The sequence below is a fragment of the Engystomops pustulosus genome, chromosome 3 (genome assembly GCF_040894005.1).
Source record: "Engystomops pustulosus chromosome 3, aEngPut4.maternal, whole genome shotgun sequence".
Classification (NCBI taxonomy): Eukaryota; Metazoa; Chordata; class Amphibia; order Anura; family Leptodactylidae; genus Engystomops; species Engystomops pustulosus.
The window spans coordinates 215,947,397-216,019,485 of NC_092413.1; the positions used below are offsets into that span (position 1 = coordinate 215,947,397).

The window sequence follows — 72,089 nt, forward strand, 5'->3', positions numbered from 1 at the left end:
TACATGAGAGAGAGAGAGGATAGATACATGAGAGAGAGAGAGGATAATTACATGAGAGAGAGAGAGAGAGAGAGAGAGAGAGAGAGAGGATAGATACATGAGAGAGAGAGGATAGATACATGAGAGAGAGAGAGGATAATTACATGAGAGAGAGAGGACAGATACATGAGAGAGAGAGAGGATAGATACATGAGAGAGAGAGAGGATAGATACATGAGAGAGAGAGAGGATAGATACATGAGAGAGAGAGAGAGGATAGATACATGAGAGAGGGAGTGTAGTCACAGAATGGGCGCTCTGACCCCTCTGTGTCTACACCCCCCATACACAGCGAGCTGCCATGTCCTGTGTGTCCTGACACCTTTCTATCATAGCCAGCAGTGGTCAGGGGTCAGCATGGGCGCTCTGACCCCTCTGTGACTACACCCCCATACACAGCGAGCTGCCATGTCCTGTGTGTCCTGACACCTTTCTATCATAGCCAGCAGCGGTCAGGGGTCAGCATGGGCGCTCTGACCCCTCTATGACTACACCCCCCATACACAGCGAGCTGCCATGTCCTGTGTGTCCTGACACCTTTCTATCATAGCCAGCAGTGGTCAGGGGTCAGCATGGGCGCTCTGACCCCTCTGTGACTACACCCCCCATACACAGCGAGCTGCCATGTCTTTTGTGTCCTTACACCTTTCTATCATAGCCAGCAGTGGTCAGGGGTCAGCATGGGTGCTCTGACCCCTCTGTGACTACATCCTCCATACACAGGGAGCTGCCAAGTCCTGTGTATCCTGACACCTTTCTATCATAGCCAGCAGTGGTCAGGGGTCAGCATGGGTGCTCTGACCCCTCTGTGACTACATCCCCCATACACAGCGAGCTGCCATATCCTGTGTGTCCTGACACCTTTCTATCATAGCCAGCAGTGGTCAGGGGTCAGCATGGGTGCTCTGACCCCTCTGTGACTACACCCCCATACACAGGGAGCTGCCATGTCCTGTGTGTCCTGACACCTTTCTATCATAGCCAGCAGTGGTCAGGGGTCAGCATGGGAGCTCTGACCCCTCAGTGACTACACCCCCCATACACAGCGAGCTGCCATGTCCTGTGTCCTGACACCTTTCTATCATAGCCAGCAGTGGTCAGGGGTCAGCATGGGCGCTCTAACCTCTCTGTGACTACACCCCTCATACACAGCGAGCTGCCATGTCCTGTGTGTCCTGACACCTTTCTATCATAGCCAGAAGTGGTCAGGGGTCAGCATGGGCGCTCTGACCCCTCTGTGACTACACCCCCCATACACAGCGAGCTGCCATGTCCTGTGTGTCCTGACACCTTTCTATCATAGCCAGCAGTGGTCAGGGGTCAGCATGGGCGCTCTGACCCCTCTGTGACTACACCCCCCATACACAGCGAGCTGCCATGTCCTGTGTGTCCTGACACCTTTCTATCATAGCCAGCAGTGGTCAGGGGTCAGCATGGGCGCTCTGACCCCTCTGTGACTACACCCCCATACACAGCGAGCTGCCATGTCCTGTGTGCTGACACCTTTCTATCATAGCCAGCAGTCGTCAGGGGTCAGCATGGGCGCTCTGACCCCTTTGTGACTACACCCCCCATACACAGCGAGCTGCCATGTCCTGTGTGTCCTGACACCTTTCTATCATAGCCAGCAGTCGTCAGGGGTCAGCATGTGCGCTCTGACCCCTCTGTGACTACACCCCCCATACACAGCGAGCTGCCATGTCCTGTGTGTCCTGACACCTTTCTATCATAGCCAGCAGTGGTCAGGGGTCAGCATGGGCGCTCTGACCTCTCTGTGACTACACCCCCCATACACAGCAAGCTGCCATGTCCTGTGTGTCCTGACACCTTTCTGTCATAGCCAGCAGTCGTCAGGGGTCAGCATGGGCGCTCTGACCCCTTTGTGACTACACCCCCCATACACAGCGAGCTGCCATGTCCTGTGTGTCCTGACACCTTTCTATCATAGCCAGCAGTGGTCAGGGGTCAGCATGGGCGCTCTGACCCCTCTGTGACTACACCCCCCATACACAGCGAGCTGCCATGTCCTGTGTGTCCTGACACCTTTCTATCATAGCCAGCAGTGGTCAGGGGTCAGCATGGGCGCTCTGACCCCTCTGTGACTACACCCCCCATACACAGCGAGCTGCCATGTCCTGTGTGTCCTGACACCTTTCTATCATAGCCAGCAGTGGTCAGGGGTCAGCATGGGCGCTCTGACCCCTCTGTGATTACACCCCCATACACAGCGAGCTGCCATGTCCTGTGTGTCCTGACACCTTTCTATCACAGCCAGCAGTGGTCAGGGGTCAGCATGGGCGCTCTGACCCCTCTGTGACTACATCCCCCATACACAGTGAGCTGTCATGTCCTGTGTGTCCTGACACCTTTCTATCATAGCCAGCAGTGGTCAGGGGTCAGCATGGGCGCTCTGACCCCTCTGTGACTACATCCCCCATACACAGTGAGCTGTCATGTCCTGTGTGTCCTGACACCTTTCTATCATAGCCAGCAGTGGTCAGGGGTCAGCATGGGCGCTCTGACCCCTCTGTGACTACACCCCCCATACACAGCGAGCTGCCATGTCCTGTGTGTCCTGACACCTTTCTATCATAGCCAGCAGTGGTCAGGGGTCAGCATGGGCGCTCTGACCCCTCTGTGATTACACCCCCATACACAGCGAGCTGCCATGTCCTGTGTGTCCTGACACCTTTCTATCACAGCCAGCAGTGGTCAGGGGTCAGCATGGGCGCTCTGACCCCTCTGTGACTACATCCCCCATACACAGTGAGCTGTCATGTCCTGTGTGTCCTGACACCTTTCTATCATAGCCAGCAGTGGTCAGGGGTCAGCATGGGTGCTCTGACCCCTCTGTGACTACACCCCCCCATACACAGCGAGCTGCCATGTCCTGTGTGTCCTGACACCTTTCTATCATAGCCAGCAGTGGTCAGGGGTCAGCATGGGCGCACTGACCCCTCTGACTACACCCCTCATACACAGCGAGCTGCCATGTCCGGTGTGTCCTGACACCTTTCTATCATAGCCAGCAGTGGTCAGGGGTCAGCATGGGTGCTCTGACCCCTCTGTGACTACACCCCCCCATACACAGCGAGCTGCCATGTCCTGTGTGTCCTGACACCTTTCTATCATAGCCAGCAGTGGTCAGGGGTCAGCATGGGCGCACTGACCCCTCTGACTACACCCCTCATACACAGCGAGCTGCCATGTCCGGTGTGTCCTGACACCTTTCTATCATAGCCAGCAGTGGTCAGGGGTCAGCATGGGCGCTCTGACCCCTCTGTGACTACACCCCCATACACAGCGAGCTGCCATGTCCTGTGTGTCCTGACACCTTTCTATCATAGCCAGCAGTGGTCAGGGGTCAGCATGGGCGCTCTGACCTCTCTGTGACTATACACAGCGAGCTACCATGTCTATTATTAACTTCTGTGGTGGGGAGAATATTTGAGGGGTTTGTTAGAGATGCTATCCTGGAGTATCTCACTGTACATAACCTTATAACCCAGCGTCAGCATGGGTTTATGAGAGATCGGTCCTGTCAGACTAATCTGATTCACTTCTACAAGGATGTAAGTTCTAGACTGGATCTGGGGGACGCTGTGGATGTTGTATATCTGGACTTTTCCAAGGCATTTGACACCGTGCCACATAAAAGGTTAGTACAAAAAATGAGACTGCTGGGACTAGGGGAAAATCTGTGTATTTGGTAATTTGCTTAGTGATAGAAAACAGAGGGTGGTCATTAATGGCAGATTCTCAGGTTGGGGTGACGTTACCAGTGGAGGCCACACGGGTCAGTATTGGGACCACTTCTTTTTAATATTTTTATTAATGACCTTGTAGTGGGTTTACACAGTCAAGTTTCAATATTTGCAGATGATACTAAGCTGTGTAAAGTAATAAATACTGAGGTCGATAGTTTAGCATTACAGAGGGATTTGTGGAAGCTTGAGGAGTGGGCAGAGAAATGGTTGATGAGGTTTAATGTAGATAAATGTAAAGTTATGCACTTGGGCCATGGAAACAAAAAGTATAATTATGTTCTAAACGGTCAATTACTTGGTAAAACTGGAGCTGAAAAAGACTTGGGGGTATTGGTGGATGGTAAACTTAATTTTAGTGACCAGAGCCAGGCGGCTGCTGCTAAAGCAAATAAAATTATGGGATGTATCAAGAGAGGAATAGATTCTCATGATAAAGACATAGGGGGTCATTTACTAAGGGGCCGAATCGCGTTTTCCCGACGTGTTACCCGAATATTTCCGATTCGCGCCGATTGTACCTGAATTGCCCCGGGATTGTGTCGCACGGAAATCGGGGGGCGTGGCCGAACGAAAACCCGACGTATTCGGAAAAACCGCCGCATTTAAAAACCGAAAAAGTGTCGCTTGGGGACCGCTTACCTTCACCTGGTCCGAGGTGGTGCATTCCGGCGCGTGGAGATGATTTTCAGCGCAGCAGCGCCACCTGGTGGACGGCGGAGGAACTGCCTTCATGAATCCCGGCCGGACCCGAATCCAGAGCAGAGAACGCGCCGCTGGATCGCGAATGGGCCGGGTAAGTAAATTTGCCCCATAGTTTTGCCCTTGTACAAATCCCTGGTCAGACCACACATGGAATATTGTGTACAGTTTTGGGCACCAGTGTATAAAAAGGATATAGTAGAGCTGGAACAGTTGTAGAGGAGAGCAACCAGGATTATTAGGGGAATGGGGGGACTAGAATACAATGACAGATTACAAAATTTGGGATTATTCAGTTTAGAAAAAAGACGACTGAGGGAAGACCTCATTAGAAATACCTGAGTACAAGTATCTCTCCAAAGATCTTTTTATACCTAGGCCTGTGACCAAGACAAGGGGGCATCCTCTACGCCTAGAGGAGAGGAGGTTCTACCATCACCATAGACAGGGGGCATCCTCTACACCTAGAGGAGAGGAGGTTCTACCATCACCATACACAGGGGCATCCTCTACACCTAGAGGAGAGGAGGTTCTACCATCACCATAGACAGGGGGCATCCTCTACACCTAGAGGAGAGGAGGGTCTACCATCACCATAGACAGGGGGCATCCTCTACGCCTAGAGGAGAGGGGGATCTACCATCACCATAGACAGGGGGCATCCTCTACACCTAGAGGAGAGGAGGTTCTACCATCACCATAAACAGGGGCATCCTCTATATCTAGAGGAGAGGCGGTTCTACCATCACCATAAACAGGGGCATCCTCTACGCCTAGAGGAGAGGGGGATCTACCATCACCATAGACAGGGGGCATCCTCTACACCTAGAGGAGAGGTGGTTCTACCATCACCATAGACAGAGGGCACCCTCTACACCTAGAGGAGAGGCGGTTCTACCATCACCATAGACAAGAGGCATCCTCTACACCTAGAGGAGAGGTGGTTCTACCATCACCATAGACAGGGGGCATCCTCTATCCCTAGAGGAGAGGAGGTTCTACCATCACCATAAAGAGGGGACATCCTCTACACCTAGAGGAGAGGCGGTTCTACCATCACCATAGACAGGGAGTCTCCTATACACCTAGAGGAGAGGAGGTTCTACCATCATCATAGACAGGGGGCATCCTCTACACCTAGAGGAGAGAAGTTTCTACCATCACCATATACAAGGGGTATCCTCTACACCTAGAGAAGAGGTGCTTCTACCATCACCATAGACAGGGGGCATCCTTTACACCTAGAGGAGAGAAGGTTCTACCATCACCATAGACAAGGGGTATCCTCTACACCTAGAGAAGAGGTGCTTCTACCATCACCATAGACAGGGGCATCCTCTACACCTAGAGGAGAGAAGGTTCTACCATCACTATAGACAAGAGGCATCCTCTACACCTAGAGGAGAGGTGGTTCTACCATCACCATAGACAGGGGGCATCCTTTACACCTAGAGGAGAGAAGGTTCTACCATCACCATAGACAAGGGGTATCCTCTACACCTAGAGAAGAGGTGCTTCTACCATCACCATAGACAGTGGACATTGCCTACACCTAGAGGAGAGAAGGTTCTACTATTACCATAGACAGGGGGCATCCTCTACACCTAGAGGAGAGGAGGTTCTACCATCACCATAGACAGGGGCATCCTCTACACCTAGAGGAGTGGAGGTTCTACTATCACCATAGACAGGGGGCATCCTCTACACCTACAGTAGAGGAGGTTCTACCATCACCATAGACAGGAGGCATCCTCTACACCTAGAGGAGAGAAGGTTCTACCATCACCATAGACAGGGGGCATCCTCTACACGTAGAGGAGAGGTGGTTCTACCATCACCTTAGACAGGGGACTTCCTCTACACCTAGAGGAGAGGAGGTTCTACCATCACCATAGACAGGGAGCATCCTCTACACCTAGAGGAGAGGAGGTTCTACCATCACCATAGACAGGGAGCATCCTCTACACCTAGAGGAGAGGAGGTTCTACCATCACCATAGACAGGGAGCATCCTCTACACTTAGAGGAGAGGAGGCTCTACCATCACCATAGACAGGGGGCATCCTCTACACCTAGAGGAGAGGAGGTTTTACCATCACTATAGACAGGGGGCATCCTCTACACCTAGAGGAGAGGAGGTTCTACCATCACCATAGACAGGGGGCATCCTCTACACCTAGAGGAGAGGAGGTTCTACCATCACCATAGACAGGGGGCATCCTCTACACCTAGAGGAGAGGTGGTTACCATCACCATAGACAGGAGGCATCCTCTACACCTAGAGGAGAGGAGGTTCTACCATCACCATAGACAGGGGGCATCCTCTACACCTAGAGGAGAGGAGGTTCTACCATCACCATAGACAGGGGACATCCTCTACACCTAGAGGAGGTTCTGCCATCACCATAGACAGGGGGCATCCTCTACACCTAGAGGAGAGGAGGTTCTACCATCACCATAGACAAGGGCATCCTCTACACCTAGAGGAGAGGTGGTTCTACCATCACCATAGACAGGGGACATCCTCTACACCTAGAGGAGGTTCTGCCATCACCATAGACAGGGGGCATCCTCTACACCTAGAGGAGAGGAGGTTCTACCATCACCATAGACAGGGGCATCCTCTACACCTAGAGGAGAGGAGGTTCTACCATCACCATAGACAGGGGGCATCCTCTACACCTAGAGGAGAGGAGGTTCTACCATCACCATAGACAGGGGCATCCTCTACACCTAGAGGAGAGGTGGTTCTACCATCACCATAGACAGGGGGCATCCTCTACACCTAGAAGAGAGGCGGTTCTACCATCACCATAGACAGGGGACATCCTCTACACCTAGAGGAGGTTCTGCCATCACCATAGCCAGGGGGCATCCTCTACACCTAGAGGAGAGGAGGTTCTACCATCACCATAGACAGGGGGCATCCTCTACACCTAGAGGAGAGGAGGTTCTACTATCACCATAGACAGGGGGCATCCTCTACACCTAGAGGAGAGGAGGTTCTACCATCACCATAGACAGGGGGCATCCTCTACACCTAGAGGAGAGGAGGTTCTACTATCACCATAGACAGGGGACATCCTCTACACCTAGAGGAGAGGCGGATCTACCATCACCATAGACAGGGGGCATCCTCTACACCTAGAGGAGAGGAGGTTCTACCATCACCATAGACAGGGGCATCCTCTACACCTAGAGGAGAGGTGGTTCTACCATCACCATAGACAGGGGGCATCCTCTACACCTAGAAGAGAGGCGGTTCTACCATCACCATAGACAGGGGACATCCTCTACACCTAGAGGAGGTTCTGCCATCACCATAGCCAGGGGGCATCCTCTACACCTAGAGGAGAGGAGGTTCTATCATCACCATAGACAGGGGGCATCCTCTACACCTAGAGGAGAGGAGGTTCTACTATCACCATAGACAGGGGGCATCCTCTACACCTAGAGGAGAGGAGGTTCTACCATCACCATAGACAGGGGGCATCCTCTACACCTAGAGGAGAGGAGGTTCTACTATCACCATAGACAGGGGACATCCTCTACACCTAGAGGAGAGGCGGATCTACCATCACCATAGACAGGAGGCATCCTCTACACCTAGAGGAGAGGTGCTCTACCATCACCATAGACAGGAGGCATCCTCTACACCTAGAGGAGAGGAGGTTCTACTATCACCATAGACAGGGGACATCCTCTACACCTAGAGGAGAGGCGGATCTACCATCACCATAAACAGGAGGCATCCTCTACACCTAGAGGAGAGGTGCTCTACCATCACCATAGACAGGAGGCATCCTCTACACCTAGAGGAGAGGAGGTTCTATCATCACCATAGACAGGGGGCATCCTCTACACCTAGAGGAGAGGCGATTCTACCATCACCATACACAGGGGGCATTCTCTACACCTAGAGGAGAGGAGGTTCTACCAACACCATAGACAGGGGGCATCCTCTACACCTAGAGGAGAGGAGGTTCTACCATCACCATAGACAGGGGGCATCCTCTACACCTAGAGGAGAGGAGGTTCTACCATCACCATAGACAGGGGGCATCCTCTACACCTAGAGGAGAGGAGGTTCTACCATCTCCATAGACAGGGGGCATCCTCTACACCTAGAGGAGAGGTGGTTCTACCATCAAAATAGACAGGGGGCATCCTCTACACCTAGAGGAGAGGAGGTTCTTCCATTACCTTAGACAGGGGACATCCTCTACACATAGAGGAGAGGAGGTTCTACCATCACCATAGACAGGGGGCATCCTCTACACCTAGAGGAGAGGAGGTTCTACCATCACCATAGACAGGGGGCATCCTCTACACCTAGAGGAGAGGAGGTTCTACCATCTCCATAGACAGGGGGCATCCTCTACACCTAGAGGAGAGGTGGTTCTACCATCAAAATAGACAAGGGGCATCCTCTACACCTAGAGGAGAGGAGGTTCTTCCATTACCTTAGACAGGGGACATCCTCTACACCTAGAGGAAAGGAGGTTCTTCCATTACCTTAGACAGGGGGCATCCTCTACACCTAGAGGAGAGGAGGTTCTACCATCACCATAGACAGGGGGCATCCTCTACACCTAGAGGAGAGGAGGTTCTACCATCACCATAGACAGGGGGCATCCTCTACACCTAGAGGAGAGGAGGTTCTACCATCACCATAGACAGGGGGCATCCTCTACACCTAGAGGAGAGGAGGTTCTACCATCTCCATAGACAGGGGGCATCCTCTACACCTAGAGGAGAGGTGGTTCTACCATCAAAATAGACAGGGGGCATCCTCTACACCTAGAGGAGAGGAGGTTCTTCCATTACCTTAGACAGGGGACATCCTCTACACCTAGAGGAGAGGAGGTTCTACCATCACCATAGACAGGGGGCATCCTCTACACCTAGAGGAGAGGAGGTTCAACCATCACCATAGACAGGGGGCATCCTCTACACCTAGAGGAGAGGAGGTTCTACCATCACCATAGACAGGGGGCATCCTCTACACCTAGAGGAGAGGAGGTTCTACCATCTCCGTAGACAGGGGGCATCCTCTACACCTAGAGGAGAGGTGGTTCTACCATCAAAATAGACAGGGGGCATCCTCTACACCTAGAGGAGAGGAGGTTCTTCCATTACCTTAGACAGGGGACATCCTCTACACCTAGAGGAGAGGAGGTTCTACCATCACCATAGACAGGGGGCATCCTCTACACCTAGAGGAGAGGAGGTTCTACCATCACCATAGACAGGGGGCATCCTCTACACCTAGAGGAGAGGAGGTTCTACCATCTCCATAGACAGGGGGCATCCTCTACACCTAGAGGAGAGGTGGTTCTACCATCAAAATTGACAGGGGGCATCCTCTACACCTAGAGGAGAGGAGGTTCTTCCATTACCTTAGACAGGGGACATCCTCTACACCTAGAGGAGAGGAGGTTCTTCCATTACCTTAGACAGGGGACATCCTCTACACCTAGAGGAGAGGAGGTTCTACCATCATCACAGACAGGGGGCATCCTCTACACCTAGAGGAGAGGAGGTTCTACCATCACCATAGACAGGGGGCATCCTCTACACCTAGAGGAGAGGAGGTTCTACCATCTCCATAGACAGGGGGCATCCTCTATATCTAGAGGAGAGGTGGTTCTACCATCAAAATTGACAGGGGGCATCCTCTACACCTAGAGGAGAGGAGGTTCTTCCATTACCTTAGACAGGGGACATCCTCTACACCTAGAGGAGAGGAGGTTCTTCCATTACCTTAGACAGGGGACATCCTCTACACCTAGAGGAGAGGAGGTTCTACCATCATCACAGACAGGGGACATCCTCTACACCTAGAGGTGAGGAGGTTCTACCATCACCATAGACAGGGGGCATCCTCTACACCTAGGGGAGAGGAGGTTCTACCATCGCCATAGACAGGGGGCATCCTCTATATCTAGAGGAGAGGTGGTTCTATCATCACCATAGAGAGGGAGCATTCTCTACACCTAGAGGAGAGGAGGTTCTATCATCACAATAGACAGGGGGCATCCTCTACACCTAGAGGAGAGGAGGTTCTACCATCACTATAGACATGGGGCATCCTCTACCCCTAGAGGCAGGGGCAGACTGGCAATGTAACCCACCAGGAGAAATCCTGGTGGGCAGATTGGGGCCAATCTGGGACTGGACTGGGGCCGGTTGAAAAATAAAAAAACATCTACTCACCTTTCTGATGGTCCCCCGATGCAGTCTGGCCGGCAGTGACAGCTCCGTGCACACCGGCGTTGCATAGACTGTGACGGCAGCAAGTGGCTGACATCATAGTCTGTGAGCCACCGTCACGCACGGAGCTGTCACTGCCGGCCGGACCACATCAGCGGAGCTTCGGGGGAGCGTTTGAAAGGTGAGTAGATGTTTTTTTATTTTAATGTGTGCAGGGGACTGGCTGTATACTGAGGGCAGGGAGGTTGTAGCTGCATACAGGGGGGGCAGGCTGGCCATAAACTGGGGGGGACTGACTGGCCATATACTGGGGGAACTGGCTGGCCATATATTGTGGGGGGGCTGTCTGGCCATATACTGGGGAAGGGGGGGCTGTCTGGCTATAAACTGGGGAGAATGGCTGGCCATATACTGGGGGACTGGCAGACTATATACTAGGGAGGGGCTGGCTGGCTATATACAGGGGGGGCTGGCTATATATTGGGGGGGCTGGCTTTCAATATACAAGGGGGGCTGGCTGGCTATATACTGGGGGTCTGGCTGTATACTAGGGAGACTGGCTGGCAATATACAGGAGGTGGGATGGCTGTATACTAAGGGGACTGGCTAGCAATATACAGGGGGACTGTATAATGGGGAGGGGCTGGCTGTATACTGGGGAGACTGGCTATATGCTGGGGGACTGGCAGGCTGTATACTAGGGGGGCTGGCTATATGCTGGGGGGATTTGCTGTATAATGGGGAGGGTCTGTCTGGCTGTATACTGGGGGGGCTGGCTGTTTGGACTCTTTTAAGTTGACCATATGGGCTAGCTCATCATTGAGGCTTGGGTCCCCAGCCATTTCAGAGATGTTCTGACCCGGTTGTAGACTTTACATTATGATCCTTGTCTCTCAGATCCTCCCGCTTGCTCATGTTTCCTGCTTGCTCATGACAACTGTCTGTTTTATGGCCTATCTTATTCTACATTGTAACATTTTCTTACAAATCTCTGGAGTGAGAGGACTGTAAATGTCATACGTCCCGGGGCGTCTCTTACGTTATGGCGTGATTGCACGAGGCTGCGAGGGTTACAGGCCATTCACAGCTGGCACCGGGCACACACAGCTGGAAGCATTGGCAGGAAACTCAAGATTTCTCTAAGTCTCTTTGTTAAACAAACTAAACCTTAAATTCTTCAAATTAACCATATGAATACCAGGAATTCTCGAAGTGACAGCTTGAAGACATATGTGAAGTTGGATTTCCCTTCCTGCTGCCCAGCCCTTGTCTCTGTTATGGAGGTCCTGTCAGTATCCTGCTGCCCAGCCCTTGTCTCTGTTATGGAGGTCCTGTCAGTATCCTGCTGCCCAGCCCTTGTCTCTGACTGTCTCTGTTATGGGGGTCCTGTCAGTATCCTGGTGCATAGCCCTTGTCACTGACTGTCTCTGTTATGGGGGTCCTGTCAGTATCCTGCTGCCCAGCCCTTGTCTCTGACTGTCTCTGTTATGGGGGTCCTGTCAGTATCCTGGTGCATAGCCCTTGTCTCTGACTGTCTCTGTTATGGGGGTCCTGTCAGTATCCTGCTGCCCAGCCCTTGTCTCTGACTGTCTCTGTTATGGAGGTCCTGTCAGTATCCTGCTGCCCAGCCCTTGTCTCTGACTGTCTCTGTTACGGGGGTCCTGTCAGTATTCTGCGGGTTTAGTCCTTGTCTCTGACTGTCTCTGTTATGGAGGTCCTGTCAGTATCCTGGTGCCTATTACTTGTCTATGAACGTCTCTGTTATGGGGGTCCTGTCAGTATCCTGCTGCTCATCCCTCGTCTCTGACTGTCTCTGTTATGGGGGTCCTGTCAGTATCCTGCTGCCTATCCCTCGTCTCTTACTGTCTTTCTTATGGAGGTCCTGTCAGTATCCTGCTGCCTAGTCCTTGTCTGTGACTGTCTCTATTATGAGGGTCTTGTCAGTATCACTGACTGTCTGTTATGGAGGTCCTGTCAGTATCACTGACTGTCTGTTATGGGGGTCCTGTCAGTATCCTGCTGCCCAGCGCTTGTCTCTGACTGTCTATGTTATGGGGGTCCTGTCAGTATCCTGCTGCCCAGCGCTTGTCTCTGACTGTCTCTGTTATGGAGGTCCTGTCAGTATCCTGCTGCCCAGCCCTTGTCTGTGACTGTCTCTATTATGTGGGTCCTGTCAGTATCACTGACTGTCTGTTATGGGGGTCCTGTCAGTATCCTGCTGCCCAGCCCTTTTCTCTGACTGTCTCTGTTATGGAGGTCCTGTCAGTATCCTGCTTCCCAACGCTTGTCTCTGACTGTCTCTATTATGGCGGTCCTGTCAGTATCCTGGTGCATAGCCCTTGTCTCTGACGGTCTCTGTTATGGGGGTCCTGTCAGTATCCTGCTGCCCAGCCCTTGTCTCTGACTGTCTCTGTTATGGGGGTCCTGTCAGTATCCTGCTGCCCAGCGCTTGTCTCTGACTGTCTCTGTTATGGAGGTCCTGTCAGTATCCTGCTGCCTAGTCCTTGTCTGTGACTGTCTCTATTATGGGGGTCTTGTCAGTATCCTGCTGCCCAGCGCTTGTCTCTGACTGTCTCTGTTATGGGGGTCCTGTCAGTATCCCACTGCCTAGCCCTCATCTCTTACTGTCTCTGTTATGGAGGTCCTGTCAGTATTCTGCGGTCTAGTCCTTGTCTCTGACTGTCTCTCTTATGGGGGTCCTTTCAGTATCTTGCTGCCTATCCCTCGTCTCTGACTGTCTCTGTTATGGAGGTCCTGTCAGTATCACTGACTGTCTGTTATGGGGGTCCTGTCAGTATCACTGACTGTCTCTGTTATGGGGGTCCTGTCAGTATCCTGCTGCCCAGCGCTTGTCTCTGACTGTCTCTGTTATGGAGATCCTGTCAGTATCCTGGTGCATAGCCCTTGTCTCTGACTGTCTCTGTTATGGGGGTCCTGTCAGTATCCTGCTGCCCAGCCCTTGTCTCTGACTGTCTCTGTTATGGGGGTCCTGTCAGTATTCTGCTGCCCATCCCTTGTCTCTGACTGTCTCTGTTATGGAGGTCCTGTCAGTATGCTGCTGCCTAGTCCTTGTCTGTGACTGTCTCTATTATGGGGGTCCTGTCAGTATCACTGACTGTCTGTTATGGGGGTCCTGTCAGTATCACTGACTGTCTCTGTTATGGGGGTCCTGTCAGTATCCTGCTGCCTAGAGCTTGTCTCTGACTGTCTCTGTTATGGAGGTCCTGTCAGTATGCTGCTGCCTAGTCCTTGTCTGTGACTGTCTCTATTATGGGGGTCCTGTCAGTATCACTGACTGTCTGTTATGGGGGTCCTGTCAGTATCACTGACTGTCTCTGTTATGGGGGTCCTGTCAGTATCCTGCTGCCCAGCCCTTGTCTCTGACTGTCTCTGTTATGGGGGTCCTGTCAGTATTCTGCGGTCTAGTCCTTGTCTCTGACTGTCTCTGTTATGGGGTCCTGTCAGTATCCTGCTGCCTAGCCCTTGTCTCTGACTGTCTCTGTTATGGAGGTCCTGTCAGTATCCTGCTGCCTATCCCTCGTCTCTTACTGTCTCTGTTATGGGGGTCCTGTCAGTATCCTGCTGCCCAGCCCTTTTCTCTGACTGTCTCTGTTATGGAGGTCCTGTCAGTATCCTGCTGCCTAGTCCTTGTCTGTGACTGTCTCTATTATGAGGGTCTTGTCAGTATCACTGACTGTCTGTTATGGAGGTCCTGTCAGTATCCTGCTGCCTAGTCCTTGTCTGTGACTGTCTCTATTATGAGGGTCTTGTCAGTATCCTGCTGCCTGGCGCTTGTCTCTGACTGTCTCTGTTATGGGGGTCCTGTCAGTATCCTGCTGCCCAGCGCTTGTCTCTGACTGTCTCTATTATGTGGGTCCTGTCAGTATCACTGACTGTCTGTTATGGGGTCCTGTCAGTATCCTGCTGCCCAGCGCTTGTCTGTGACTGTCTCTATTATGGAGGTCCTGTCAGTATCCTGGTGCATAGCCCCTGTCTCTGACTGTCTCTGTTATGGGGGTCCTGTCAGTATCCTGGTGCATAGCCCTTGTCTCTGACTGTCTCTATTATGGAGGTCCTGTCAGTATCCTGCTGCCCATCCCTCGTCTCCTACTGTCTCTGTTATGGGGGTCCTGTCAGTATCCTGCTGCCCAGCCCTTGTCTCTGACTGTCTCTGTTATGGGGGTCCTTTTAGTATCCTGCTGCCTATCCCTCGTCTCTTACTGTCTTTGTTATGGAGGCCCTGTCAGTATCCTGCTGCCTAGTCCTTGTCTGTGACTGTCTCTATTATGAGGGTCTTGTCAGTATCACTGACTGTCTGTTATGGAGGTCCTGTCAGTATCACTAACTGTCTGTTATGGGGGTCCTGTCAGTATCCTGCTGCCCAGCGCTTGTCTCTGACTGTCTCTGTTATGGGGGTCCTGTCAGTATCCTACTGCCCAGCCCTTGTCTCTGACTGTCTCTGTTATGGGGGTCCTGTCAGTATCCTACTGCCCAACCCTTGTCTCTGACTGTCTCTGTTATGGGGGTCCTGTCAGTATCCTGCTGCCCAGCGCTTGTCTGTGACTGTCTCTATTATGGAGGTCCTGTCAGTATCCTGGTGCATAGCCCCTGTCTCTGACTGTCTCTGTTATGGGGGTCCTGTCAGTATCCTGGTGCATAGCCCTTGTCTCTGACTGTCTCTATTATGGAGGTCCTGTCAGTATCCTGCTGCCCAGCCCTTGTCTCTGACTGTCTCTGTTATGGGGGTCCTTTTAGTATCCTGCTGCCTAGCCCTTGTCTCTGACTGTCTCTGTTATGGGGGTCCTGTCAGTATCCTGCTGCCTATCCCTCGTCTCTTACTGTCTTTGTTATGGGGGTCCTGTCAGTATGCTGCTGCCTAGTCCTTGTCTGTGACTGTCTCTATTATGGGGGTCCTGTCAGTATTCTGCTGCCTAGTCCTTGTCTGTGACTGTCTCTATTATGGGGGTCCTGTCAGTATCACTGACTGTCTGTTATGGGGGTCCTGTCAGTATCACTGACTGTCTCTATTATGGAGGTCCTGTCAGTATCCTGCTGCCCAGCCCTTTTCTCTGACTGTCTCTGTTATGGGGGTCCTGTCAGTATCCTGCTGCCTAGCGCTTGTCTCTGACTGTCTCTATTATGGAGGTCCTGTCAGTATCCTGCTGTCTAGCCCTTGTCTCTGACTGTCTCTATTATGGAGGTCCTGTCAGTATTCTGCTGCCTAGTCCTTGTCTGTGACTGTCTCTATTATGGGGGTCCTGTCAGTATCACTGACTGTCTGTTATGGGGGTCCTGTCAGTATCACTGACTGTCTCTATTATGGAGGTCCTGTCAGTATCCTGCTGCCCAGCCCTTTTCTCTGACTGTCTCTGTTATGGGGGTCCTGTCAGTATCCTACTGCCCAACCCTTGTCTCTGACTGTCTCTGTTATGGGGGTCCTGTCAGTATCCTGCTGCCCAGCGCTTGTCTGTGACTGTCTCTATTATGGAGGTCCTGTCAGTATCCTGGTGCATAGCCCCTGTCTCTGACTGTCTCTGTTATGGGGGTCCTGTCAGTATCCTGGTGCATAGCCCTTGTCTCTGACTGTCTCTATTATGGAGGTCCTGTCAGTATCCTGCTGCCCAGCCCTTGTCTCTGACTGTCTCTGTTATGGGGGTCCTGTCAGTATCCTGCTGCCTATCCCTCGTCTCTTACTGTCTTTGTTATGGGGGTCCTGTCAGTATGCTGCTGCCTAGTCCTTGTCTGTGACTGTCTCTATTATGGGGGTCCTGTCAGTATTCTGCTGCCTAGTCCTTGTCTGTGACTGTCTCTATTATGGGGGTCCTGTCAGTATCACTGACTGTCTGTTATGGGGGTCCTGTCAGTATCACTGACTGTCTCTATTATGGAGGTCCTGTCAGTATCCTGCTGCCCAGCCCTTTTCTCTGACTGTCTCTGTTATGGGGGTCCTGTCAGTATCCTGCTGCCTAGCGCTTGTCTCTGACTGTCTCTATTATGGAGGTCCTGTCAGTATCCTGCTGTCTAGCCCTTGTCTCTGACTGTCTCTATTATGGAGGTCCTGTCAGTATTCTGCTGCCTAGTCCTTGTCTGTGACTGTCTCTATTATGGGGGTCTTGTCAGTATCACTGACTGTCTGTTATGGGGGTCCTGTCAGTATCACTGACTGTCTCTATTATGGAGGTCCTGTCAGTATCCTGCTGCCCAGCCCTTTTCTCTGACTGTCTCTGTTATGGGGGTCCTGTCAGTATCCTGCTGCCTAGCCCTTGTCTCTGACTGTCTCTATTATGGGGGTCCTGTCAGTATCACTGACTGTCTGTTATGGGGGTCCTGTCAGTATCCTGCTGCCCAGCTTTTGTCTCTGACCGTCTCTATTATGGGGGTCCTGTCAGTATCACTGACTGTCTGTTTTGGGGGTCCTGTCAGTATCCTGCTTCCCAACGCTTGTCTCTGACTGTCTCTATTATGGGGGTCCTGTCAGTATCCTGCTGCCTGGCGCTTGTCTCTGACTGTCTCTGTTATGGGGGTCCTGTCAGTATCCTGGTGCATAGCCCTTGTCTCTGACTGTCTCTGTTATGGGGGTCCTGTCAGTATCCTGGTGCATAGCCCTTGTCTCTGACTGTCTCTGTTATGGGGGTCCTGTCAGTATCCTGGTGCATAGCCCTTGTCTCTGACTGTCTCTGTTATGGAGGTCCTGTCAGTATCCTGGTGCATAGCCCTTGTCTCTGACTGTCTCTGTTATGGAGGTCCTGTCAGTATCCTGGTGCATAGCCCTTGTCTCTGACTGTCTCTGTTATGGGGGTCCTGTCAGTATCCTGCTGCCCAGCGCTTGTCTCTGACTGTCTCTGTTATGGGGGTCCTATCAGTAGCCGTCCTTCTTGTGTTTTAAGCCGCCACTCCCTATAACCTCACCCCCTTTTCTGTAGTCTCCTGTTTATAAATGATCATTTCTGTGCCCCTAACACAGACACACACAGACAATGGTTGGGAATCTTTGTAATTCTGCGATTCATTGGGGCTGTGGACAATATTTTGGATATCTATGTTTTTGGAAAATTTTTGATTTTGTTGTTTTGTCACTTATTAAGGAACACTTCCCAAATACTGCACTTTCATCTGTACACCTAAAAATGTAGTGTAAAATCAGTGAATAATGAATAATACTGTGGATACTCTTACACTAGGGGGCACCACTGGGGGGCACTGTATATTTGTGCACTGGATCTGCTTATACAAGTGTGACAGGGTCCCTTTAATACTCACTGAAGGGTCACTATGTCTGGAAAAAGTTCCTCATATTCCTCTGTAGGATAAGAGTTGGGGGGGATCGGTCCACGTTGCAGCTGAGGTTCCGCCTCTGTGTTACAGATCTGTTTGTGCTGCCTAGGGACAGGAATGACACAGTAATGCTAAATTCAACATTTCAGAATCTGGTCCAGCCTGACTCCCTAGATATTAATGGAAACATTGTTCATCACCCACACATGTATATAGCAAGAGAGAGCGGTATACAGAAGTGCCCTGACTATAGCAGCTGCAGATGTACTGATCATTGAGGATTCACATATGGGGCCTATGTACAAGAATATAACTACTATAATACTGCCCCCTATGTACAAGAATATAACTACTATAATACTGCCCCCTATGTACAAGAATATAACTACTATAATACTGCCCCCTATGTACAAGAATATATCTACTATAATACTGCCCCCTATGTACAAGAATATAACTACTATAATACTGCCTCCTATGTACAGGAATATAACTACTATAATACTGCCCCCTATGTACAGGAATATAACTACTATAATACTGCCCCCTATGTACAAGAATATAACTACTATAATACTGCCCCCTATGTACAAGAATATAACTACTATAATACTGTCCCCTATGTACAAGAATATAACTACTATAATACTGTCCCTATGTACAAGAATATAACTACTATAATACTGCCCCCTATGTACAAGAATATAACTACTATAATACTGCCCCTATGTACAGGAATATACCTACTATAATACTGTCCCCTATGTACAAGAATATAACTACTATAATACTGCCCCCTATGTACAAGAATATAACTACTATAATACTGCCCCCTATGTACAAGAATATAACTACTATAATACTGCCCCCTATGTACAGGAATATAACTACTATAATACTGTCCCCTATGTACAAGAATATAACTACTATAATACTGCCCCCTATGTACAAGAATATAACTACTATAATACTGCCCCCTATGTACAAGAATATAACTGCTATAATACTGCCCCCTATGTACAAGAATATAACTACTATAATACTGCCCCCTATGTACAAGAATATAACTACTATAATACTGCCCCCTATGTACAGGAATATAACTACTATAATACTGCCCCCTGTGTACAGGAATATAACTACTATAATACTGCCCCCTATGTACAAGAATATAACTACTATAATACTGCCCCCTATGTACAAGAATATAACTACTATAATACTGCCCCCTATGTACAAGAATATAACTACTATAATACTGCCCCCTATGTACAAGAATATAACTACTATAATACTGCCCCCTATGTACAAGAATATAACTACTATAATACTGCCCCTATGTACAGGAATATAACTACTATAATACTGCCCCCTATGTACAGGAATATAACTACTATAATACTGCCCCTATGTACAAGAATATAACTCCTATAATACTGCCCCCTATGTACAAGAATATAACTACTATAATACTGCCCCCCTATGTACAAGAATATAACTACTATAATACTGCCCCCTATGTACAGGAATATAACTACTATAATACTGCCTCCTATGTACAAGAATATAACTACTATAATACTGCCCCCTATGTACAAGAATATAACTACTATAATACTGCCCCTAAGTACAAGAATATAACTACTATAATACTGTCTCCTATGTACAGGAATATAACTACTATAATACTGCCTCCTATGTACAGGAATATAACTACTATAATACTGCTCCCTATGTACAGGAATATAACTACTATAATACTGCCCCCCTATGTACAAGAATATAACTACTATAATACTGCCCCCTATGTACAAGAATATAACTACTATAATACTGCCCCCTATGTACAAGAATATAACTACTATAATACTGCCCCTAAGTACAAGAATATAACTACTATAATACTGTCTCCTATGTACAGGAATATAACTACTATAATACTGCCTCCTATGTACAGGAATATAACTACTATAATACTGCTCCCTATGTACAGGAATATAACTACTATAATACTGCCCCCCTATGTACAAGAATATAACTACTATAATACTGCTCCCTATGTACAGGAATATAACTACTATAATACTGCCCCCTATGTACAGGAATATAACTACTATAATACTGCCCTCTATGTACAGGAATATAACTACTATAATACTGCCCCCTATGTACAGGAATATAACTACTATAATACTGCCCCCTATGTACAGGAATATAACTACTATAATACTGCCTCCTATGTACAAGAATATAACTACTATAATACTGCCCCCTATGTACAAGAATATAACTACTATAATACTGCCCCTAAGTACAAGAATATAACTACTATAATACTGTCTCCTATGTACAGGAATATAACTACTATAATACTGCCTCCTATGTACAGGAATATAACTACTATAATACTGCTCCCTATGTACAGGAATATAACTACTATAATACTGCCCCCCTATGTACAAGAATATAACTACTATAATACTGCTCCCTATGTACAGGAATATAACTACTATAATACTGCCTCCTATGTACAGGAATATAACTACTATAATACTGCCCCCTATGTACAAGAATATAACTACTATAATACTGCCCCCTATGTACAAGTATATAACTACTATAATACTGCCCCTATGTACAAGAATATAACTACTATAATACTGCCCCCTATGTACAGGAATAAACCTGATCCTGGATGTTATATAGCAGTAGACTTTTGCAGGCAGATTATCACTTTATTGCTGTATCAGCAGTTTCTGCCAGTTTTGTTATGTGTCCTATCCGATTATTCTTGGCCTCTCATCCCTTGATATCAGGAATGCTCGGCTCGTCATTAGTCGGGGCATAATATCTGCTGAATATTCTTCCTGTTATCGGTTTTCTGTTGCATAACATAAACAGGAATAAAATGACAGCGTAAGATAAAACCCAGTGAGATGTTATCCAAAGGGATCCGTGTGTCAGCAGAATTATCCTCTCTGTTCTGATAGAAGACACGTTTGCAACATCCACACCGGGGCCGCTAGAATATGGGTGCAGCGGGAGACTAGGGCTCAGAGTGGCGGTATCTGTATGGCGGTAAGGCTGCAGTTGGCACAGGGGCCTTGGTCCGGAGATAGAACTCATCTGCAACCATCTGAGCTGGCAAGAAGTGGGGTATCTGTGTAACTATGAAGGTTCCCCCTGGGGCACTCCGCATGTATGTTATGAGGGAGGCCTATGATGGTAGTGGCAGGCCGGGGATGCAGATCTTGGCTTGCTGTAGTTGTATGAGTAGTCCTTGGCTTGCAGGAACATCAGCATGGGCCAGTAGTCAGCCGAATCGGCTCTGCTGCATCAGCAGCATGATAGCAATATATAGCACTGTGTTCTCACACAAATCTCAGAACTGAGACCCACTCCGAAGAGCCTAACGTCACAAAAAAGTAGAGTCAATAAGACCAAGAGCCTAACTTTAAAATTTCCCTGTTCTGGAACATTCTGAGCTTCCAGCCAATCAGTCTCCTGCTAAGCCTCAGGAAGATACATTTTACTATAAACAACATCATTGACCCTTGCAAGTTACTAACAGACATAAGCCCGTTTAGGTGCACAGTTTCTTATAATGTGTCGCTTGACACGCACTTACATGCACCAAGAAGAGGATGGTGAACTACGGCAGACCTCAGCGGACCTCGGCGCAGCAGCGACACCTAGTGGATATCGGGCTCACGACCTTCGCAAATCCTGGCAAGCTCCGAATCAACTGTGTACATTGGCATTTCTAGAGGGGCATATCTGTTATGTCCGGGGGCCCTTAGTGCAGAGCTCCACTACTGCAGGCAAAGCACGGAGTCTATTGTCATCCTGACGTTGTCATGTAGGCCCCCGACATCTGGACTGTGCCTCAGAATCCAGGACCGCTGCAACGCATGGGATCACTGGGCACTATACCAGTGAGGGGACTGCTAGGCACTACTCCATGTGTTCGCCTCTGCATTATTGCATGAGGTTCTGGGCCATTTTTTTGGAGAATGCCTTCATGGAGTACTGCAGACTGAGAAAGGCAAATATTCCCCAAATATTTCTTTAAGAGGCTGTTCAGACTGTAAGTACTAAACTGTGGGGCAGATGTACTTACCCGGTCCGTTCGCGATCCAGCAGCGTGTGCCTCTAGTGAGATTATAACTAATATGCCGTGTGCCTCTAGTGATGGTGAACCTATGACACGTGTAGCCATTTTCAGTGACACGTGGCCACCGGAGAGTTACGTTTCATCCTCAGCTCCTACACGCCAGGTGCATCAGCAGAGGATGAAATGTAACTCTCCGGCGGCCGTGTGTCACTGAAAATGGCTATGCGTGTCAGTGCTGGGGCGGACTGGACATTTATTCCACCGGGACGGTTCCCGGTGGGCCGGACTGGTCGGGGCTGTCTGGGGCCGGTCGCCATTGTCTGGGGCCAGTTGGGCCGACTGGCAAGCAACATGATGTTTGCCACCGTGACGCCCGGTGATGTGGTCTGCTCAATGACGTCAGAGTGGTGCATGGAGACAGAGCAGCCCCGGTTCGCAAAGACGCGACCTGTGCTGCGCCTGCACTGGAACATCTTCTACACAGGAGGTGAAGCGGCCTGAAGAGGAGTAACGTAGGGCCGAGGCATCGTTGGAGCCTGTGCCAGTTAGGTAAGTTAATTTATTGAGTTGAGCTCTGCCGGGCTGTGATGTGCACTGCTTTTTTTGTTATTTGTTGGGGGGATCTTAATTGAGGAATTGAGCACTGCCAGTCCTGTCTCTGACTAAGGGCATTAGACAGAGGGGGTTAACGTGCACTGCTTTGGGGGGGGTCAACTTTTTGTCGGTTATACGTTCATTTAGCCTAAAACTTACACATTTCCAAAAGATTAAAAAGAGAAAACCCACCAAACAGTTTGTTATGCAATTCCTCCCGAGTGCAGCGACCCCCCACATGTGTCCATTACTTGTTTTATGGGCGCACAGCGAGGCGCAGGAGGCAAGGAGGGCCCTGCAGCTGCCAGGATTTTAGTTCTCACTGGCCCATTTTGCAGGCTATAAAATTTGCGCTTTTTTTCGTTATTGGGGCCATGTGTATAATGGGGCCATGATATAATAAAGGATGCAGCCATCCTCTTTGCCCCTCAGTAGCAGCCACCTGTAAGGCATGTGCACACCTGCCTGGATATTCTATGGTGGACAATCCCTTTAATTTTCAGTATTAACTCATTAGGCTGTATGACCTCTAGGGGCACTGTTTGCTGTAGTGCATTGAGAGGTATCAGTCGCCAGCAGTGACCTTTTCACGTTATTACTTGGACTTCATGACTTGTAGTTTTATCACTCGAAAAATAGACACAATAGGGCCGGGACCGGAGCGCAGGAGAAAAAACCTCAGTCCTGAGGTTACCTGTGATGTGTACAGGACATACAATTACCCCCAGAATACGCCTCTCATTTATTGAGGGTCTACTCCATACCATACAATACAAGCATCACGTCAGATCCTATACAATGTACCACAGACCGATAGAAGAAGGAGCACAGAGTATTTCAGGAAAGGAGTGAGATGTATTTTCATGCTAGTGAGTAAAGTGAAGGGTTTACCTGCAGATCCGGAAGGTTATTTTTTGTTTTTTTGGCGCACGGTACAGGCGCGGGTTCGCTGCGGGCGCGGGTTCGCTCCGCGCGCTACAGGCGAGGGCTCGCCCCGCGCGCTACAGGCGAGGGCTCGCCCCGCGCGCTACAGGCGAGGGCTCGCCCCGCGCGCTACAGGCGAGGGCTCGCCCCGCGCGCTACAGGCGAGGGCTCGCCCCGCGCGCTACAGGCGAGGGCTCGCCCCGCGCGCTACAGGCGAGGGCGCGGCGAGGGTTCGCTCCGCGCGCTACAGGCGAGGGCGCGCTGTTGGTGATTCGCGCACAACACAGTTTAGGTTATTACACAACACATGATAGCGGTGCAATGATGTAACCAGATTGTAGTTTATTTCATACAGAAATACAAAGAGATACAAAAGTTTTCTGCAACTACATTAGTAACAGTCAAAAAATGACTCCAGCACCACCACCCGCTGTCCTCAACTCATCCCCCACAATCCTAGTGGGCACAGACACTCCTCAACCCTGGAGGGAAGCAAAACATGATGGCTTCCTCCCAAGAAGCGGAAGTTCTTAGAAGACATTGGGACGGTCACTTCCCCTTTAAAATCGGTCTCCCTTAAAGTACCATCCAACACTATTATTATATTTCATACATTGAATATTATAGTCACAATACAACGAAAAATAACTGCAAAAGCACAAGTTCATACCGCACCGCAAAGGATGATGGGATGTCAGTGCCCGCCCCTGACCAGCATGGGGGAGGGGTCAGAAGGTCGAGACGAGACATTACACGGCAGGAAATGTGACACTGCAGGGTTAATAAATACTATACATGAAAATATATAGGAAAACCTAAAAATACATTAATAAATTATAAGACTACGAGTAAAACGGAAGACAAAGCGTCGCGTTCCGTGGATTCCAGGCATCACCTTCCGTCCAGTATTATGTATGGAGTGATATTCCAATAATCCGGCATGTTAGGAGAGGCTGGATTACTGGAAAGAGATGAATAATATAATCTAGAATATATACATTTATATATGGCTTCCTGTAGACCTCAGGGGGGCGCCGGAGAGCGGGTCTCCGTCCATTTCTATGTAACAAAAATAGACCTAAGCCAAAACGGCAGGATAAGAAAATAGTTATATATACAGTTATATAGTCCAAAATTCTTCAGATTATCAGATTATGTATATTATCTAAGAACCGTGGAGAACCAGGGATGATCCCGCTTAAGACTTCCCTACCAAATAAGATGAAAATTCAGAATTAAGATTTCTGACAATATGAAACAGTCTTGTCTTCTCCTTAAAGTGCATCTATCCGGAGACAAGTGCCCTCTAGACAGAATCACCTACACATATATAAGGCCTGGGGACCAGAGCTCTAACCTTGGACTATTACATGCAGCGCCCCGTGCTGGAGGCGGAGCAGGAAGTCAGAAGAGCTGCAGGGCAGGAAATGTCAGACAGGGACAGCCCCCGCGGTACAGCACAGTAACATGAAGCAGGGCTAATAGTGGGGAATATTGGCCCCTGGATTATATTTTACAGGGGTTCTTGTACTATAATACTGAATGAGCCCTAAAACATGGTGCAAGGTGAAAATGCTGCTTATACCCTTCTACCGCTCCCTCGGTGATACCAACTGGAGATGTGGACAGCCTAAGGTCGTCCACAAGCATCAATCACAACCTCTGTCTTACACACGCATGCAGGGCTCCAGCCTCCCCTTCCCCCACCATACATACACATGCACGCTGGGCTTCATCCTCTCCTCCCCCACCATACATACACATGCACGCTGGGCTTCAGCCTCCCCTTCCCCCACCATACATACACATACACGCTGGGCTCCAGCCTCCCCTTCCCCCACCATACATACACATGCACGCTGGGCTTCATCCTCTCCTCCCCCACCATACATACACATGCACGCTGGGCTTCAGCCTCCCCTTCCCCCACCATACATACACATACACGCTGGGCTCCAGCCTCCCCTTCCCCCACCATACATACACATGCACGCTGGGCTTCATCCTCTCCTCCCCCACCATACATACACATGCACGCTGGGCTCCAGCCTCCCCTTCCCCCACCATACATACACATACACGCTGGGCTCCAGCCTCCCCTTCCCCCACCATACATACACATGCACGCTGGGCTTCATCCTCTCCTCCCCCACCATACATACACATGCATGCTGGGCTCCAGCCTCTCCTCCCCCACCATACATACACATACACGCTGGGCTCCAGCCTCCCCTTCCCCCACCATACATACACATGCACGCTGGGCTTCATCCTCTCCTCCCCCACCATACATACACATGCATGCTGGGCTCCTAGTTAAAGTGGAGGTGGCTAGTTAAATTGCTGGTCATTAGCCTCAGTAGGTAATAAGTGACACAATGATGCGAAATTCCCTTTTCCATTCCCAAAAACAAAATAATGTAAGGATTTCCAGTATTATCTGAAATAGCATCACACCAATTTAGTGGTTGTGCCAGGTACTGCAGCCCTTTAGTAAAGTAAACGTGGGCAAGCTGCATTTTTACACACAACCTGTACCAGATGTGGCGCTGCTTTACAAACAAACCAGCCATTGTTTTGGAAAATCCTATACAACCCCTTTAAGACGTACAGGTTTTCAGTCAAGACGTAGATAAAAGACAGACCTACATATATATCCGACTGACTCGTAACACACATACATTCTCAGTGATGGTGGCATAGCCCATGGAGGGGAACCAGCCTAGCCCTAAGCAATACTGCACTCGGTAAGATTTAGATGATGGGCACCATGACGTGTACCGTCCACAACTGGCCAACATAGTGTCGCCAGCATCTTCAAACAAGAAGAGGATGATGGATTCTGAGCCCCATCAGAAAGAAGGTCCTGCTTGGGGACCCATGAATAGAACCTAAGTTCTGGCAATTAAATGTTCCAGCCTTCTCCTTGCTTTGGCCTCCTCCCGTGGTCCCGTTTCTACAGCAGCGGCTTGAGGTTTCGGAGTAGACGTGAAGCAAGGTTGTTCTTCTTGGATGAGTCTTCCCTTCGCGGAAGGAGGGAGAACCCCTGTGGATAGTAGGTGGTAGCCCTTAGTTCCTGAAGGCTCAGTAATTCCGGAGTCATCATTGGTCATCGCAGACTCTTCACAGAGACTTCCGACGTCTTCTGCCATGCTCCGGCGGAAGTTACTATTGGTAGCCAGGCTGAGGATAGGACTGACGCAGATGACTGGAAGATCCTGGTTTTCATCTGCTTCGGGCTCTTTAATAGGGGTCTCCAACGTGGACTTCTTGGGGATCTCTACAATGCATACTGTCCCATTGCCAGATGGTATTATGCCATCTGTGTGGGCACTGAAGTAGAGAGTACCACTCCCAACCATCCCGTTACTTGGAGAACAAGCCATGGGCAACTTCTTACAGCAACCACCAGAAGGCACACCAGCCACACCCTCCTCCTCCACCGGAGAGTCTTGGAGACTTGCATAAGTTGAGGATTCTGGTGGACAGTACTTTTGACCTTGACCAATATCTGCTGGTGTTTTGCCCAAAGACCACGATTCCGACATCAAGAATCCCCCTTTACTATGACCTTCTGATGCACTAGTGTCCTTGACCAGTGGGTGCTGAACATCTGCTTCACCTTGAAGACACAAGAGGTCTCCAATGCCACCATCACCGAAGGCGGCGTTGATCTTTGAGAGGTTTCCGGTCTTCATGGCCAACTTCAGAAGCAGCAGGCGGTGGTGTTTTTCAGCAACCTTCTTCCAAGGTAGATCATCCTCACCGACCGCTTCTTGGTCTACAGCCTTCGGGGAAGAATTCTGTCCGGGAAACGGATCATCTACCGCTTCTTTCTGCAAGGTTCTGTTCCACCATTTGTAGGAGTAGGCGGACTCCTCTTCCTTGCTGTGCCCACCAGAGCTAGATTTTTTGAAGCTTTGCGAGATTTCTGTCGACTTGGGGTGCAGGAGGGTGTAATATATGATCAAGGCGGCACAGCCTGGAAATCACAAGAGGAAGAACATTACCAAATGGGTGGCTGGATAGAAAACTTCAAGACAAGACAAAAACTGCTCCGCCATAAGTGCCAGGGGTTATTGGACCCAATTAAATGTCCTCCATGGACCTGACAGACGTCCTGTGGACCACGGGACCTCACTTGTGACCTTAGAAGATGTGACGTCCCGTGGTGGATAGAGGCCACTGATCCAGCAGGTCCCATAAGCCATTTTTTTTGTGCTGCGTGATTCACCTGTTTGCTTTCCCCAGCGCAGCCATGCCCCACCCCCACTTTCCCCAGCGCAGCCATGCCCCACCCCCGCTTTCCCCAGCGCAGCCATGCCCCACCCCTGCTTTCCCCAGCACAGCCATGCCCCACCCTCGCTTCCCCAGCGCAGCCATGCCCCACCCTCGCTTTCCCCAGCGCAGCCATGCCCCACCCCCGCTTCTGCCATGCCCCACCCTTGCTTTCCCCAGCGCAGCCATGCCCCACCCTTGCTTTCCCCAGCGCAGCCATGCCCCACCCTTGCTTTCCCCAGCGCAGCCATGCCCCACCCCCGCGTTCCCCCAGCGCAGCCATGCCCCACCCTCGCTTTCCCCACTTCTGCCATGCTCCACCCTCGCTTTCCCCAGCGCAGCCATGCCCCACCCTCGCTTTCCCCAGCGCAGCCATGCCCCACCCTCGCTTTCCCCAGCGCAGCCATGCCCCACCCTCGCTTTCCCCAGCGCAGCCATGCCCCACCCTCGCTTTCCCCAGCGCAGCCATGCCCCACCCCCGCGTTCCCCCAGCGCAGCCATGCCCCACCCCCGCGTTCCCCCAGCACAGCCATGCCCCACCCCCGTCCCCTCTATTACATCTCCTACGTCTATGGAGCTTATCTGATCATCCGTCCACTCACCGATGAGGAATCCTGACATGACGGCCACAGACAGCTTGACTTTGCTCCACACCGCCCCCTGCAGGAAGTCTGTGGCCAGCAGCAGCAGGATGCAGTTTTCTAATAACATAATCTGAGGGATAACACGAGACGCATCAGGTCAGTGCTGGATCCAAAAGAAAAATCATTACTTTATTCTGTGTTGGCCCAGACCAATCAAAGAAATAAAAACCAATCAGAGCACAGCTTCCTTTATATATTCACCTCTGGCAAAATGAAAGCCGCGCTGTTATTGGCTGCTATAGACATCAATATATTAGTGCAGTTGTATAAACCTATCAATATAGAAACCCCCTTTAAGAATACGTCCTTACCACGTAGAAGATGGCGACGCGATAGCGGGACGGTCCATCCCGGACGTTAATGAAGCAGAAGACGTAGACCGCGCCGAGGAGGATATTGAAGAGTCTCCAGTAACACGGCGTAGAGATGACGTCCGTCTGCTGAGCCACCAGCCAGAAAGACATGACCAACCAGTGACCGCCTGCAGGGGGAGACACAAGGGGTCAGACAGACCGCACAGCAGCACAGAGGACTTCAGAGCAGGAGTGTGCCGAGGGCAGTGAGGACAAGGACAAGGGGGGAAATGAAGAAAGAGCAAGCCTCACAGCGGCACAGAGCACGTCAGCAGGGCCTCACAGCGGCACAGAGCACGTCAGCAGGGCCTCACAGCGGCACAGAGCACGTCAGCAGGGCCTCACAGCGGCACAGAGCACGTCAGCAGGGCCTCACAGCGGCACAGAGCACGTCAGCAGGGCCTCACAGCGGCACAGAGCACGTCAGCAGGGCCTCACAGCGGCACAGAGCACGTCAGCAGGGCCTCACAGCGGCACAGAGCACGTCAGCAGGGCCTCACAGCGGCACAGAGCACGTCAGCAGGGCCTCACAGCGGCACAGAGCACGTCAGCAGGGCCTCACAGCGGCACAGAGCACGTCAGCAGGGCCTCACAGCGGCACAGAGCACGTCAGCAGGGCCTCACAGCGGCACAGAGCACGTCAGCAGGGCCTCACAGCGGCACAGAGCACGTCAGCAGGGCCTCACAGCGGCACAGAGCACGTCAGCAGGGCCTCACAGCGGCACAGAGCACGTCAGCAGGGCCTCACAGCGGCACAGAGCACGTCAGCAGAGCCCTATCCATATACATTATGAGGTCAGAGCCTCACAGCGGCACAGAGTGTTTCAGGAAAGAATCTGCAGGAGGACACTGACCTGTTACACGAGGAAGGACACAGACTAATCAACGGAGAACGAAGAGCAAAGCGTCCAGCAGCACAGAGGTTTTCAGCAAAGGAGTGTGCTGGGAAATAAGATTAGTAAGTAGTAGAATACTAGTCCACCGCAGAACAGAGTATTTCAGGCGAGGAGATAGAGTGACAGAGAGAGTTCAGATCACATGACAGCAGCACAGAGTATTTCAGCTCACCCCCCCTCACCTCCTACAGCAAACACCCAGAAGTGATGAACTCTAGCAAAGACGACGAGCGCCATCACCCGGGTGCCGATCATGCCCATCCTCCACAGCAGCTGGCAGAGCACAGATGCCCATGGTAGACACAGATGCCCGGGCCTCAGGAGACACAGGAAGTGACTGAAGGAGACCAGCGCCCAGGACAGAGACAGGAGGCACAGCAGGGCGCTGCTAACTGCAGGAAATACACAGAAAAACTCATTATACACCCCCACCATCTACAGGGAACCAATTATACATCTGTATACAAAGTGCTCCCCCTAGTGGTGGCTGGAGGAAGCGAATATATCATAATTTAATGAGAAACACTGCTGTGCTCTTAGCTCTTTGTATACACAGGACTGAGAAATATTCAATAAGAAGCCTGTGACTGCTTTCACTCTGAGCACAGGGAGCTGAGCTCAGAGCACAGCAGTGTGAGGACAAGTCCCAAGCCGCAACATGAATTTATTTTGTGCATAGGATAACATAAGGATACACAGAGGTTTCACTCGCCTGCGTAGACGTCAGCGCGCTCCTGGGTCATGTACTTATACGTCTGCAGGAGTAGTTGAGGCAGGGCCTGGAGGAGGGCTTCCATCAGGCGCAGGAGGGAGAGGTCTCCCTGCTTCATCACCAGCTCCTGCTCATCCCGGGCGCCCTTGCCTTTTCTCCTCAGAGCGAGGCGGAGGGAGTCAACGTGTCTGCCAGAAGGAGGAGGAGACTTACAAAGAGAACCTCAAACCACGGAAAATTGTCAATGATGCAACCACAAACTGTTAAAATAATCCCTCCCTGCATCCACCACCAGGGGGAGCTCACTGCATACAGACATAAAAGTATAACTGAATATAAAGTCCAGCTCCTGAGCTCCCCCTAGAGGTGGCAGTAAATACAAGGCAGATATAGGATTCTCTCACTAGTGCAGCCTCAGGCCATACGCACTGTAGTATCAGGAGGAATCATTGGCCACTTACTGGCTACTTACCGTTTGAGGATCCCAAGCTGCAGGATGTGGATCAGACTGAGGGTGAAGCAATGGTGGTGACCGTCAGACCGGAACCAGACAAAACTAATTACCTGGACCAGACAACCAGGAACCAGCAGTCCAAGAGTCCATCCTGCCCACAGGAACTGCCCCGAGATGAAGTAATGAACCACCGCAGCGCCCTCTGCCAACACAACACAGGAACATCAGTACTGAGGGAACCCGACCCGCATATACACAAGAAGATGGAAAATAACTGCTACAATACTGCCCTGACTATACCCATCTATCTATACACATACATAGGGGGCAGTATTATAGTAGTTATATTCCTGTACATAGGGGGCAGTATTATAGTAGTTATATTCCTGTACATAGGGGGCAGTATTATAGTAGTTATATTCCTGTACATAGGGGGCAGTATTATAGTAGTTATATTCTTGTACATAGGGGGCAGTATTATAGTAGTTATATTCCTGTACATAGGGAGCAGTATTATAGTAGTTATATTCTTGTACATAGGGGGGCAGTATTATAGTAGTTATATTCCTGTACATAGGGAGCAGTATTATAGTAGTTATATTCTTGTACATAGGGGGGCAGTATTATAGTAGTTATATTCCTGTACATAGGGGGGCAGTATTATAGTAGTTATATTCCTGTACATAGGGAGCAGTATTATAGTAGTTATATTCTTGTACATAGGGGGGCAGTATTATAGTAGTTATATTCCTGTACATAGGGAGCAGTATTATAGTAGTTATATTCTTGTACATAGGGGGGCAGTATTATAGTAGTTATATTCCTGTACATAGGGAGCAGTATTATAGTAGTTATATTCTTGTACATAGGGGGGCAGTATTATAGTAGTTATATTCTTGTACATAGGGGGCAGTATTATAGTAGTTATATTCTTGTACATAGGGGGCAGTATTATAGTAGTTATATTCTTGTACATAGGGGGCAGTATTATAGTAGTTATATTCCTGTACATAGGGGGCAGTATTATAGTAGTTATATTCTTGTACATAGGGGGCAGTATTATAGTAGTTATATTCTTGTACATAGGGGGGCAGTATTATAGTAGTTATATTCCTGTACATAGGGGGCAGTATTATAGTAGTTATATTCTTGTACATAGGGGGCAGTATTATAGTAGTTATATTTTTGTGCATAGGGGGCAGTATTATAGTACTTATAGTCCTGTACATAGGGGACAGTGTTATAGTAGTTATATTCTTGTACATAGGGGGCAGTATTATAGTAGTTATATTCTTGTGCATAGGGGGCAGTATTATAGTAGTTATAGTCCTGTACATAGGGGGCAGTGTTATAGTAGTTATATTCCTGTACATAGGGGGCAGTATTATAGTAGTTATATTCTTGTACATAGGGGGCAGTATTATAGTAGTTATATCCTGTACATAGGGGGGCAGTATTATAGTAGTTATATTCTTGTACATAGGGGGCAGTATTATAGAAGTTATATTCTTGTACACAGGGGGCAGTATTATAGTAGTTATATTCTTGTACACAGGGGGCAGTATTATAGTAGTTATATTCCTGTACATAGGGAGCAGTATTATAGTAGTTATATTCCTGGACATAGGGGGCAGTATTATAGTAGTTATATTCCTGGACATAGGGGGCAGTATTATAGTAGTTATATTCCTGGACATAGGGGGCAGTATTATAGTAGTTATATTCTTGTACATAGGGGGCAGTATTATAGTAGTTATATTCTTGTACATAGGGGGCAGTATTATAGTAGTTATATTCCTGGACATAGGGGGCAGTATTATAGTAGTTATATTGTTGTACATAGGGGGCAGTATTATAGTAGTTATATTCTTGTACATAGGGGGGCAGTATTATAGTAGTTATATTCTTGTACATAGGGGCAGTATTATAGTAGTTATATTCTTGTACATATGGGGCAGTATTATAGTAGTTATATTCTTGTACATAGGGGGCAGTATTATAGTAGTTATATTCCTGTACAAAGGGGGCAGTATTATAGTAGTTATATTCTTGTACATAGGGGGCAGTATTATAGTAGTTATATTCTTGTACATAGGGGGCAGTGTTATAGTAGTTATATTCTTGTACATAGGGGGCAGTATTATAGTAGTTATATTCTTGTACATAGGGGGCAGTATTATAGTAGTTATATTCTTGTACATAGGGGCAGTATTATAGTAGTTATATTCCTGTACATAGGGGGCATTATTATAGTAGTTATATTCTTGTACATAGGGGGCAGTATTATAGTAGTTATATTCTTGTACATAGGGGGCAGTATTATAGTAGTTATATTCTTGTACATAGGGGGCAGTATTATAGTAGTTATATTCTTGTACATAGGGGGCAGTATTATAGTAGTTATATTCTTGTACATAGGGGCAGTATTATAGTAGTTATATTCCTGTACATAGGGGGCATTATTATAGTAGTTATATTCTTGTACATAGGGGGCAGTATTATAGTAGTTATATTCTTGTGCATAGGGGGCAGTATTATAGTACTTATAGTCCTGTACATAGGGGGCAGTGTACTAGTAGTTATAGTCCTGTACATAGGGGGCAGTATTATAGTAGTTATATTCTTGTACATAGGGGGCAGTATTATAGTAGTTATATTCCTGTACATAGGGGGCAGTATTATAGTAGTTATATTCTTGTACATAGGGGGCAGTATTATAGTAGTTATATTCTTGTACATAGGGGGCAGTATTATAGTAGTTATATTCTTGTACATAGGGGGCAGTATTATAGTAGTTATATTCCTGTACATAGGGGCAGTATTATAGTAGTTATATTCCTGTACATAGGGGGCATTATTATAGTAGTTATATTCTTGTACATAGGGGGCAGTATTATAGTAGTTATATTCTTGTACATAGGAGGCAGTATTATAGTAGTTATATTCCTGTACATAGGGGCAGTACTATAGTAGTTATATTCCTGTACATAGGGGGCAGTATTATAGTAGTTATATTCCTGTACATAGGGGGCAGTATTATAGTAGTTTTATTCTTGTACATAGGGGGCAGTATTATAGTAGTTATATTCTTGTACATAGGGGGCAGTATTATAGTAGTTATATTCCTGTACATAGGGGTCAGTATTATAGTAGTTATATCCTGTACATAGGGGGGCAGTATTATAGTAGTTATAATACTGCCCCTATGAAAATATTTTGCTCCACAGGCTTCCTTTCTATATTTACTTTCAGTAGGTCAGCCCTAGTGGATATCAATGATTGTCATGCAGAAGCTGGAAGTGTCCTCCCCTTGTGCCCTCAGGATGTGTCACTTTATCCTGGAGTCTGCAGATAACAAAGCCGCACTCATCTCTAATGTATGAGCAGCTCCGCAAGATAGAGGGGTCAGAAACCAGTATCACAATGACGGCTGCATGAAAGGGGTGAGGGCAAAGAAATGATGCCTGGAGACTGCCGAATAGGAAAAGAAAAAAAAATCTCATGAGCTGCACTCACTATTCTGCTGCTGCTGCAGTCACTGTGTACATACATGACATTACTTCTCCTGTACTGATCCTGAGTTACATCCTGTATTATACTCCAGAGCTGCACTCACTATTCTGCTGCTGGTGCAGTCACTGTGTACATACATGACATTACTTATCCTGTACTGATCCTGAGTTACATCCTGTATTATACCCCAGAGCTGCACTCACTATTCTGCTGCTGGTGCAGTCACTGTGTACATACATGACATTACTTATCCTGTACTGATCCTGAGTTACATCCTGTATTATACTCCAGAGCTGCACTCACTATTCTGCTGCTGGTGCAGTCACTGTGTACATACATGACATTACTTATCCTGTACTGATCCTGAGTTACATCCTGTAAATCTTTTATTTTATATAAAAATGAAAAACATAACAACCATAAACATAAATCAAGCCATAACTTCTGGCAAAATAAAACAATAATAATAATAACAAAACAATAATACAAACTAAAAGAGTCTTACGGAAATCTCCTGGCCCAGCCACACACACACCACACACTCAGCATAAGAACAAACAAAACCATCACCCATTCCCACCACCTAATTTTTTTTTTTTTTTTGAAATACACAGCAAAATACACATAAACGAACAAGAAATAAACACAGAAATAACAATGAATATAACTGAAATAACATTAATAACATTAAATATAGCTAACTAAATCCCACGCCCATCACTCTCCCCCCCCAGACACTGGTCTAACGTCCAAAGTTCGCGTTATATAGTCCAGACCAGTGCCCAGGATCGTACAGTCCAAGTCCCGTCCACCCCCCTCCCAACCTAACACCCTAACACCAACACCCCAAAACCAACCAACCTATAAACACACACAAGAACTATAACTACATATAACTATAAATAAATACACAATGTACACAAGATACAAACACATTAAACAAATCAACATAACAAATCCAAACCACATAAAGCCCAGGTTCGGCGCCTGCAAGCCCTACATCACTATAACCTCAGATACAAAACAAAAATCTACAGTGTCAGCTTCAGCCCAACACCAGGAGAGGAGATGACAGACTAAGGGACACTAAAGGAGAACCCCCTCCAAAGGAGAGAGGCCCTCCCCGTGCCCAGCCTCTCATACTCCAGAGAGCGCACCTTCACCAGGTCACCCAGAATGTTCCTAACCACCTCATCCACCGGGAGGATTTTACGCTGCGTCGACACTAAACACCGTGCGTTCCACGCGTGGTACCTGACCACTAGGCTAACTAGGAATAACGTGCAGCGGTCCCGGCCACCCAGGCCTCTGAATGCTCCATAGGCCCACTCCGCATAGGAGAGACCGGCCAACCCGGGCCAATGGATGGAAGCGCCCACCCGGTTGTACACCTCTGTGTTAAAGGGGCACTGAAGCAGGAAGTGGTCCATGCTCTCCAGCAGGCCACCGCACTCCTCCCGGGGACAACCCCTTTCCTCAGAGCTCCTACACTTCAGATTGTCCCTCACACACAGCTTTCCATGGAAGCAGCGCCAAGTCAAGTCCCAAAACTTCAAGGGGATCCTGATGGAATTCAATAAACTCAAACCCACCCCAAGATCCCGACTTGGGCAATCCCTGAGGGCCAGAGGCTTCTGGAAATGGGTCAACAGAACCCTTTTGTCAAGGAGTTTCCTCGACATGGTCCTGATCTCCCACATTCCCAGACCCCACCGGCGAATCACCTTCAGAACCGGGGTAGCGTAAGCCGGAAGATGCCCATGCGGTGTGCGAAGATCCTTCACTTGCCCTCCTGTCTCCCATTCCTGGAAGAAAGGCCGAAACCATCCCCTGCAGGAGTATACCCACGGAGGAGCCCTCTCTTTCCAGAGGTTGGCGATATTGATCTTAAGAAAGGTATTCACTAGGAATACCACAGGGTTGACCATACACAACCCTCCTTGTCTCCTCGTGCGGTAAGTAACCTCCCTCTTGATTAGGTTCAGCCTATTCCCCCATAACAGCTGGAAGAACAGACTGTAGACCCGAGTCCAGAGGGGTTCTGGCAACATGCACACACTGCCCAGATATATCAGCAATGGGAGCAGGTAGGTTTTGATCAGATTTACCCTTTCTCTGAGGGTCAAAGACCAACCCTTCCACTGGTCCACCTTCTGAGCGGCGATCTTAAGCCTGCCGTCCCAGTTTTGCATGGGGTAATCCCCCTGGCCAAATTCGATGCCGAGAACTTTGGCAGAGTCTTGGGGCCCTGGAAGAGTGTCCGGGAGATCAAAGCCTGGATCCCCCTCTCCCAGCCAGAGACTCTCACACTTATCCCGGTTGATCTTGGACCCAGAAGCCTCTGAGTAGCGGTCAACCTCTGACATCACCCATTGCGCCTCCCCTCTCGAGGACACAAAAACGGTGACGTCATCGGCGTACGCTACCACCCTTAGAGTGGCTTCCGGTGCTGCCCGGTCCATCCCGACTCCCACTAACGGCCCCCGATCAACCCTCCTAAGGAATGGGTCAATCGCGAACACGTATAAAAGTGGGCTCAGAGGACAACCCTGGCGAACACCAGACCCAACCTCAAAAGAGCGGCCAATCCAACCGTTCACAAGCGGGAAACTCTCTGCCCCTGCGTACAAAACTTTCAGCCAATTGACAAACTCCCCCGGCAGGCCATACCTCAGAAGGACAGACCAGAGGTACTCGTGGTTAACCCGATCAAACGCTTTTGCCTGGTCCAAGGACAGCAAGTACCCCTTCCAGTTACCAGCCCTGCCCTGTTCCACTGCCTCCCGGACACAAAGCACAGCACTAAATGTACTGCGGCCTGGAACAGAGCAGTGCTGGGTCCCCGAAAGGAGCCGTGGCGCAAACTGCACCAGCCGATTAAACAGCACCTTTGCCAAAACCTTTCTGTCCGCATTGAGAAGCGCTATGGGACGCCAGTTCTCAATACGAGATCGGTCCTTACCCTTTGACAGGATGATCAGGGCTGACCTCCTCATTGACTTCGGCAGAGCGCCCGAGGAAAGACACTCATTGAATACCTCAGTCAAGAGGGGAACCAAGGCGTCCTTAAAGGTCTTATAAAACTCGGATGTTAAGCCATCCGGACCTGGCGATTTCTTGAGGGCGAGCCCTTCAATCGCCCGGCTGACTTCCTCTTCCCTGATCATCTCTGTCAAAACATCAAGAGAGGGGTCTACTCCTGGCTCAGGGACAGTTTCAGCCAGGAAAGCCGACATCACATCCCGATCTAGATCCTTCCTGCCCAAGAGGTGTGAGTAGAAGGATCTGACGACCTCCAGGATCCCTGATCTGGACCTTTTCAGGGATCCCGTACTGTCAACCAGTCCCGTGACAACTTTACCATTCACTGACATCTTGCAGTTTCTGTAAGGGTCGGGCGAGCGGTATTTCCCGTAATCCCTCTCAAAAACCAAAGATGCGTGTCTATCGTACTGACACCTCTTCAGCAAGGATTTCACTCTGGAGATGTCCTCACGACTACCTCCAGTCGAGACAAGATGCTCGAGTTTCCTCCTCAGGCCCTGATACAGGCGGTACCTGTCCAGGCTCCTGAGGCTCGAGAGCTGGCGGAAGAATCTTGCCACCCTTTTCTTGAGCATCTCCCACCACTCTGACTTACTGCTACAAAGGCCCAGCAATGGTACCTGGCTCTGAAGAAAGTCCTCAAAGGATTGTCTTATCTCTGCTTCTTCCAGGAGAGACGAATTGAGCTTCCAGTAGCCTCTTCCCATCCGGGGGGTCTCTGTAACATTCAGAGAAAACAAAATTAAACAGTGGTCGGAGAACTCCACCTCAACAACGGACACTGCTGAAGAGATGGCTTCCTCCTTTAAATAAAACCTGTCTATTCTAGACCTGCAGCTACCCCTATAATAGGTGAACCCCGCGTGGCCTGGGGTGTGCCGGATGTGGACATCCACCAGGCGAGCCTCACTAGCTATGCTATTAAGAGCGACGCTATCATAAGTCAGCTTGTCTCTGGAACCTCCCCTATCCTGGGACCTCGTGACAGCATTGAAGTCCCCTCCAAAGACCACCTGCCGACTTGTAAAAAGGTAGGGCTTGATCCTCATAAAGAGACACTTCCTGTCCCACTTGGACTGGGGACCATAGATGTTAATTAGACGAAGTTCTTGTCCCTTCATGATGACATCCAGGATCAGGCACCTCCCCATTTCTAACTCAATAACTCGTCGGCATTCTATCGGTGCGGTAAAAAGTACCGCCACTCCGCTATACGGCTCGGCCGCAAGAGACCAATAGGAAGGCCCGTGCCTCCATTCCCTCTTAGCTTTAAACACGGCCGCCAAATCTGGCAGCCTGGTCTCCTGCAAAAATAAAATGTCGGCTTCAACACGGCCGAGAAAATCAAAGGCCGCAAATCTAGCCGCATCAGACTTAATGCTGGCGACATTAATGGACGCCAGTGTCAACGGAGTGGGTGCCGCCATCATGAGTGATTGAGTTAGACGGCTTTCTTTTTACCCATCTTACCACCACCCTCGGGAAATGAACACCCCCTTTTTAGACATATTGTGGTGTCCATCTCCCGCACCTCTGATGCTTCAGGGGCAGATCCAGGACCTGCCCCCTCATCCTCGTCTCCAGACTCTGGGCCAGTCTCCCCTCCTGAGGACCCTGACTCCCCAGGGGGAGACTTGGCACCTCCTGCAGGCTCCGCCACCTCTGGCCCTTCACCCTCAGCCCCTCCATCGGCAGGAGGCGCTCCATCCAGGGCCAGGAATCGATTTGAAAGTTCGACCAGCGGGGGGTCGGTTGCACCTTCCTTGGGTACCTTAGTCAGGGAGGGAGAAGATCTTACACCTCCCTTCTTTTTACCCTTTTTCTTCTTTTTGGCGCCACGCTTACGCTTTTCCTCTAGCCACGCCCTATTATCCTCGTCCATACTCTCATAATGGGAGGAGTCTGAGGACGTGGCACCCTCCTCTCTCTCGATCCTCCTGACCTCCTCATCCAGTACATCCTACCCTGGGGCCTCAGCGACAGGTGTGGTCTCTAGGAGAGCGCCAGAGGTTGTCCCAGCAGCCCGAGACTCCCCCCGCTCTCTCTCCTGTTGACGCTTCTCTAGACGCCTTAGCTGGGCAGGCGTCTTTTTCCTGTCTTTCTTCCCTGGCCCCTCCATTCCTCCACCTCTGCTAGTCCCCTCCCCAGCAGATTCAGCCTCATGGCTTTCATCCGCTGAGGCTGAGCCCGCATTAGCGAAGGAAAGAGGACAACGACTGTACGGGTGACCGAGATCACCACACAGGTTACACCTAATCTGCCCTGTACAGGATGCAGCGAGATGGCCGACACCCCCACACAACGCACACTTCTGCACGGTGCAGTTTGCGCTGAAATGTGTGGGGTCACCGCACCTGTGACACAGCTTAGGCTGCCCCCGGTAGAAGATCAGGATCCGATCCCTCCCCAGGAAGGCTGATGAAGGGATGTGGGCGACTGAGTTACCTGAACGCCTCAACTTCACCATGAAGGTCCAGGCCCCTGAGCAGATACCATACTCGTCACGATTTTTCTCGGGTACTCCCAGTACCTCTCCATAACGATTCATCCAGGTCATGATGTCAAAGCAAGATAGTGATTCGTTACGGGTAAGAACGGTCACTTTCTTGAGTTCGCTCTGGCGGGACACTGCTTGCACAGCAAAGTCCCGCCACTCGGGCTCGTTGTATCTCAGCTCATAGTTGGACCAGAAGAGCTCAAGCCCCTCCGGCCGAACAAAGCTGACATCAAACTCAGATGTACCATAGGGATGGATCAAGGCAAAGATGTCAGCCGCCTTGAAGTCCATCTTCAGCAGCAGCTCAACTACCCGTGCCCGAGGGGGACACACATCACTGCCACGCCACCGAAGACGGACCACATTCCTACGGTTAGCACCCGGCCCGGTTGTCGGGAGCGACCATGATGTCTCCCTGCCTCTTTGCTCTCGGAAGGCAGACAGGCCGTGCCTCTCTATCCAAAACGACAAATCAACCTCCTGCCCCGCTACATTGATCGTCCTTTCTCCCTTCTGTAAGGCCTGCAGGAGGCGCCGTTGCAAAAAGCCGTCCCCAGAGCCCAGAGACGAGGATGATGGAACCCTACGTCCCCCAGCAGCGACACTGGCATAGCTCTTAATAGGGGCCGCCACTGGGGGAGCAACCGGACCAACCCCTGCACCCACCACATTAACACTACCCACCTGCATGTTACACTCAGCCGTGCCACTCACACCACCAGTCACTCCATCACTCACCCCCAAAGCTGGAAAAGATTCTCCACCACTCACACCATTCACATTATCCACCACAACATTACTGACTCCACTCACACTGGCTGGACCAGCAACAACATTAGCAGACAAGACCACCTCCACATCTTCAGGCACAAGGGACGGGGGTCCCCCCACAGCGCATCGCCCAGAGGGGACCCCAACTTGTGTCACACTTGTGCCCTCCACATCATCGGTAGCAGATGTTATTTTACTTTTCTTAGAGGAAGGTAGGAGTCGCCGCTGATCTTTGGCTGGTATGTGGCACCGCTGATCCCCACCTTCCTCAGCACTCCTCTGCAGACTGTCTCCAACACCAACACAAAATAGGACTTTAGGCTTGGGAGGTCCGGAGCCCTCAGCCTCAGCGACCCCTCCACGCTGCCGCCGCCCCATAACCAAGTGATCAGCGGCAACAGCATGAAGAGGCGCCGAGGCACCGGAAGCTGCCACCAGTGCCGGGCTGTCCCCCCCTCCCACTGGGGGACGCACCACAGCACTGGATTTGGATGGTATCGCCACTGCCGAGCCGCCCTTACTGTCCGGCCTTGCGGCCGATGCCTCCCCTGCTCCCCCACTGTTACCACAAACAGAGACGGAGCCCATCGCCACATCAGATGTCACACCTGTAATCTCCCCGCTCCCTGGCACTGAGTCCACTGCAGGACCCGTGCTGGGCTGGGTAACGGGGCTCGCACAGTGAGCTGACCCTGCGGCCGACTCGGGTTTTACGGGGAGGGGGCTGTAGACTAGACTCACCACTTCCACGGATTTGGTCTTCTTCTTTCGTGGTTTGCTGCCCCCCGGTGCATCCTCCGGCAGATCGTCTCCAAAAGTAAAGTCCGGGAGGTGCACAGGGGACTCGAGCCGTCGGATCTCCTCCATCAGCGCCCCTCCCTGGTGGCTGTCACTATCCTCACCCGGGCCGGTAGAACCGCAGCCAGATGACATAGCCGCTTGTCCTGCAGGGGGCCCACTGCACGGTACCGAACTTTCCTCCTCCATCTGACTCTCAGGCTGAAGCCCCATCAGCCGCCTCTGCTTTTCCTCCTCCATCTCCCGGAATCTCTCATAATTAAGGATCTTTTCTTTAAACGGCCCACTCCTCTCCAGCAGGTAAGCCTTCCTCTCCTCCAAGGCCTGGATGTTAGTCTGGAGCCTGGAAATCTCTGCCAGAATCTGCTCCTTCTTCCTCTTTGGGGCAGAGCTTGCCCTGGCATGGGCACACCTGAGCTCCTCCCGCAGTCTCCTCACCGTCTTGCTGGCTTCTTCGTACTCAGAGAGGTGGCCCAGAGCCCGGGAGGCATAGCTGGAAATAGACTCCCGGGTCCTCAGCATTCCCCAGCCCTCTTCACTGAGGTCAGCCTCACCTCTCTGAGCACTCAGCTTTCCTGCGGTATCCAGCTTTTCCGAAGTACCCAGCTTTCCCGAGGTATCCAGCTTTCCCGAGGTATCCAGCTTTCCTGAGGTATCCAGCTTTCCTGAGGTCTTGCTGCTTTTTGAAGCCTTAGCTGGCCTGGGGGTACTTGGAGCAGCATTGCTGCTGTTCCTTGCAGATCTTCTCACCCCCAAGGCTTCCGCAGCGCTGGCCGGTTCCTGGCTACCCCTGCCTCCCGCCGGCCTAGACCGGGAAGCTGGAGCCTGGGACTTGCTGCCCTGGCTCATGCCTGAAAACCCACTCCCTCCCTGGGAGAGGAGAGAGCAGGCCCCAGGTGGAGGTGGTTTTCCCTGGAGCTCAGGAGCAGCAGCAGCACACAGCCTCTCACAGCAACAGACAGCTAACGAGCTGATGAGCAACACCAGAGATGCACTCACTATCTGCTGCTGGTGCAGTCACTGTGTACATACATGACATTACTTCTCCTGTACTGATCCTGATTTACATCCTGTATTATACTCCAGAGCTGCACTCACTATTCTGCTGCTGGTGCAGTCACTGTGTACATACATGACATTACTTATCCTGTACTGATCCTGAGTTACATCCTGTATTATACTCCAGAGCTGCACTCACTATTCTGCTGCTGGTGCAGTCACTGTGTGCATACATGACATTACTTATCCTGTACTGATCCTGAGTTACATCCTGTATTATACCCCAGAGCTGCACTCACTATTCTGCTGCTGGTGCAGTCACTGTGTACATACATGACATTACTTATCCTGTACTGATCCTGAGTTACATCCTGTATTATACTCCAGAGCTGCACTCACTATTCTGCTGCTGGTGCAGTCACTGTGTGCATACATGACATTACTTATCCTGTACTGATCCTGAGTTACATCCTGTATTATACCCCAGAGCTGCACTCACTATTCTGCTGCTGGTGCAGTCACTGTGTACATACATGACATTACTTATCCTGTACTGATCCTGAGTTACATCCTGTATTATACCCCAGAGCTGCACTCACTATTCTGCTGCTGGTGCAGTCACTGTGTACATACATGACATTACTTATCCAGTCTATTGGGGAGGGAGGGGGCATCCACAATGCCTGCTGGAAATGGTAGGGGTGGGATATGGTCATAGCAGAGGTGCCCTGTGCCAGGGTGGGGGCAGGATATTAGGAATGTATATACCCCCTGGCACTTCCAGCAGGTATATACAGGGCAGTATATTAGGGGGCACCTCCAGCAGGTATATACAGGGCAGTATATTAGGAGGCACTTCCAGCAGGTATATACAGGGCAGTATATTAGGGGGCACCTCCAGCAGGTATATACAGGGCAGTATATTAGGGGGCACCTGCAGCAGGTATATACAGGGCAGTATATTAGGGGGCACCTGCAGCAGGTATATACAGGGCAGTATATTAGGGGGCACCTGCAGCAGGTATATACAGGGCAGTATATTAGGGGGCACCTCCAGCAGGTATATACAGGGCAATATATTAGGGGGCACCTCCAGCAGGTATATACAGGGCAGTATATTAGGGGGCACCTCCAGCAGGTATATACAGGGCAGTATATTAGGGGGCACCTCCAGCAGGTATAAACAGGGCAGTATATTAGGAGGCACTTCCAGCAGGTATATACAGGGCAGTATATTAGGGGGCACCTCCAGCAGGTATATACAGGGCAGTATATTAGGAGGCACCTCCAGCAGGTATATACAGGGCAGTATATTAGGAGGCACTTCCAGCAGGTATATACAGGGCAGTATAATAGGGGGCACTTCCAGCAGGTATATACAGGGCAGTATATTAGGGGGCACCTCCAGCAGGTATATACAGGGCAGTATATTAGGGGGCACCTCCAGCAGGTATATACAGGGCAGTATATTAGGGGGCACCTCCAGCAGGTATATACAGGGCAGTATATTAGGGGGCACTTCCAGCAGGTATATACAGGGCAGTATATTAGGGGGCACTTCCAGCAGGTATATACAGGGCAGTATATTAGGGGGCACTTCCAGCAGGTATATACAGGACAGTATATTAGGGGGCACCTCCAGCAGGTATATACAGGGCAGTATATTAGGGGGCACTTCCTGTAGGTATATAGAGGGCAGGATATTAGGGGGCACTTCCTGCAGGTATATACAGGGCAGTATATTAGGGGGCACCTCCAGCAGGTATATACAGGGCAGTATATTAGGGGGCACTTCCAGCAGGTATATACAGGGCAGTATATTAGGGGGCACTTCCAGCAGGTATATACAGGGCAGTATATTAGGGGGCACTTCCAGCAGGTATATACAGGGAAGTATATTAGGGGGCACTTCCAGCAGGTATATACAGGGAAGTATATTAGGGGACACCTCCAGCAGGTATATACAGGGAAGTATATTAGGGGGCACTTCCAGCAGGTATATACAGGGAAGTATATAAGGGGGCACTTCCAGCAGGTATATACAGGGAAGTATATTAGGGGGCACTTCCAGCAGGTATATACAGGGCAGTACCCGGGGTGGATGCCCGGCGGCTCCCGGGGCTCTGTACACACTCACCCGCCGCCCTCTCCGCCAAGTACAGGAGAAGAGACACCGCCGCGAACCAGCCGATGCCCCCGGCCGCCGCCATCCTGCAACCGGAGCCGGGATCCGTATTTACCGCTTTCCCGCTAACCCGCCACTCACGGTGCTGACCCCACCCCCACCAGAGCAAACCACGCCCATAGCTCACGCTGCCACTCACCGCGGTCACCACGCCCACAGACTCCACCCACTCTATGGAAAGTCTCCGAAGTAACTCCGCCTCTTCTAAAAAGACCTCCCTCAATCCCCGTCAATCCGAGCGCTTTATCCACCCCCCGAAGCAGAACCCGCCTATACAGCTCTGACCCCGCCCAGATCCCTTGCTTTTCATTGTGCGTTGATGACCTGACCAGCATCCGCCTCATACACTAACCACCCCCACCATTCATACTTCGGCACGCCCCCTAATAACCATTATATTTCCATATAGCAACTGCACCACTTTACTATCCCGGAACTAATCTTTCAACCTTCCGTTTTCGCTGGAGCACATTATCCGGTTGCACCACTCATTTTCCAGGACAATAGCAAGGATTTTTTTCCCCCGCTGTTCATAGTTGTCTGCCTTTGCGGATTGTAATTATGGAGACATAATAGGAGCTCCTCTATGATCTGCGCTTGTCACACCCCTGACACAATTTTTCACGACCATTGAAAAAAAATGCATCTGGCGGCCATCTTGCTCCACCCAGAAAAGCTGCGTGGGAGCGGCCATCTTTCTCCTCCCTTAACAGCTGTGCTGTATGCGGCGGCCATCTTTCTCCACCCTAAAAGGCTGTATGCGGCAGCCATCTTGCTTCCCCACAGCGCCCTCAAGTGGAAGAAGGGAACAACATTATTAATAATAATAATAATAATAATAATAATAAAGTAGGGAAAATTGGCGGCCATTTTAGATTCGGAGAATAATGGAAAGTTTTTAGTTTTGACTTAGTTAACAATAAAAATGGTTCATTTTAATAAATAATTGAAATTTGATTTCTTTTGGATGGATTTTGTGCATTTTATAATCCACTACTGCTTTTTGATCACAGTGGCTTTTTCAGTCAGCAAATGGGTGATTTTGCATTAACCCTTTCTAAAAGCTTTAACCCTTTCTAAAAGAACTGTATAAGGGTCAGGGGTAGTGGACCCACTGAACCACCATGAGCGATGACATAAGCCGACCCCTAGGAGCAGAGTCTAAGTGGCACCCGGTATTCTCCAGAGCCCGCCGCAAAGTTGGTTGGACTTTCTGCGGCGTGGTACCACCAGGTCGCTCCACGGGCACAACTATGCTCGCGGTGATGGCCAAGGTGAGGTACCGAAAAGGCAGGAAGAGACAGAGTCTTGGTCAGGCAGAAGGTAAGGACAGGCGGCACGGGATCGGAGCCAGGGACGTAGCACAAGGTCAAGGCAGGTAGCAAAGAATCAAGGTCAGGAAGGTCACAACGGATAATACACCGCAACGAAATAGGAAACTTTCTCTCAGACTATGAGGCACAATGTGACAATGATACGGCAGGGGTTACAGCAGGAGGCGGGCTATTTAACAGGTCCGTAGCCGCCCAGTGCCAATTAGTGGCGCGCTGGCCCTCTAAATCCTACAGAGCTGGCGCACGCGCTTCCTAGGGGGCGGATACACACGCCACGCAACGGGATACGCCGCTGGAGTGTGGAGAGGTAAGACGCGTGGTGTGGTGCTATGTGGCGGCACACGGGTGTGCCTGCACCAGTGACAATGAGGGAATGTTTTCTGCACAACAATTCGATCTTTCTAGCGTATTTAACGCCTTAACGACTTGACCCTGTTTTGTCTTTATCTTTCCATTTTTCTCTCCCCACCTTAAAAAATCTATAACTTTTTTTTAATTAAGGGCTTTTTTTCTGCGTGACGAGTTTTACTCTGTAGTGACAGTATTTATCATTCTATGCCGTGTACTGGAGAGCAGGAAAAATAATACAAATGTGCAACACCCTCGCCGATGCAATGGCGAAGGAGTGTTTGCGAATACGTCCCACCTGCATGTAATCACATCACACTACATGGTCCTTATAGGACATAGGGGATATTGCAGTGGTGAATCCTGCCTGGCAAGGCAGAAGTTAAGTATTTTGTATGATGCAAGATGCTATTATCCAATGATCTGTGTTACATCCTGTCCTCTGTAAGCTGAGATGTGATTGGAGGAGCAGCCACCACCTGACCAGAGGAGTTACAAAACCCCTGGCCAGGAATGTTCTAGAGAACACTCTGAGAGAAGTCTCTCCCAGGACGGAGAAGAGACCAGTCCTGGTCAGACCTAATGGTCTGCAGGACACCAGCTAGAGATTAGTTCAGCATACCAGATAAGAGCAGGAAGAGCCTAGCCCCTGCCTCTGAAAAGTGGAGCTAATAGACTAGCTAGTATAGTGAGGAAAGGGGTATCATCCTACCTTCAAGGGTGATACCTGAAGCACTCCAGGCCGAGCTGAAGCTTCCTATTAGGACACAGCTACCTCCCAGCCTGCCCTCTACATCCAGGCTGGTGAACTATCTCCTGAGGCTCCCTCCAAAAGCATCTCAGCACTCAATCTACCTGTTAAAGGCACGTTGCTGGGTTCCTGCCGGTTCAAATAAAGAACTGTAAGTTGTTTTTCTTCAACTTCTGTCTCCGTCTGGTCCCTGCTAATACGGCTGCCTTCATCACCGGCACCCTGTCCATTACCCAGAGACTCACACTCGGGACATTAAGGGGTTGCCCCAGGGAGATCCGCTATAGCCGCCTCTCCCTCATCATTTCTTGCCAACACCACCCTGCTGGAGACCTGCCAGGCTGTAGGACAGCCCTCCGGTTCCCCATACCAAGCACCGTGACAATAGCGTGCTTAGGCCGCAACCGCCAGCCACTCCGGTACTGCGGGCCCCGGCTGTCTCCAGGCCCCGAGAAAAGGCTAGGCCCCGGTGGGGGATGTTGCAAATGCGGTGAAATTGGTGAAGATTTTGATAGATCGGGCATTTTGGGACATGACAACCCTTTGACATAATAAAGAACATCACAGGATGAGGTGCACGTGATTGTCTGTGTCCTAATGGTGACAGTACACAGTGCATCCCGCCTATGGCGAGGCTGTACCCGTTGTCTAAACAATAGCAAGTACAGGTACATCCTGAGGACTAGAGGTAATTCTCATGTGTTTACCTCCACAGGGACACATCATGTACCGGCTCCCTAATGTGTTAAAGGGAACCTACACTGTTATCGTTTTGACCATACAATCAGGTGTTTATGCTGAAGTTACGGAGCCTTCAGCCATCATCAGAATCATTGCCTGCCACACAACTTATCTGCCGTGTGATGCCAACTTCTGACATTATGGGACAGTATGGGTGCTCTGACCACTCTTTGACTACAACCCCCATACACAGCGAGCTGCCATGTCCTGTGTGTCCTGACACCTTTCTATCATAGCCAGCAGTGATCAGGGGTCAGCATGGGCGCTCTGACCCCTCTGTGACTACACCCCCCATACACAGCGAGCTGCCATATCCTGTGTGTCCTGACACCTTTCTATCATAGCCAGCAGTGGTCAGGGGTCAGCATGGGTGCTCTGACCCCTCTGTGACTACACCCCCCATACACAGCGAGCTGCCATGTCCTGTGTGTCCTGACACCTTTCTATCATAGCCAGCAGTGGTCAGGGGTCAGCATGGGCGCTCTGACCACTCTTTGACTACAACCCCCATACACAGCGAGCTGCCATGTCCTGTGTGTCCTGACACCTTTCTATCATAGCCAGCAGTGGTCAGGGGACAGCATGGGTGCTCTGACCCCTCTGTGACTACACCCCCCATACACAGCGAGCTGCCATGTCCTGTGTGTCCTGACACCTTTCTATCATAGCCAGCAGTGGTCAGGGGTCAGCATGGGTGCTCTGACCCCTCTGTGACTACACCCCCCATACACAGCGAGCTGCCATGTCCTGTGTGTCCTGACACCTTTCTATCATAGCCAGCAGTGGTCAGGGGTCAGCATGGGCGCTCTGACCCCTCTGTGACTACACCTCCCCATACACAGCGAGCTGCCATGTCCTGTGTGTCCTGACACCTTTCTATCATAGCCAGCAGTGGTCAGGGGTCAGCATGGACGCTTTGACCACTCTTTGACTACAACCCCCATACACAGCGAGCTGCCATGTCCTGTGTGTCCTGACACCTTTCTATCATAGCCAGCAGTGGTCAGGGGTCAGCATGGGTGCTCTGACCCCTCTGTGACTACACCCCCCATACACAGTGAGCTGCCGTGTCCTGTGTGTCCTGACACCTTTCTATCATAGCCAGCAGTGGTCAGGGGTCAGCATGGGTGCTCTGACCCCTCTGTGACTACACCCCCCATACACAGCGAGCTGCCATGTCCTGTGTGTCCTGACACCTTTCTATCATAGCCAGCAGTGGTCAGGGGTCAGCATGGACGCTTTGACCACTCTTTGACTACAACCCCCATACACAGCGAGCTGCCATGTCCTGTGTGTCCTGACACCTTTCTATCATAGCCAGCAGTGGTCAGGGGTCAGCATGGGTGCTCTGACCCCTCTGTGACTACACCCCCCATACACAGTGAGCTGCCGTGTCCTGTGTGTACTGACACCTTTCTATCATAGCCAGCAGTGGTCAGGGGCAGCATGGGCGCTCTGACCCCTCTGTGACTACACCCCCCATACACAGCGAGCTGCCATGTGCTGTGTGTCCTGACACCTTTCTATCATAACCAGCAGTGGTCAGGGGTCAGCATGGGTGCTCTGACCCCTCTGTGACTACATCCCCCATACACAGCGACCTGCCATGTGCTGTGTGTCCTGACACCTTTCTATCATAGCCAGCAGTGGTCAGGGGTCAGCATGGGTGCTCTGACCCCTCTGTGACTACACCCCACATACACCGTGAGCTGCCATGTCCTGTGTGTCCTGACACCTTTCTATCATAGCCAGCAGTGGTCAGGGGTCAGCATGGGCGCTCTGACCTCTCTGTGACTACACCCCCCATACACAGTGAGCTGCCATGTCCTGTGTGTCCTGACACCTTTCTATCATAGCCAGCAGTGGTCAGGGGTCAGCATGGTTGCTCTGACTCTGTGACTACATCCCCCATACACAGCGACCTGCCATGTCCTGTGTGTCCTGACACCTTTCTATCATAGCCAGCAGTGGTCAGGGGTCAGCATGGGCGCTCTGACCTCTCTGTGACTACACCCCCCATACACAGTGAGCTGCCATGTCCTGTGTGTCCTGACACCTTTCTATCATAGCCAGCAGTGGTCAGGGGTCAGCATGGATGCTCTGACCCCTCTGTGACTACATCCCCCATACACAGCGAGCTGCCATGTCCTGTGTCCTGACACCTTTCTATCATAGCCAGCAGTGGTCAGGGGTCAGCATGGGCGCTCTGACCTCTCTGTGACTACACCCCCCATACACAGCGAGCTGCCATGTCCTGTGTGTCCTGACACCTTTCTATCATAGCCAGCAGTGGTCAGGGGTCAGCATGGGAGCTCTGACCCCTCTGTGACTACACCCCCCATACACAGCGAGCTGCCATGTCCTGTGTGTCCTGACACCTTTCTATCATAGCCAGCAGTGGTCAGGGGTCAGCATGGGCGCTCTGACCCCTCTGTGACTACACCCCCCATACACAGCGAGCTGCCATGTCCTGTGTCTCCTGACACCTTTCTATCATAGCCAGCAGTGGTCAGCCTGGGTGCTCTGACCCCTCAGTGACTACATCCCCTATACACAACGAGCTGCCATGTCCTGTGTGTCCTGACACCTTTCTATCATAGCCAGCAGTGGTCAGGGGTCAGCATGGGCGCTCTGACCCCTCTGTGACTACACCCCCCATACACAGCGAGCTGCCATGTCCTGTGTCTCCTGACACCTTTCTATCATAGCCAGCAGTGGTCAGCCTGGGTGCTCTGACCCCTCAGTGACTACATCCCCTATACACAACGAGCTGCCATGTCCTGTGTGTCCTGACACCTTTCTATCATAGCCAGCAGTGGTCAGGGGTCAGCATGGGCGCTCTGACCCCTCTGTGACTACACCCCCCATACACAGCAAGCTGCCATGTCCTGTGTCCTGACACATTTCTATCATAGCCAGCAGTGGTCAGGGGTCAGCATGGGCGCTCTGACCCCTCTGTGACTACACCCCCCATACACAGCAAGCTGCCATGTCCTGTGTCCTGACACATTTCTATCATAGCCAGCAGTGGTCAGGGGTCAGCATGGGTGCTCTGACCCCTCTGTGACTACACCCCCCATACACAGTGAGCTGCCATGTCCTGTGTGTCCTGACACCTTTCTATCATAGCCAGCAGTGGTCAGGGGTCAGCATGGGTGCTCTGACCCCTCTGTGACTACACCCCCCATACACAGCGAGCTGCCATGTCCTGTGTGTCCTGACACCTTTCTATCATAGCCAGCAGGGATCAGGGGTCAGCATGGGGGCTCTGACCCCTCTGTGACTACACCTCCCATACACAGCGAGCTGCCATGTCCTGTGTGTCCAGACACCTTTCTATCATAGCCAGCAGTGGTCAGGGGTCAGCATGGGCGCTCTGACCCCTCTGTGACTACACCCTCCATACACAGCGAGCTGCCATGTCCTGTGTGTCCAGACACCTTTCTATCATAGCCAGCAGTGGTCAGGGGTCAGCATGGGTGCTCTGACCACTCTTTGACTACAACCCCCATACACAGCGAGCTGCCATGTCCTGTGTGTCCTGACACCTTTCTATCATAGCCAGCAGTGGTCAGGGGTCAGCATGGGTGCTCTGACCCCTCTGTGACTACACCCCCCATACACAGCGAGCTGCCATGTCCTGTGTGTCCTGACACCTTTCTATCATAGCCAGCAGTGGTCAGGGGTCAGCATGGACGCTTTGACCACTCTTTGACTACAACCCCCATACACAGCGAGCTGCCATGTCCTGTGTGTCCTGACACCTTTCTATCCTAGCCAGCAGTGGTCAGGGGTCAGCATGGGTGCTCTGACCCCTCTGTGACTACACCCCCCATACACAGTGAGCTGCCGTGTCCTGTGTGTCCTAACACCTTTCTATCATAGCCAGCAGTGGTCAGGGGTCAGCATGGGTGCTCTGACCCCTCTGTGACTACACCCCCCATGCACAGCGAGCTGCCATGTCCTGTGTGTCCTGACACCTTTCTATCATAGCCGGCAGTGGTCAGGGGTCAGCATGGACGCTTTGACCACTCTTTGACTACAACCCCCATACACAGCGAGCTGCCATGTCCTGTGTGTCCTGACACCTTTCTATCATAGCCAGCAGTGGTCAGGGGTCAGCAGGGGTGCTCTGACCCCTCTGTGACTACACCCCCCATACACAGTGAGCTGCCGTGTCCTGTGTGTACTGACACCTTTCTATCATAGCCAGCAGTGGTCAGGGGCAGCATGGGCGCTCTGACCCCTCTGTGACTACACCCCCCATACACAGCGAGCTGCCATGTGCTGTGTGTCCTGACACCTTTCTATCATAACCAGCAGTGGTCAGGGGTCAGCATGGGTGCTCTGACCCCTCTGTGACTACATCCCCCATACACAGCGACCTGCCATGTGCTGTGTGTCCTGACACCTTTCTATCATAGCCAGCAGTGGTCAGGGGTCAGCATGGGTGCTCTGACCCCTCTGTGACTACACCCCCCATACACCGCGAGCTGCCATGTCCTGTGTGTCCTGACACCTTTCTATCATAGCCAGCAGTGGTCAGGGGTCAGCATGGGCGCTCTGACCTCTCTGTGACTACACCCCCCATACACAGTGAGCTGCCATGTCCTGTGTGTCCTGACACCTTTCTATCATAGCCAGCAGTGGTCAGGGGTCAGCATGGGTGCTCTGACCCCTCTGTGACTACACCCCCCATACACAGTGAGCTACCGTGTCCTGTGTGTACTGACACCTTTCTATCATAGCCAGCAGTGGTCAGGGGCAGCATGGGCGCTCTGACCCCTCTGTGACTACACCCCCCATACACAGCGAGCTGCCATGTGCTGTGTGTCCTGACACCTTTCTATCATAACCAGCAGTGGTCAGGGGTCAGCATGGGTGCTCTGACCCCTCTGTGACTACATCCCCCATACACAGCGACCTGCCATGTGCTGTGTGTTCTGACACCTTTCTATCATAGCCAGCAGTGGTCAGGGGTCAGCATGGGTGCTCTGACCCCTCTGTGACTACACCCCCCATACACCGCGAGCTGCCATGTCCTGTGTGTCCTGACACCTTTCTATCATAGCCAGCAGTGGTCAGGGGTCAGCATGGGCGCTCTGACCTCTCTGTGACTACACCCCCCATACACAGTGAGCTGCCATGTCCTGTGTGTCCTGACACCTTTCTATCATAGCCAGCAGTGGTCAGGGGTCAGCATGGATGCTCTGACCCCTCTGTGACTACATCCCCCATACACAGCGAGCTGCCATGTCCTGTGTGTCCTGACACCTTTCTATCATAGCCAGCAGTGGTCAGGGGTCAGCATGGGCGCTCTGACCTCTCTGTGACTACATCCCCCATACACAGTGAGCTGCCATGTCCTGTGTGTCCTGACACCTTTCTATCATAGCCAGCAGTGGTCAGGGGTCAGCATGGATGCTCTGACCCCTCTGTGACTACATCCCCCATACACAGCGAGCTGCCATGTCCTGTGTCCTGACACCTTTCTATCATAGCCAGCAGTGGTCAGGGGTCAGCATGGGCGCTCTGACCTCTCTGTGACTACACCCCCCATACACAGCGAGCTGCCATGTCCTGTGTGTCCTGACACCTTTCTATCATAGCCAGCAGTGGTCAGGGGTCAGCATGGGAGCTCTGACCCCTCTGTGACTACACCCCCCATACACAGCGAGCTGCCATGTCCTGTGTGTCCTGACACCTTTCTATCATAGCCAGCAGTGGTCAGGGGTCAGCATGGGCGCTCTGACCCCTCTGTGACTACACCCCCCATACACAGCGAGCTGCCATGTCCTGTGTCTCCTGACACCTTTCTATCATAGCCAGCAGTGGTCAGCCTGGGTGCTCTGACCCCTCAGTGACTACATTCCCTATACACAGCGAGCTGCCATGTCCTGTGTGTCCTGACACCTTTCTATCATAGCCAGCAGTGGTCAGGGGTCAGCATGGGCGCTCTGACCCCTCTGTGACTACACCCCCCATACACAGCGAGCTGCCATGTCCTGTGTCCTGACACATTTCTATCATAGCCAGCAGTGGTCAGCCTGGGTGCTCTGACCCCTCAGTGACTACATCCCCTATACACAACGAGCTGCCATGTCCTGTGTGTCCTGACACCTTTCTATCATAGCCAGCAGTGGTCAGGGGTCAGCATGGGCGCTCTGACCCCTCAGTGACTACACCCCCCATACACAGCAAGCTGCCATGTCCTGTGTCCTGACACATTTCTATCATAGCCAGCAGTGGTCAGGGGTCAGCATGGGTGCTCTGACCCCTCTGTGACTACACCCCCCATACACAGCGAGCTGCCATGTCCTGTGTCCTGACACATTTCTATCATAGCCAGCAGTGGTCAGGGGTCAGCATGGGTGCTCTGACCCCTCTGTGACTACACCCCCCATACACAGCGAGCTGCCATGTCCTGTGTGTCCTGACACCTTTCTATCATAGCCAGCAGGGATCAGGGGTCAGCATGGGGGCTCTGACCCCTCTGTGACTACACCTCCCATACACAGCGAGCTGCCATGTCCTGTGTGTCCAGACACCTTTCTATCATAGCCAGCAGTGGTCAGGGGTCAGCATGGGCGCTCTGACCCCTCTGTGACTACACCCTCCATACACAGCGAGCTGCCATGTCCTGTGTGTCCAGACACCTTTCTATCATAGCCAGCAGTGGTCAGGGGTCAGCATGGGTGCTCTGACCACTCTTTGACTACAACCCCCATACACAGCGAGCTGCCATGTCCTGTGTGTCCTGACACCTTTCTATCATAGCCAGCAGTGGTCAGGGGTCAGCATGGGCGCTCTGACCCCTCTGTGACTACACCCTCCATACACAGCGAGCTGCCATGTCCTGTGTGTCCAGACACCTTTCTATCATAGCCAGCAGTGGTCAGGGGTCAGCATGGGTGCTCTGACCACTCTTTGACTACAACCCCCATACACAGCGAGCTGCCATGTCCTGTGTGTCCTGACACCTTTCTATCATAGCCAGCAGTGGTCAGGGGTCAGCATGGGTGCTCTGACCCCTCTGTGACTACACCCCCCATACACAGCGAGCTGCCATGTCCTGTGTGTCCTGACACCTTTCTATCATAGCCAGCAGTGGTCAGGGGTCAGCATGGGTGCTCTGACCCCTCTGTGACTACACCCCCCATACACAGCGAGCTGCCATGTCCTGTGTGTCCAGACACCTTTCTATCATAGCCAGCAGTGGTCAGGGGTCAGCATGGGCGCTCTGACCCCTCTGTGACTACACCCTCCATACACAGCGAGCTGCCATGTCCTGTGTGTCCAGACACCTTTCTATCATAGCCAGCAGTGGTCAGGGGTCAGCATGGGTGCTCTGACCACTCTTTGACTACAACCCCCATACACAGCGAGCTGCCATGTCCTGTGTGTCCTGACACCTTTCTATCATAGCCAGCAGTGGTCAGGGGTCAGCATGGGTGCTCTGACCCCTCTGTGACTACACCCCCCATACACAGCGAGCTGCCATGTCCTGTGTGTCCTGACACCTTTCTATCATAGCCAGCAGTGGTCAGGGGTCAGCATGGACGCTTTGACCACTCTTTGACTACAACCCCCATACGCAGCGAGCTGCCATGTCCTGTGTGTCCTGACACCTTTCTATCCTAGCCAGCAGTGGTCAGGGGTCAGCATGGGTGCTCTGACCCCTCTGTGACTACACCCCCCATACACAGTGAGCTGCCGTGTCCTGTGTGTCCTGACACCTTTCTATCATAGGCAGCAGTGGTCAGGGGTCAGCATGGGTGCTCTGACCCCTCTGTGACTACACCCCCCATACACAGCGAGCTGCCATGTCCTGTGTGTCCTGACACCTTTCTATCATAGCCAGCAGTGGTCAGGGGTCAGCATGGACGCTTTGACCACTCTTTGACTACAACCCCCATACACAGCGAGCTGCCATGTCCTGTGTGTCCTGACACCTTTCTATCATAGCCAGCAGTGGTCAGGGGTCAGCATGGGTGCTCTGACCCCTCTGTGACTACACCCCCCATACACAGTGAGCTGCCGTGTCCTGTGTGTACTGACACCTTTCTATCATAGCCAGCAGTGGTCAGGGGCAGCATGGGCGCTCTGACCCCTCTGTGACTACAACCCCCATACACAGCGAGCTGCCATGTGCTGTGTGTCCTGACACCTTTCTATCATAACCAGCAGTGGTCAGGGGTCAGCATGGGTGCTCTGACCCCTCTGTGACTACATCCCCCATACACAGCGACCTGCCATGTGCTGTGTGTCCTGACACCTTTCTATCATAGCCAGCAGTGGTCAGGGGTCAGCATGGGTGCTCTGACCCCTCTGTGACTACACCCCCCATACACCGCGAGCTGCCATGTCCTGTGTGTCCTGACACCTTTCTATCATAGCCAGCAGTGGTCAGGGGTCAGCATGGGCGCTCTGACCTCTCTGTGACTACACCCCCCATACACAGTGAGCTGCCATGTCCTGTGTGTCCTGACACCTTTCTATCATAGCCAGCAGTGGTCAGGGGTCAGCATGGATGCTCTGACCCCTCTGTGACTACATCCCCCATACACAGCGAGCTGCCATGTCCTGTGTGTCCTGACACCTTTCTATCATAGCCAGCAGTGGTCAGGGGTCAGCATGGGCGCTCTGACCTCTCTGTGACTACACCCCCCATACACAGTGAGCTGCCATGTCCTGTGTGTCCTGACACCTTTCTATCATAGCCAGCAGTGGTCAGGGGTCAGCATGGATGCTCTGACCCCTCTGTGACTACATCCCCCATACACAGCGAGCTGCCATGTCCTGTGTCCTGACACCTTTCTATCATAGCCAGCAGTGGTCAGGGGTCAGCATGGGCGCTCTGACCTCTCTGTGACTACACCCCCCATACACAGCGAGCTGCCATGTCCTGTGTGTCCTGACACCTTTCTATCATAGCCAGCAGTGGTCAGGGGTCAGCATGGGAGCTCTGACCCCTCTGTGACTACACCCCCCATACACAGCGAGCTGCCATGTCCTGTGTGTCCTGACACCTTTCTATCATAGCCAGCAGTGGTCAGGGGTCAGCATGGGCGCTCTGACCCCTCTGTGACTACACCCCCCATATACAGCGAGCTGCCATGTCCTGTGTCTCCTGACACCTTTCTATCATAGCCAGCAGTGGTCAGCCTGGGTGCTCTGACCCCTCAGTGACTACATTCCCTATACACAAGGAGCTGCCATGTCCTGTGTGTCCTGACACCTTTCTATCATAGCCAGCAGTGGTCAGGGGTCAGCATGGGCGCTCTGACCCCTCTGTGACTACACCCCCCATACACAGCGAGCTGCCATGTCCTGTGTCCTGACACATTTCTATCATAGCCAGCAGTGGTCAGGGGTCAGCATGGGTGCTCTGACCCCTCTGTGACTACACCCCCCATACACAGCGAGCTGCCATGTCCTGTGTGTCCTGACACCTTTCTATCATAGCCAGCAGGGATCAGGGGTCAGCATGGGGGCTCTGACCCCTCTGTGACTACACCTCCCATACACAGCGAGCTGCCATGTCCTGTGTGTCCAGACACCTTTCTATCATAGCCAGCAGTGGTCAGGGGTCAGCATGGGCGCTCTGACCCCTCTGTGACTACACCCTCCATACACAGCGAGCTGCCATGTCCTGTGTGTCCAGACACCTTTCTATCATAGCCAGCAGTGGTCAGGGGTCAGCATGGGTGCCCTGACCCCTCTGTGACTACACCCCCCATACACAGCGAGCTGCCATGTTCTGTGTGTCCTGACACCTTTCTATCATAGCCAGCAGTGGTCAGGGGTCAGCATGGGTGCTCTGACCCCTCTGTGACTACACCCCCCCATACACAGCGAGCTGCCATGTCCTGTGTCCTGACACCTTTCTATCATAGCCAGCAGTGGTCAGGGGTCAGCATGGGCGCTCTGACCCCTCTGTGACTACATCCCCCATACACAGCGAGCTGCCATGTCCTGTGTGTCCTGACACCTTTCTATCATAGCCAGCAGTGGTCAGGGGTCAGCATGGGGGCTCTGACCCCTCTGTGACTACACCTCCCATACACAGCGAGCTGCCATGTCCTGTGTGTCCAGACACCTTTCTATCATAGCCAGCAGTGGTCAGGGGTCAGCATGGATGCTCTGACCCCTCTGTGACTACATCCCCCATACACAGCGAGCTGCCATGTCCTGTGTCCTGACACCTTTCTATCATAGCCAGCAGTGGTCAGGGGTCAGCATGGGCGCTCTGACCCCTCTGTGACTACACCCCCCATACACAGCGAGCTGCCCTGTCCTGTGTGTCTTGACACCTTTCTATCATAGCCAGCAGTGGTCAGGGGTCAGCATGGGCGCTCTGACCCCTCTGTGACTACACCCTCCATACACAGCGAGCTGCCATGTCCTGTGTCTCCTGACACCTTTCTATCATAGCCAGCAGTGGTCAGCCTGGGTGCTCTGACCCCTCAGTGACTACATCCCCTATACACAACGAGCTGCCATGTCCTGTGTGTCCTGACACCTTTATATCATAGCCAGCAGTGGTCAGGGGTCAGCATGGGTGCTCTGACCCCTCTGTGACTACACCCCCCATACACAGCGAGCTGCCATGTCCTGTGTCCTGACACCTTTCTATCATAGCCAGCAGTGGTCAGGGGTCAGCATGGGTGCTCTGACCCCTCTGTGACTACACCCCCCATACACAGCGAGCTGCCATGTCCTGTGTGTCCTGACACCTTTCTATCATAGCCAGCAGTGGTCAGGGGTCAGCATGGGTGCTCTGACCCCTCTGTGACTACACCCCCCATACACAGCGAGCTGCCATGTCCTGTGTGTCCTGACACCTTTCTATCATAGCCAGCAGGGATCAGGGGTCAGCATGGGGGCTCTGACCCCTCTGTGACTACACCTCCCATACACAGCGAGCTGCCATGTCCTGTGTGTCCAGACACCTTTCTATCATAGCCAGCAGTGGTCAGGGGTCAGCATGGGGGCTCTGACCCCTCTGTGACTACACCTCCCATACACAGCGAGCTGCCATGCCCTGTGTGTCCAGACACCTTTCTATCATAGCCAGCAGTGGTCAGGGGTCAGCATGGGTGCTCTGACCCCTCTGTGACTACACCCCCCCATACACAGCGAGCTGCCATGTCCTGTGTCCTGACACCTTTCTATCATAGCCAGCAGTGGTCAGGGGTCAGCATGGGCACTCTGACCCCTCTGTGACTACATCCCCCATACACAGCGAGCTGCCATGTCCTGTGTGTCCTGACACCTTTCTATCATAGCCAGCAGTGGTCAGGGGTCAGCATGGGCGCTCTGACCTCTCTGTGACTACACCCCCCATACACAGCGAGCTGCCATGTCCTGTGTGTCCTGACACCTTTCTATCATAGCCAGCAGTGGTCAGGGGTCAGCATGGGTGCTCTGACCTCTGTGACTACACCCCCCATACACAGCGAGCTGCCATGTCCTGTGTGTCCTGACACCTTTCTATCATAGCCAGCAGTGGTCAGGGGTCAGCATGGGCGCTCTGACCCCTCTGTGACTACACCTCCCATACACAGCGAGCTGCCATGTCCTGTGTGTCCAGACACCTTTCTATCATAGCCAGCAGTGGTCAGGGGTCAGCATGGGTGCTCTGACCCCTCTGTGACTACACCCCCCCATACACAGCGAGCTGCCATGTCCTGTGTCCTGACACCTTTCTATCATAGCCAGCAGTGGTCAGGGGTCAGCATGGGTGCTCTGACCCCTCTGTGACTACACCCCCATACACAGGGAGCTGCCATGTGCTGTGTGTCCTGACACCTTTCTATCATAGCCAGCAGTGGTCAGGGGTCAGCATGGGTGCTCTGATCCCTCTGTGACTACACCCCCCATACACAGGGTGCTGCCATGTCCTGTGTGTCCTGACACCTTTCTATCATAGCCAGCAGGGATCAGGGGTCAGCATGGGCGCTCTGACCCCTCTGTGACTACATCCCCCATACACAGCGAGCTGCCATGTCCTGTGTGCCCTGACACCTTTTTATCATAGCCAGCAGCGGTCAAGGGTCAGCATGGACGCTCTGACCCCTCTGTGACTACACTCCCATACACAGCGAGCTGCCATGTCCTGTGTGTCCTGACACCTTTCTATCATAGCCAGCAGTGGTCAGGGGTCAGCATGGGCGCTCTGACCCCTCTGTGACTACACCCCCCATACACAGCGAGCTGCCATGTCCTGTGTGTCCTGACACCTTTCTATCATAGCCAGCAGTGGTCAGGGGTCAGCATGGGCGCTCTGACCCCTCTGTGACTACACCCCTCATACACAGCAAGCTGCCATGTCCTGTGTGTCCTGACACCTTTCTATCATAGCCAGCAGTGGTCAGGGGTCAGCATGGGTGCTCTGACCCCTCTGTGACTACACCCCCATACATAGCGAGCTGTCATGTCCTGTGTCCTGACACCTTTCTATCATAGCCAGCAGTGGTCAGGGGTCAACATGGGTGCTCTGACCCCTCTGTGACTACACCACCCATACACAGCGAGCTGCCATGTCCTGTGTGTCCTGACACCTTTCTATCATAGCCAGCAGTGGTCAGGGGTCAGCATGGGCGCTCTGACCCCTCTGTGACTACACCCCCCATACACAGCGAGCTGCCATGTCCTGTGTGTCCTGACACCTTTCTATCATAGCCAGCAGTGGTCAGGGGTCAGCATGGGCGCTCTGACCCCTCTGTGACTACACCCCTCATACACAGCGAGCTGCCATGTCCTGTGTCCTGACACCTTTCTATCATAGCCAGCAGTGGTCAGGGGTCAGCATGGGTGCTCTGACCCCTCTATGACTACAACCCCCATACACAGCGAGCTGCCATGTCCTGTGTGTCCTGACACCTTTCTATCATAGCCAGCAGTGGTCAGGGGTCAGCATGGGCGCTCTGACCCCTCTGTGACTACACCCCCCATACACAGCGAGCTGTCATGTCCTGTGTGTCCTGACACCTTTCTATCATAGCCAGCAGTGGTCAGGGGTCAGCATGGGCGCTCTGACCCCTCTGTGACTACACCACCCATACACAGCGAGCTGCCATGTCCTGTGTGTCCTGACACCTTTCTATCATAGCCAGCAGTGGTCAGGGGTCAGCATGGGCGCTCTGACCCCTCTGTGACTACAACCCCCATACACAGCGAGCTGCCATGTCCTGTGTGTCCTGACACCTTTCTATCATAGCCAGCAGTGGTCAGGGGTCAGCATGGGTGCTCTGACTTCTCTGTGACTACTCCCCCCATACACAGCGAGCTGCCATGTCCTGTGTGTCCTGACACCTTTCTATCATAGCCAGCAGTGGTCAGGGGTCAGCATGGGCGCTCTGACCCCTCTGTGACTACACCACCCATACACAGTGAGCTGCCATGTCCTGTGTGTCCTGACACCTTTCTATCATAGCCAGCAGTGGTCGTGGGTCAGCATGGACGCTCTGACCCTTCTGTGACTACACCCCTCATACACAGCGAACTGCCATGTCCTGTGTGTCCTGACACCTTTCTATCATAGCCAGCAGTGGTCGTGGGTCAGCATGGACGCTCTGACCCTTCTGTGACTACACCACCCATACACAGCGAGCCGCCATGTCCTGTGTGTCCTGACACCTTTCTATCATAGCCAGCAGTGGTCAGGGGTCAGCATGGGCGCTCTGACTTCTCTGTGACTACACCCCCCATACACAGCTAGCTGTCATGTCCTGTGTGTCCTGACACCTTTCTATTATAGCCATAGCAGTGGTCAGGGGTCAGCATGCGCCCTCTAACCGCTCTGAGACTACTCCCCCCATACACAGCGAGCTGCCATGTCCTGTGTGTCCTGACACCTTTCTATCATAGCCAGCAGTGGTCAGGGGTCAGCATGGGTGCTCTGACCGCTCTGTGACACACTATGATGGGAAGCTGCTGGGGGCACACTATGATGGGAAGCTGCTGGGGGCACACTTTGATGGGAAGCTGCTGGGGTCACACTATGATGGGAAGCTGATGGGGGCACACTATGATGGGAAGCTGCTGGGGGCACGCTATGATGGGAAGCTGCTTGGGGCACACTATGATTGGATGCTGCTGGGGGCACACTTTGATGGGAAGCTGCTGGGAACACGCTATGATGGGAAGCTGCTGGGGGCACGCTATGATGGGAAGCTGCTGGGGGCACTCTATTATGGGAAGCTGCTGGGGGCACACTATTATTGGAAGCTGCTGGGGGCACTCTATTATGGGAAGCTGCTGGGGGCACTCTATTATGGGAAGATGCTGGGGGCACACTATGATGGGAAGCTGCTGGGGGCACTCTATTATGGGAAGATGCTGGGGGCACACTATGATGGGAAGCTGCTGGGGCACACTATGATGGGAAGCTGCTGGGGGCACACTATGATGGGATGCTGCTGGGGGAACGCTATGATGGGAAGCTGCTGGGGGCACTCTATTATGGGAAGCTGCTGGGGGCACACTATGATGGGAAGCTGCTGGAGGGGGGCACACTTTGATGGGAAGCTGATGGGGGCATGCTATGATAGGAAGCTGCTGGGGGAACGCAATGATGGGAAGCTGCTGGGGGCACTCTATTATGGGAAGCTGCTGGGGGCACACTATGATGGGAAGCTGCTGGAGGGGGGCACACTATGATGGGAAGCTGCTGGAGGGGGGCACACTATGATGGGAAGCTGCTGGAGGGGGGCACACTATGATGGGAAGCTGATGGAGGGGGGCACACTATGATGGGAAGCTGCTGGAGAGGGGCACACTATGAAGGGAAGCTGCTGGGGGTTACACTATGATGGGAAGCTGCTGGGGGCACTCTATTATGGGAAACTTCTAGGGGCACACTATGATGGGAAGCTGCTGGAGGGGGGCACACTATGATGGGAAGTTGCTGGAGGGGGGCACACTATGATGGGAAGCTGCTGGAGAGGGGCACACTATGAAGGGAAGCTGCTGGGGGGCACTCTATTATGGGAAGCTGCTGGGGGCACTCTATTATGGGAAGCTGCTGGGGGCACACTATGATGGGAAGCTGCTGGAGGCACACTATGATGGGAAGCTACTGCGGGCACACTATGATGGGAAGCTGCTGGAGGGGGGCACACTCTGATGGGAAGCTGCTGGAGGGGGGACACTATGATGGGAAGCTGCTGGGGGCACTCTATTATGGAAAGCTGCTGAGGGCACACTATGATGGGAAGCTGCTGGAGGGGGGCACACTATGATGGGAAGCTGCTGGAGGGGGGCACACTATGATGGGAAGCTGCTGGAGAGGGGCACACTATGAAGGAAAGCTGCTGGGGGGTACACTATGATTGGAAGCTGCTGGGGGGTACACTATGATTGGAAGCTGCTGGAGGGGGGCACACTATGATGGGAAGCTGCTGGAGAGGGGCACACTATGAAGGGAAGCTGCTGGGGGGTACACTATGATTGGAAGCTGCTGGAGGGGGGCACACTATGATGGGAAGCTGCTGGAGAGGGGCACACTATGAAGGGAAGCTGCTGGGGGGTACACTATGATGGGAAGCTGCTGGGGGCACTCTATTATGGGAAGCTGCTGGGGGGTACATTATGATTGGAAGCTGCTGGAGGGGAGCACACTATGATGGGAAATTGCTGGGGGCATACTATGATGGGAGGCTGTTGGAGAGGGGCACACTACGATGGGAAGTTGCTGGGGGCACACTATGATGGGGATTTTAGGGGGGGGCACACTATGATAGGAAGCTGCTGGAGGGGGGACACTATGATGGGGATTTGTTGGGGGGGAATACTATGATGGGGAACTGCTGAAAGGGGCACAACATGTAGGGGATCTGCTTGTCTTAGGGGTGAAAATTCCTAGCTTCACTTTCTAAATTCCGCTTTCGTCTCTCCAAAGTTGGGAGGTTATTATGGTTAAAACTGATGGCATGCCCCCTGTAAGATCACACAATGTGGGGCATTTCTATTAGAGACGTTTGTCTGGACCTTTAAGGGGTTAAGGCACCAAGATATCATCAAGGATCCACTTGATTTGTTCCTAGGGTGGAGACTCCCGAAAGAAATGTAATTAATTTTTGGGTAGACAGTAAATATAATTGTATGGTTTAATATTAGGTATCAGCCCCAACAATAAATATTCCAGAACCTCCTACCCAGTAGCATTGCTGAATCCAGCGCTGAGGTCTCCACATCATCCACCATCCTACAGCGTACACAGCATCCTACACATCATACACCATCCTACACATCATCCTACACATCATACACATCATACACCATCCTACACATCATACACCATCCTACACATCATACACCATCCTACACATCATACACCATCCTAAACTTTATCCACCATCCTACACATCATACACCATCCTACACATCATACACCATCCTAAACTTCATCCACCATCCTACACATCATACACCATCCTACACATCATACACCATCCTACACATCATACAGCATCCTACACATCATACAGCATCCTACACAGCATCCTACACATCATACATCATCCTACACATCATACAGCATCCTCCACCCCATCCTACACATCATACACCATCCTATACATCATACAGCATCCTACACATCATACAGCATCCTACACAGCATCCTACACATCATACATCATCCTACACATCATACAGCATCCTCCACCCCATCCTACACATCATACACCATCCTACACATCATACATCATCCTACACATCATACAGCATCCTCCACCCCATCCTACACATCATACACCATCCTACACATCATACACCATCCTACACATCATACAGCATCCTCCACCCCATCCTCCACATCATCCTACACATCATCTTACACATCATACACCATCCTACACATCATACAGCATCCTACACATCATCCACCATCCTACAGCGTACACACCATCCTACACACCATACAGCATCCTACACATCATCCACCATCCTACAGCGTACACACCATCCTACACATCATACAGCATCCTACACATCATCCTACACATCATACACATCATACACCATCCTACACATCATACACCATCCTACACATCATACACCATCCTAAACTTCATCCACCATCCTACACATCATACACCATCCTACACATCATACACCATCCTACACATCATACAGCATCCTACACATCATACAGCATCCTACACAGCATCCTACACATCATACATCATCCTACACATCATACAGCATCCTCCACCCCATCCTACACATCATACACCATCCTATACATCATACAGCATCCTACACATCATACAGCATCCTACACAGCATCCTACACATCATACATCATCCTACACATCATACAGCATCCTCCACCCCATCCTACACATCATACACCATCCTACACATCATACACCATCCTACACATCATACAGCATCCTCCACCCCATCCTACACATCATACACCATCCTACACATCATACACCATCCTACACATCATACAGCATCCTCCACCCCATCCTACACATCATCCTACACATCATCTTACACATCATACACCATCCTACACATCATACAGCATCCTACACATCATCCACCATCCTACAGCGTACACACCATCCTACACACCATACAGCATCCTACACATCATCCACCATCCTACAGCGTACACACCATCCTACACATCATACAGCATCCTACACATCATCCACCATCCTACAGCGTACACACCATCCTACACACCATACAGCATCCTACACATCATCCTACACATCATACACCATCCTACACATCATCCTACACATCATACAGCATCCTATACCTCATCATACAGCATCCTACACATCATACACCATCCTACAGCGTACACACCATCCTACATACCATACACCATCCTACACATCATACAGCATCCTACACATCATCCTACACATCATACAGCATCCTAAACATCATACACCATCCTACACATCATACAGCATCCTACACATCATACACCCCATCCTACACATCATACACATCATCCTACACATCATACACATCATCCTACACATCATCCTACACATCATACACATCATCCTACACACCATCCTACACATCAAACACCATCCTACACATCATACACCATCCTACACATCATACAGCATCCTACACATCATACAGCATCCTACACAGCATCCTACACATCATACATCATCCTACACATCATACAGCATCCTCCACCCCATCCTACACATCATACACCATCCTATACATCATACAGCATCCTACACATCATACAGCATCCTACACAGCATCCTACACATCATACATCATCCTACACATCATACAGCATCCTCCACCCCATCCTACACATCATACACCATCCTACACATCATACACCATCCTACACATCATACAGCATCCTCCACCCCATCCTACACATCATACACCATCCTACACATCATACACCATCCTACACATCATACAGCATCCTCCACCCCATCCTACACATCATCCTACACATCATCTTACACATCATACACCATCCTACACATCATACAGCATCCTACACATCATCCACCATCCTACAGCGTACACACCATCCTACACACCATACAGCATCCTACACATCATCCACCATCCTACAGCGTACACACCATCCTACACATCATACAGCATCCTACACATCATCCACCATCCTACAGCGTACACACCATCCTACACACCATACAGCATCCTACACATCATCCTACACATCATACACCATCCTACACATCATCCTACACATCATACAGCATCCTATACCTCATCATACAGCATCCTACACATCATACACCATCCTACAGCGTACACACCATCCTACATACCATACACCATCCTACACATCATACAGCATCCTACACATCATCCTACACATCATACAGCATCCTAAACATCATACACCATCCTACACATCATACAGCATCCTACACATCATACACCCCATCCTACACATCATACACATCATCCTACACATCATACACATCATCCTACACATCATCCTACACATCATACACATCATCCTACACATCATCCTACACATCAAACACCAATAATCAGCAAACTGCACCCCATCATATGCAGAATACTCCCCCCATTGTACCCACCATGCCAGCTCTGTGTCTTCTCTGCATCTTCTTATTCTTCTATCCAGGTAAGTCACACACCAGTTGGGGGACTTGTATAACCTTGTCAAAACTAGGAATTCCCAAAATGTTTAGGATTTCCTTGTACCCTGTGGGAGATCCATGATCCGGCTGCTAGACTTGGTGTATAGAATATAACGGTGTACAGACAGTCCCTGGGTTACACACAAGATAGGTCTCATAGGTTTGTACTTAAGTTGATTTTGTATGTAAGTCGGAACTGTATTTTTTTATAATTGTAGATCCAGACAAACAATTGGATTTTCTAAATATTTTGCTGTAATGGGACCAAGGATTATCCATAAAGCTTCATTACAGACGCCTTACAGCTGGTTATTGCAGTCTGGGGCTATAGTAACATCCAGAGAGGTCACCAGAGGTCAGAGGGGACAGAGAGGTCCATCTGTAAGTCGGGTGTCCTTAAGTAGGGGACTGCCTGTATTAGAGAAATAGAAAGACTTGTCAAGACAAATGCAATGTTAAAGGAAATCTCACCTCAAAATCTGTGATGCTAAACCAGGGACATTACTCATAGATCCAGGCACCGCGACTGTGGTATCTTCTTATATTTCTTGACCTCCTTCCTTTGAAAATTAACTTTTATAATTATGCTAATGAGTCTAGATGCTTTAGGAGGTGTTAACAGAGGCCCATGTGCTGTAGCTTCACAGGATGTTACACTGTGCAGGAACACAACCCCCCACTGTGTGAGATTACAGCTAATGCCACTAATACTTCCCAGAGCCATTGTAATTCTAAAAGTTGATGTTAGAAGGAAGGAGGCCATGGATAATAAATATAAGAAGATACCACAGTCCCGGTGCCTGGATCTATGTGTAATGTCCCTGGTTTATCAGGATGGATTTTCATGATTTCCTTTGAAGAGATGCTGTCAACACATTTTTCAGAAATACAGCTAGTGATAGGTCCCCATAGAACCCTAAGTGCCACATTTCTTTTAAATAAAAATTGTTTCCCTCACATCCCCATAAAATCAACTTTATGCTCTCCTACCTGGCATCAGAGGGGGTGTGTCCTGTTCAGCCAGTCCCATCTCCGCCCCATGTCCCCTCACCATTCAGCACTTCATGTCATATTTACCAGGGCAATGTTATCTATGGTTCTTTACCCAATAACATTTGCTTTACCCAGTAACAATAACATCTACCCCATTTATATATCTGATCACATGAAAGCACAGCAGCGTCCATGGAGGATGGGGAGGAGTAGAAGCAGTAGATGACATCACTCTGGTTACATAACATGCTCAATGATGTAACCGAGCTCTCTCTAAACGTTTCAGCCAGGCACTGTGTCAAAGATTGGACACAGTATTTACTACCTACCTATTTACTACCTAATAAACAGAGCTGTATCTGTCTGTAGCTGAATATTTAGTTCTAGTTCCATACAGCCACATGTCCTAGCAGTGAGACCTGCCTATCAGGAACAAGCAAGTAAATGTAAATAAAACTTGCTATGCAGGACTCCATTAAAGGACCCTAGTGATGTTTACACAAAAAAAAGATCATTTTTAACCCCTTTCTTTACAATTTTACTCAGTTTTATTGCCGTTTTAGGTCCTTTGTAAAATTCCAGAGTGTGGTCTGGCACTTTCTGAGCAGACACTTCATGATCCCTCTAGTGCTATGAGATGCTGTGTGCTGACAATGTACTTAGATTATCAGGGTACAGGGTTTATCTACACTTTCATTTAGCTTCTGAACATTTACTAGTATCTGACACATAGAAAGAGACATGAGACAGATCAGAGATGAGATCCATGAGATGCATATTACACATGACATAACATAACTCTACTGTGTCCCCTCCCCTGGATAAAGACCTTATCTGTCTGCCATGGTGCGTTGTCCGATGAGGATTTGGGTCCCTAAAAGATGAAACCTTGTGATTCTAATGTTCTACTGTTCTGCTATAAATCACTTCTAAGGTGCCAGGTAGCCTCATCAAGCCTCATCCAGCCTTCAACCTTATTAAAGGGAACCTGTCACTCAGTTTTACCCCATTAAACTAGCAGCCCCCTAATGCAGCGTATGAAATGTCTTTTCTAGAATTTCCTCTTATATGTGAAATCTCCCGCATTTACCCTTATAAAATGTCATCCAAATTCACCTGACAATGAGCAGAGAAGAGTCAGATTTTGCTTGAGATGAGTCAAGTTTAGAGACTACATGGTTTGGGCTACATCAGACATCTTCTGATGTCCTATCTTCTGTTCTGTAGAACCTAGAAACATGCTGCTGGTGTCATATTAAAGAATATAATCAGGCTTGTGGTTCTGTAAGCTACTGAACTATATGTTCGGGTAGTCAAAGACGTGGGCGGGAACTGGCTCTTTATCTACAGCGCACAGTACACGAGAATTCTACTGCATTATGCTTAGTCAATATCTTCTCTGATGAAAAGTCTTTATGATTCTTGATGTAGATTTTTATTTTAACATTTTCCAGGCAACCCGGCGCAAGACCTGGATCCGGAGGATGGTAATTATTGCGTAGAAGTGACCGGGCCTCTCGCAGTGGTACAGCCCTAATGCCACCAATGCTGTTATCCTGCTATACATCTCTTAAGGGGATTGCCTAGTTCCTTAAAGGGGTTGTCTCACTCGATGGGTGTATGATATATTTCTATTCTATCTTGTGACCAGTCTCATAGCATTGGCTATAAAGTCTTATGACACACCCATTTTCTTCAAAAGCCACACCCCCATGTTCATATAAGTCGTAGAAGTGTCTAAAAAGTGGCGCAAAGCGTTTTCAAAAGGGCCAAAATCACACAAGCACCAGATTCTGCCTCCAAATACTCAATAAATGTCCCCTAATATCTTGTTAAATGAAAAATGAATGATTTATGAAATAAGGTTTTTGTTTTCCAGGATTCGATGAGATAGAAATATTTGTAGAGGAAGGTGAGTATAAAGTATAATCCCGCAATATGGAGATGTAATAGCACTATATTGGGACTATATGTACAATATATATATATATATATATATATATATATATATATAGATCTATGTATGCTAGGTATATTTTATCTGGACAATGTATGCTATGTCCCTTCAGTATATAGGTATCCCAGCACATGTCCCTTCAGTATATAGATAGCCCCTGCACATGTCCCTTCAGTATATAGATAGCCCCTGCACATGTCCCTTCAGTATATAGATAGCCCCGGCACATGTCCCTTCAGTATATAGATAGCCCCTGCACATGTCCCTTCAGTATATAGATAGCCCCTGCACATGTCCCTTCAGTATATAGATAGCCCCGGCACATGTCCCTTCAGTATATAGATAGCCCCAGCACATACCCCCTCTGTATATAGATAGCCCCTGCACGTGTCCCTTCAGTATATAGATAGCCCCTGCACATGTCCCTTCAGCATATAGATAGTCCCAGCACATGTCCCTTCAGTATATAGATATCCCAGCACATGTCCCTTCAGTATATAGATAGCCCCTGCACGTGTCCCTTCAGTATATAGATAGCCCCTGCACATGTCCCTTCAGCATATAGATAGTCCCAGCACATGTCCCTTCAGTATATAGATATCCCAGCACATGCCCCCTCTGTATATAGATAACCCCAGCACATGCCCCCTCTGTATATAGATAGCCCCAGCACATGCCCCTCAGTATATAGATAGCCCCAGCACATGTCCCTTCAGTATATAGATAGCCCCAGCACATGTCCCTTCAGTATATAGATAGCCCCAGCACATGTCCCTTCAGTATGTAGATAGCCCCAGCACATACCCCCTCTGTATATAGATAGCCCCGGCACATGTCTACTCAGTATATAGATAGCCCCAACACATGTCCCCTCTGTATATAGATAGCCCCGGCACATGTCTCTTCAGTATATAGATAGCCCCGGCACATGCCCCCTCTGTATATAGATAGCCCCGGCACATGTCCCTTTAGCATATAGATAACCCCAGCACAGGGGTGTACCAAGCCTGTCTGCTGCCTGAGGCGAGCCATAGAGAGACGCCCCCCCCCATATATGTAATATATCAGGGAATGTCAGGACCAGATCCATCATATTGGTTTGGTGTAAAAATAAAGAAATGCAAAATGCACACAGCGTGTATAAAATGCATATAGCGTACCGCCATGTAGTATAAGATAGATAAAGCGTATCGTACCGCCATGCAGTATAAAATGCATACAGCGTACTGCCATATAGTATAAAATGCATACAGCATATCGCCATGTAGTATAAAATGCATACAGCTTACTGCCATGTAGTATAAGATAGATACAGCGTGCCGCCACGAAGTATAGAATAGATAGAGTACCGCCATGTAGTATAAAATGCATACAGCGTGAAGCCATGTAGCATAAACTGCATACAACGTACCTTCATGTAGTATAAAATGTATACAGCATGCCGCCATGTAGAATAAAATGCATACAGCATGCCACCATGTAGTATAAAATGCATACAGCGTGCCACCATGTAGTATAAAATGCACACAGCGTGCCACCATGTAGTATAAAATGCACACAGTGGGGGTCATTTATTAAGGGCCCGATTCGCGTTTTCCCGACGTGTTACCCGAATATTTCCGTTTTGCGCCGCTTGTACTTAAATTGCCCCGGGATTTTGGCGCACGCGATCGGATTGTGGCGCATCGGCGCTGGCATGCGCGCGACGGAAATCGGGGGGCGTGGCCGAACGAAAACCCGACGTATTCGGAAAAACCGCCGCATTTAAAAACCGAAAATGTGTCGCATAAGGACCGCTTACCTTCACCTGGTCCAGCTCGGTGCATTCCGGCGCGATGAGTTTACTTTCAGCGCAGCAGCGCCACCTGGTGGACGGCGGAAGAACTACCTTATTAAATCCCGGCCGGACCCGAATCCAGAGCGGAGAAGCCGCCGCTGGAACGCGAATGGACCGGGTAAGTAAATTTGCCCCAGTGTGCCACCATGTAGTATAAAATGCATACAGCGTGCCACCATGTAGTATAAAATGCATACATCCTGCC

The 72,089-nt window shown here is 50.6% G+C and overlaps 1 protein-coding gene across 3 annotated transcripts; it reads right to left on the bottom strand.

Annotated features, from left to right (window-relative positions):
- Window positions 1–24,047: 24,047 nt before the first annotated feature.
- On the bottom strand, window positions 24,048–44,859 carry XKR5 (XK related 5). Of its 3 annotated transcripts, XM_072143800.1 has the most exons (7): window positions 44,722–44,859; window positions 30,980–31,163; window positions 30,508–30,695; window positions 29,978–30,187; window positions 28,858–29,027; window positions 28,505–28,616; window positions 24,048–27,606 (listed from the first exon to the last, which is right to left on the bottom strand). In XM_072143800.1, the coding sequence occupies exons 1-7, from the start codon at window positions 44,792–44,794 to the stop codon at window positions 26,516–26,518; spliced, it is 2,028 nt and encodes a 675-aa protein (XP_071999901.1). In that variant the 5' UTR covers window positions 44,795–44,859; the 3' UTR covers window positions 24,048–26,515. The 3 variants fall into 3 exon arrangements, with proteins under 3 accessions (XP_071999901.1, XP_071999903.1, XP_071999902.1); XM_072143802.1 differs by lacking the exon at window positions 30,980–31,163 and having other exon boundaries at window positions 44,722–44,805; XM_072143801.1 differs by lacking the exon at window positions 44,722–44,859 and having other exon boundaries at window positions 31,072–31,156.
- Window positions 44,860–72,089: the final 27,230 nt, after the last annotated feature.

What these genes read in the sequence shown, in the direction of transcription:
- XKR5 (XM_072143800.1), bottom strand. Translation starts at nt 44,794, where the DNA reads ATGGCGGCGGCCGGGGGCATCGGCTGGTTCGCGGCGGTGTCTCTTCTC. An exon ending in GCGCGCTGACGTCTACGCAG is followed by an intron (nt 30,188 to 30,507) that starts GCGAGTGAAACC and finishes TATTTCCTGCAG; the next exon opens with TTAGCAGCGCCCTGCTGTGC. An exon ending in GCGTCGCCATCTTCTACGTG is followed by an intron (nt 28,617 to 28,857) that starts GTAAGGACGTAT and finishes GTTATCCCTCAG; the next exon opens with ATTATGTTATTAGAAAACTG.